We start from the raw sequence: 72,089 nt of genomic DNA on the forward strand, positions 1-72,089 counted from the left end.
AGAGCACTGTGGGACTGGAGGTGTGAAAGAGACCATACACTATACAAGTCATATTTTATTGTATTGCATCGTTCAGCATTTTAAAGAGGTAAGTTAATCACTAAACTGCTGTTCGGTGCCTTAAACTACCAGCTGTTCAGTGCTCTGCATTACAAGATTTATCCTTTAGGATTTTATTTTTATCATCCTTCCCCCCACCTTCCACAGACAGACTTTGGAGGAGAATAAGAACATTCTGAGGAGTGGAGGAGGGGACTGAGAGACAAAGCATCTGGCTCTGCTTTGGTCTTCATCACACATCAGATGACTTGATGACAGCCCATCCCCGGAGGGCCTTACAGCTTAATTACCTGGATTGTGGGCTTTTCCCATTTCTAGTCCCTCTATCCGCCACTAGATTTTATTAGTATTTAGATAATTTTGCTTCATCTGAGGAGCTCTCTCTTCACCAAAGCAGCTGCAGAGGAACACATGCAAACTGCAAAACGCCTTTAGAAGCGAATGTCAGAGCGCTGTGTAAACAATCTAGGCTAGACTCCGCGACACAGATAGCTCTGACCATGCTGAGGGTAAGGGTCCAGCTACACTACAGTTACAGCTGGAGGAAGTGACCTGGTTACAGTAGTAAAATCAGGATTTTTAAGGTTGTTTGCAAGTGGACTAAAAGCCTTGCACAAGCCAGCATCTGCCTTTTGTTACAATGCATGAGGGAGTGAGGCTGTGCATTCAGTGTTGATCTTTTTCCTCTAGTTCTTCTAGGCCCCTTTCACAACCCCAAAGTTACCTGCCTACTGTCACCACCAGTTTCCCTCCAATTTGCTCCCCCCTCAACCTCCCCCCCTCCCCCAGCTCTCTATCTGTGTCAGAACGCCTCAGCGGTTAGGGCACACCAGCTAGAGAGAGCAGCCCAGAGCTCTATTTCCTAGCTCTGCCTAGGACTCCCTGTGTCCGCAAGTGAGTCAGGTTGCCCGGCTTCAGTTTTCCTGCTCCACAAAATGGGGATAATGATACTTACTTGCCTTTGCAAAGTGCTGCGAAAGGCATGGATGGAAAGCCCATTACAAATGCCAAGTATTGTCATCAGCAGGGGCGGCTCCAGGCACCAGTGCAGCAAGCGCGTGCCTGGGGCAGCAAGCTGCAGGGGGCGGCCTGCCGGTCGCCGTGAGGGCAGCAGTCAGGCGGCCTTCGGCGGCATGCCTGCAGGAGGTCCACCGGTCGCGTGGGTTTGGTGGTAATTCGGCAGCGGGTACGCCGAGGCTGCGGGACCGCGGACCGCCTGCAGGCGTGCCGTCGAAGGCTGCCTGACTGCCATGCTTGGGGCGGCAAAAAACATAGAGCTGCCCCTGGTCATCAGGTTAAACAGCCTTCTTCCCAAAGACAGCTAGCCAACCTGAACATTTTGTGAGGGTCCTAGTGGGCCTCCACTAGATTCCTCCCTACCTGTGGCCAGAATGAAGCCTCCTTCTTCTTGACCTGAGGAAGAGCTCTGTGTCAGCTCGAAAGCTTGTCTCTCTCACCAACAGAAGTTGGTCCAGTAAAAGATATTGCCTCGCCCACTGCCTACCTTGTCTCTCCTTCTTCCCTTTGGTTACTTGATGTGGGTGTGGGGGGCAGATGGAGCTTCAGATTTACAATACACCTGCAGACTAGAAACGGATACCAGGGCTGGACACCCCTAAGGTGGGTCTAGGGACAGCATGCTGGTAGAACACCCCTTCTCACAGGCTAGGGTGGCAGAAGGTCTAAGGCTTCTCGCTGGGGAATTGCTCCCAGGTGTCACTAATGAGCTCCCAGAGCCAACCATTTCCTTTTGAATCCACTTCCAAATAGAACCCCAGTTCTAGGCCTCCACTAGTAGATTTCTGGGAAAGCCCAGTTTGTTAGTGACCATTGTTGGAGATAGGCCGAGGCAGGCAGCCAGCGGTTCCAATTACCTCAGTAATCACAGAGAGTTCTGCAGCTGACAGTTTTCCAATGGTTAATAATATTTTGCATGTATATAGCATGTATATGAAGATCCCCTCCTTCCCCCCACAGCGCACACACTCTGACCTCTTCATATATGTACAGAGTGCATCCTTCAGTAACCCTCCCAGCCTCATCTGTGGCCTATCCCTGTACCCTCACCCCTCTCGTGCACTGAAAATGCCTGTCGGCTGCACGTTCAAAAAGCGCTCACCCATGACGCTGTGCCAGTGCTCTTTACTTACATTAAACCGTTTTAATTGTGAGTTTGCTGCATTTGACCTAGTCCCCAGCTGACATTTAACTACATCCCAGAACCACGGTACAATCTGTCATGACTGGCAATCTATCTCAGGGACAGGCCTAGAACTGGAGCAGCGGCAGGTGCAAACCAAGGCTGAGGTACGCTGGAGGTAGGACTGCCAATTTTGGTTGGATGTATTCCTGGAGATTTCATCACATGACATAATCTTTAATTAAAGATTAATCTTTAATTCCTGGAGACTCCAGGCCAAACCTGGAGGGTTCGCAACCCTCGGTGGAGAAAATGTGCACAGCTCCTGAACAATGCGACTCCTAGTCTCTTATTGTTACATGCACTACATTTTAAAAGAACAAAACGCAGCTAAATACAATGAAGCTCATTATTTCACACCCCACAACATTCACATCTAAAATCAATACAGAGGAAAAGGAAGAGGTTGCAGTCTCTTCTATCTGAAGTGACACGTATTATACACCTATACCAAGCAATGGAGCATAATGCTTTTTGGTATGAGGTGACACATTTGGTATGAGGGGAACCTGCATCCCCCCCCCCCCCCCCCGATTTGCTGCTTGGCTTTGTACTGAGCATGCTCACACGCACTAAGAATTCTCAGTAACGCTGCTGAAGCCAGCTTCCCTCACTCTGCCCCCCTACTATCAGCAGGTATGGGTTGTTTCTGTATGCATGGGTGTGTTTTTAAATCATATCGATAAAATTAGTTCTCCCCAAATGCTGCACAGCCAACTCATCATTGGTCGTCTGGCTTCTTGTGGGAGTCATTGGAAAAATTGCTCTTGAGGAGGGGTTTGACCGTTTGAGGGAGTAAAAGAACGTGTAGAGAGTGAGAAGGGGGGGCGGGAGGGGCACGGTAAAGCAGTACCTTGTGGAATCCCTACAAAGAGTGAGAGAGAGGAGAGGATGAAGACCTATGAAAGGAATAATCAGAGAAGTAAGAAGAGAGCCAGGAGAAGTCAAGATTATGGATGGTGAGGGAGGTTATGATTTCAAGGAGCGTATGACTGACACTATTCAAATCAGCAGAGAGGTCAAGGAGAATGAGGATGGAGTAGCGGCCCCATGATTTGGCCAAGAAGAGACTGTTAGAGACTCTGATGAGGATAGATTCAGGAAAGCATGGCATAAATTATTTTACACAAGGCAACTTTGTCATGGCTTTGCTAGTTTCCACAATTTGCCAGTTATGTGGTCACCTCAAAATCATGAGGAAAAAAAATCCACTCCTCACCACAGCATACTCTGAATTTTAAGAAATAAAAATCCTGAATTTTTTTTGTAACATACTGCCAGATGTTGAGATTCAGACAGCCTGATAAATTAGAGCATGGAGATAACAAATTTAACACATAGCAAGTATTAAGATAACAGGTTCATCACATAGAAAATTTTGAGATGAAAATGTTATCTCCACATTTTTTAGATATTTGATAAGGTAAACCCTATATATCAGTTCAAAGAGAGTTTACCCACACAGGCAAAAAAAATAATGCGGCATTTCATTTTGCAGAATCTACCTTCCCCTTATTACTGAAGGGAGCAATTTCCTAAACAGCACTATGGAGACATCATCTAAAACCATGAACATCACTCAAGTCAGTGAAGACAATCAAACTTTTCAAGGGAAAATTAGAGTGGTTTCCCTAACATTTGGAAAATCACACAAACATATGCACCCAAATAATCTGTAGCAGTCCATAGTAATGTTACCTTGGAAGAAACTGTCCTTAACGACAAAGAAATCATTTCTTGAGTTATAAAGACATGTAACGTGCTCTGTAGAATGTTGATTGCAACTGGAATCCATGTGATATCACACAAAAGATCAAGGACCTGGTTCTCCATTGATTTGCTTCTTCTACAGTCATTTGCAGCTGTGCAAATGCTACTACCTAGTCCAGGATATTCAGTTTAGACACTATCTTTGCACAGGTGTAAATTACTACACAAGGCACAAAACAATGAAGAATCGGGCTCCAAATTTCCACCTTACTATCTGGCAGTGACACACAGAAGTTGCCATTGGCACATCAAGACACTGGAAAATTTCATCCATGGCACCTTCAGTTTGTTATGCATATCAGATGAAATCTCAAATAATTATGCTTGGCAAAGAGATTGCACAACTAGCACTGAAGCAATGCATATTAAACACAGCTTGCAGGACCAGACACGTCCTGTCTGGAAGACACCAAGATACTAAAGAAAATGTATATTAGGGAAAAGTCAAGAGGCAGACAGAGGAGGCAATATCAAGATGTCCTGAAAAAGAATTTTATCAATTGTGAAATCAGTATCGATGTGTAAAACTATTTACAGGATCATGCAAATCCTTACAATGAGCCAAAGCAACACATAGTGCAGAAAGTTTTAAAAGTGAAACATTTTACTCGACAAAAAAAGGCAGTTCACAAGCAGAAACAACAGCAGTCAGGCACAGCTAGCAAATAGCCATTCTCTGCTGACCCATGGAAAGATCTAAAAATAAAGCATTGGACACTTTAGCCATCTGTAAATTCATAAAATCTCTTGATTCTGGACACAAAGACTTTGAATTCAGTCTATGGAGCAGAGTCACTCTGCCTGGAAGAAGGAGGTGCAAATAGCACAGGCACATGCATACCACACAAGACATATTAACCAAAAAACAGCCACAGATTTTTCTCCCCTACACAGATGGTGTTTATCACCTGAATACGCTTCAGAATTTTTTCTGGGGAATTACTGAATAATCAACTGAGCTCTCATATATTCCCCTCCCCATTATCCAAAGTGAATTCCTCTGAATCCAATAGAACACCTGCACACAAAGAGCAAATAACATTCACCACAATCTAAGGGAAATCAAATACTTTTTTATCCAGAATACAACAGTCCAAAATGGAAACATTTTATCTAGCGCCCCCACCCCCGTCAGATTTTTGGGATTCCGATAAAGGGATGCAGATTGGAACCAGCTCAGATTTGGGATTTGCAAGGAAAAAACAAAAACAAACAAGCAAGACCCCCCCCCCCCGTTTCATCAGAGAAAAAACATAGTAGTTTTGCCCACCTCACATCCAATATATAACCCTTACCATGATGAAAATCCATGATTTAGGAATGAAAATATGGGTTTTACTGTGTGAACAGGTACAGAGAAAGAAAACTAGAAAATAAAAGGAAGCCCAGATTATATTTAATTGGAAATTTATGGACAATTTACAATCAAATTGGTTAGGTTTGTGAATGAGATGTGCAAGCACATGATAACATTATAATACGCTGCATGGGATATTTTCTGAAGAGCTTTCTCAAGACATGAGTGGCAAGGGAGAGAGGGGAAGCTCAGGGCAGCTTATCCAGATCAACATCTCTCCTAAAGACTGACAATGAGATTTTTTTTACAAAACCGTTAGTCATTTAACTGAAGGCAATTTGACCAAAACTGATTCCCCCTGATCCAAAGGAATTAATTTCAGACCCTGCGCAGCGGTTTCCCGTAACATGAAAGTGCTCCTTTTGTGTGGCATGAGATTCAGACCCCACAGATCTACAGCTTTGCTGCTTCCATCTGTGCAGGGAGAGTCCTTGACAGGCAGTTGTCCGGATACTTAATGTCTCAGGGAAATAATTTATTGCAGAGGTCTGGCATCTTTTCTGTAACCATGAGGCAATGAACGGACACCACCCTCTGTATTAGCTGCTGCACTTAAAAGAAAAAAAACTAAAAAACAACCCACAAGCAAAAATTTGCAGAAGGGAAGGGGAAAACATTCAGGACACAACACACATATTATTCAGAATGCCATTAATGCAGATGGTACCGGGCCTTATTTATTTTTGGCTTTATTTTGAAACTCAGTTCATCCTTAAATCATCCGATGACAGCAGATCTATGTTACTGCGCTACAGCATCACATATAGACAGCAGAGCCTGGAAGTGCCTAAGAGAGGGAAATGGGGGGATGGATGTGGAATCCTTACTACTGCATAACACTAACCTAGCCCCAGCCCCAGCTCTGGAGCAGCAAGGACTTTAGACTGGAAGGCATTTTTAGTCCCTTCTCCACTTGAAGGTTGATAGCTATAAAGAGAGGTTTCTGGGGTAGGGGAAGTAGAAACCAGAAACTCTTGCCCTTTTGGACACTCCCAAGGAGTCTGTCCCGGGGACTATGGATTAGTGGACCATTTAGATTGCATAACATTCATCTCAGGATGCATCAGACTGCCAAAAGAACAGAAGCTAGATTAAAAACTACTGCCAGCGCCCTCGTTAAGACTATGACCTTGACAGAATCAAGTCCCTCACCGTGACCATACCCAGCCAAAGACACTGGTGGCTCCTTCACGATCTACTAGGGCCCAGCCCTGGTATAATTCTAACAAACAAGTACATGCTTGTGCATGTGCCTCTCACATGGCAAACTCTCATTGGCAGCTAGTAAAACAATGGTCCTATTACGCACAGCTCTGATGTAGCCAAAGGGCTGTAATTCTTAATCAGGATGCCAGAGGCATACAAGCATTGGCAGATTTAGGCCTATGTAACCCACGGTAACATAGGGATGATTGATAATTTATGAAGCTCAACAGCAGACATGATCTCCTCCTGGTTGTCAGCCAGAGTGCCATCCGCCATCCGATCAGACTTCAGTGTCAGCAGATCATGGCAGTGACTCATTCCCTAGCTGCTCTCCATAGGGCTCCCTACTTCAGCGGTGCTACATCTTCATCTCCTGCTCCCCCCCGGCCTCAGAGTGTTTGAGGGGCCTCACTGCAATATGTTCACAGGCAGATGGGTGGCAGCCAGAGTCATCGTGAGAACATAGAGTGGGAATGGTCACAGTTATATGAAGGAAGCTTGATGGGTTATTTTGCACAGAGCCGTGCAACACCTAGGGCTGGGCCTGCTTACAGACATGACCTATATTGAAATACAAGGACTAAATTCTTCTCTGGGACATGGCCATGTGAGCAACTCTTAGGAGCTCAGTGTCTGTAACTGAGGGCAGAGTTTGGCCCTAAGACAACGGTTCTCAAACTTTTCCTGTCGCGTCCCCCTTACCAGTAATGGCATCTGTCCACACCCCCCTCCATTACTGCACAGTTGGTTCAGCAGAAGACCTTGGGCTGAAGGTGGAGCTGGGGGCAGAACTGGGGATGGGGGAGGAGCTGGGGCTAGAGACAGAGCTGGCCTTGGGGTGGAGAGGGAATAAGGGCAGAGCTGGGCTTGGGGCGGAGTGGAGCTGGGGCTGGGGCTGGAGCTGGACTGGGGGACAGAGAAGGGACTAGATTGGAGCTTTGGCTGGGATCGGAGCTGGTCAAGGGGTGGAGCGAGACTGGGTGGTGATCCCTCCCGGCCCGCTGGGGGCGCTGTCCCATTGCACCTCCCACCCCCCTGCCCAAATGTTCCTCTGCCCACAGTTTGGGGACTCTCTGTCCTAAGATCATTTATAAAATGAACAACTTTTACATCAGCCAATTAACAGGACAGCAGCATTCAAATAAGCCACCATGAATGGTGTGCTCATTAGTGGTGCTATCTCCGACTTCATAATTCTACTACCTAGTGTGACAGACCCAGACCAGTGGGGTACAGGAGCCTGGTAGAGGGCAAATATACTGGTCACTGGATGAGTAGTTTTCTGTTCCCTGAGTGACCAGAACAGGGGCTGCACTAGAGTCATCAGGAACCTGCTAGAACCAGTTAAGGCAGACGGGCTAATTAGGACACCTGGAGCCAATTAAGAAGCTGCTAGAATCAATTAAGGCAGGCTAATCAGGGCACCTGGGTTTTAAAAGAAGCTCACTTCAGTTTGTGGGGGGAGTGTGAGGAGCTGGGAGTAAGAGGTGCAAGGAGCTGAGAGTGAGAGGGTGTGCTGCTGGAAGACTGAGGAGCACAAGCATTATCAGACACCAGGAGGAAGGTCCTGTGGTGAGAATAAGGAAGGTGTTTGGAGGAGGCCATGGGGAAGTAGCCCAGGGAGTTGTAGCTGTCATGCAACAGTTACAGGAGGCACTATAGACAGCTGCAGTCCACAGGGCCCTGGGCTGGAACCCGGAGTAGAGGGTGGGCCCAGGTTCCCCCCAAACCTCCCAATTGACCTGGACTGTGGGTTCTTCCAGAGGGGAAGGTCTCTGGGCTGTTCCCCAACCCACATGGTGAATCTCTGAGGCAGGAAAATCCGCCAATAAGTGCAGGACCCACCAAGATAGAGGAGGAACGTTGTCACACTAGCAATAGACAATACGTAACTGGAGATTAAACTGTATATTGACAAATATTGTGTCTGCTCATTCTTGCGTTTCGCCGTCAATCGTACAGAATAGAAACACCCAGGAGGGCCTGAGGGGAACAATTAAATATCTAAGCCCTAATTTGAATAAAGCACCTCAAAATGCAACAGGCAAAATTCCTGACAAGACTTTTTAATGATTTATAAGCGTGGTGCTAGACTTTGAGCAAAAAATTCTTCTGGAAACCCATGTTTGGAAAAGATAAGAATGTGCTGACATTAAGGTCATATTGATCCCCATACCTTTCCTAGTCAAATAAAAAAAATAAAGGTTATGGTAATGAATAATTTAGGATGATATATATGTATTGAACTATGATAACCAAAGATGAAAAATTGCTGACTGGTAAAAATAAGTTACATTTTGTTAGTGTAATGTTAATAGTTTATGATTATGTACCATGAATGAGTTTGGATGGGTCAGGGTTATACTTATGCCAAGGTTTTGGCCTATTCTTTCCTTGACATGAGCATTGTCTTGCCAATCTTTCTATTATGTAGACTTGCTTAAATGATGCTATTTACAGCTGACAGGAGGTTTTATTTATAGAATGTATTGTGTCGGAAAGCACAGAGAGGAAGTTAATCAATACAAGTCTGTTGCATCTTACGCGCATTTAATATGCGCGATTTCAGCTTTACGCGATCGGCAAAAACAAAAACAAAACAAAAAAAGAGAGAAAAATAACAATTTTAACACTGTACCTGTAGTGTGGGTGATTCTGCCCGCCATTGAACTCAATGTACTTTTGACTATACGTGGTTTTTGCTTTACGTGCTAACCGCAGAACGGAACCCCCGCGTAAGATGAGATAGACCTGTATTAAATATATAAACGTAATGCTAAAAAGTCCCTGTATTGGGGAAAAAAGGAGCGAAGTGACATGAAAACATGGTGACATGAAAATAGTGTAGACCATAAAAATTATTTAAATTGAAGATTACAGAAGTGTATTGTACAGGTTACGCAAGATGCAATGCTTCACATTGATTGGAAAAAAGCTAATGAACGGAGAGGTGTTAAAAAAAAATCAAGGGCACAAGCTGGAGAATACCAGACCAGAGACAGAGAATATTGAACCAGAGATGGAGACAACCATCATGAAGTGCAGGAAAGCTTCCCAGCACCCTGGAACTCAGTAACTTGGGCCCCTACCTGTTCCATCTTACCTGTTTACTATTATAGTAATAAAATATAGTAATTGTAATAAAAATTCTGTTTGAAAATGAATAAATTAAAGGTAAACATTAATTCAGCCTAAATTGGGTGGACTTGTGCCTTGATTTCTTACCACACAGGCCCAGTCCTGCATTCAATGAGCATGCTAAATGCCCACTAATGTCAGGGTCATTTTTAGGTGCACAGGGTGTAACAGATATTGCAATCAAATGAAATATCTTTGGAGACCATATGTCATTAAGTTTAACGTTTAATCACTGTGGGCCAGGGATTACGTGCAAACCCAGGGGAAGGGATACCACTGTTCCTCCAGGAACCAAAAACAGTGTGTGTGTGTATGGGGGGGAGGGGGAAGAGGGGTGGTGATTAAGGTAAACAGGTAAATAGCTCCAGAGAGATACCACCCCCTGAGGAGGTTTGCATACACTGATCCAAACTGGGTTTTCCAGAACCCAAGGCTCTGGGGTTTGAACTGGCTTAGAGTTGTCATTCTGCTCCAGAAAATGGATAAGCCCTTCTGTCCAAGGGTTGCCTTAACCCTGTCTGAAGGTTGGAAAGACTTTGGCCTGCTAGGGTCCCACAAGACTGATGGGTTACTCCTGGTGTGGCTAATGTGTATTTAAATCTACTGTTTGGGTTTTTAATGTTTTCTTTGTAATCCTTCGTCGTTACGAATAAATGTGCTTGCTTAGAAAGAGCGGTGTGGTAACTTGTAACTGCTGGCAATCCCTAGTTTGTAGCTCACAGAGAGAAAGCAAAGCACAGATGCTGGCTGTTAGGCAGACTGGCTTGCTGGAGGTATCATTGTGTAGACCAGGAGCTGTGCAGCCTTAAAACCCCTGGTCAGAAGGGAGTGGGACATGAGTCCCTGTCCAGAGACAGGTGGCAGCTGAACATCTGACACATGACTGGGCACACCTGGAGTCACCCACTGGGGGAGAGGGATATAAGTACAGTTACCCTGAAACTATGACACAAGGAACACGAGACTGGGACTGGTGTATGAAGATTTCACCTAGGTCATATAACGTATTTCATGCTTCCATTTTTTAAATTGCAAGCCCCTTTAGGATATTGGCTGGAGGGTGTGGGGGGTGCAGGGCAGAAGGCAGGGTGTGTGTTGGGGTGTGGGGGGTTCAGGGCAGAAGGCTGAGTGTGTGTGGGGGGGTTCAGGGCAGAGGGATGGGGCTGTGGGGGTGCAGGGCAGAAGGCTGGGTGTGTGTTGGGGTGGAGGGGTTCAGGGCAGATGGGTGGGGGGTGCAGGGCAGAGGGCTGGGGTGCTCGGCTCATGGGGGTGCCCCCAGCCCCCTGCCCTGAGCGGCTCATGGCCGGGGGCTGGAAGGGATATGCCCTTTTCCACCCCCTTCCCCCAGGTTCCGTCCCTACCTCTCTCTGCCTCCTCTACAGAGCTGTGTGCATGCTGCTGCTCTTCTCCCGCCCCCTCGCTAGAGCCATCAGCTGATTGGCCAGGGACAGAGAGGAGGCGGGGCCAGAAAGCACCACACTGGGGGAAGAAGCGGGGGAGGGGGGAAGCTTGGCTGCCGCAGAACCAAGCTTCTGCCTCCTGCCCCCGCAGGGGAGAGCGGTGGGGGGGGAGGGCTGAGTGGGGCTGGGGGCCGGGACCGCGGCAGGAGCTGCGTGCCACTCAGAATCGGCTCGCATGCCGTGTTTGGTATGTGTGCCATAGGTTGCCAACCCCTGATGTAACCTCTTCTTATTGCCTTTTATGACCCTTGCTAGGTGTAACTCATTTTGTGCCTTAGTTGTCTGATTTTTGTCCCTACATGCTCGTGTTGTTCTTTTTAACCCATTGTTAGCAATTTGGCCACATTTCCACTTTTTAAAGGATTCCTTTTTGATTTTCAGGTCACTAAAGAGCTCCTGAGGGAGCCATATTGGGAGAGTTTGCTGTTGAGACTTCAATTTTGTCTCTTTGAGAAACTGCTAGCTCTCCTGAACTCCTTTTTTCCTTAGATGTTCTTCTCATGGGACCCTACCTACCAGTTCTCTGAATTTGTCAAAGTCTGCCTTTTTGAAGTCTTTTGTCCTTATTCTGCTGCTCTCATTCCTTCCTTTCCTTAGAATCAGGGAATCTATCATTTCATGGTCACTTTCACTCAAATTGTCTTCCCCCTTCAGATTCACAACCAATTTCTCCCCGTTAGAATCAAGTCTAGAATGCCTGTCCCTCCAGTCACATCCTCCACCTTCTGAAATATGAAGTTGTCCTCTACACATTCCAACAGTGATCGGCAGTGTTTGAGCACAGCTGCAACAAAAACTTGCCCAATCCATACAGGCACACAGCCTAATACAAACAAATACTTGTGTTATCACTGCTCACATGGCACAGACAGCAGTACCTATTGGCATGCAAATGGCAATCCACTGCCTGGTTTAAGCACCTGAATAGCATTCATTCTGGGTGAACACATCCATCATAAGGGAGTGGGGACTGCAGTGTTTTCTCCACAGTGCTAGGCACACACAGTATCGCACTCTGCCTTGCAGTCTCCCTGCAGTAGAGAACAGGAATGTGTTTCTGCATGGATTTCGGGTAAAGCTTATTGCTTCCATTCCCAATCAGCTTTTCTCTAGCTTTAGTGTGACATAACTTAGGGAGTTAACACCTACTGAAACCCCAGAGGGGTGGGTGGATGCAAACCTGCCCACATGTGAACGCCCTTCTTCCAGTCTAAAGGGAGGAGCTACTAAACCCAGGGTTCAAATAAAGTCAGGGGACAACAAATGATAAAACAGGAATGAGTGTGAGGGTCACAGGGACAAAAACAGGAAGCCAGAAGGGGACACCGAGCAGAGAACCCTAGACAGCGCCCACTGCTCCTCAAAGGTGTCTAGGGAGCCAGTGGATGTGGCCCAGAGGAATTCTGCCCGGATACATGAACCAAAGGAGGAGCGGAAATAGGTCCCACAGTCGCAGATAACCACCTTGGCCAGCACCAGTAAGAGGTTGATAAGGAGATCTTGCGACTTCATACGGCCACGGATAAGGGGTGCATAAATTAGGAGGTGCAGGAGAAAATGCATGGGTGAGCACATGGGACCCTACCTACCAGTTCTCTGAATTTATCAAAGACTGGTTTTTTTAAGTCTTTTGTCCATATTCTGCTACTCTCACTCCTTCCTTTCCTTAGAATCAGGGAATCTATCATTTCATGGTCACTTTCACTCAAATTGCCTTCCCCCTTCAGATTCACAACCAATTTCTCCCCGTTAGAATCAAGTCTAGAATGCCTGTCCCTTTAATCCCACACAAGGAGAAGGTTCTGGAGGAGCTGTAAAAGGGGCTGCAACCTGGTGCACTCAAGATATATATGCACCAGGGTCTCCCTGATGCTTCAGAAGGGGCAGGTGTTGGGGAGAAGTGTGAACCGTGCCCAGTACACACCCATGCTCATGGCTCCATGAAGGAGCCACCAGTTAATATCACCGGTGGGCCGTGGAACCATTGTGGAATACAGGTTGGCCCACCGGAGCTTCTCACCCTCCACAGGTGGTAGGAGGTCCCACCACTTCGTGTCAGGGCGGGACATGAGGGTGAGGAAATGGAATGTGTGCAGGTCATGCAGCCGGCTCAGGGTATGCAGAGGAGGCTCACGGGGCAGGGTTCCCACTGTGTAGGGAGTTAACAGGTAAGCCTGAACTCTGATCATTCTGACACCTATTAGTTCCCTCCTCCTGCTCCCACAGAAATCTGTTTGGAGTAATTAAAGTAAATTAGCTAATCTGGCTGGTGGGCGAAGTGACCTAATGAGTCAGTCAGCCTATCAGTTTCAGTCAGATAAGTAGGGCCCTACCAAATTCACGGCCATGAAAAATGCATCACGGACTGTGAAATCTGGTCTCCCTCGTGAAATCCGGTCTTTTTTGTACTTTTACCCTATACTATGCAGATTTCACCAATGTTCCTCAAACTGGGGGTCCCAACCCAAAAGGAGGTCACGGGGGACACAAGGTTATTGTAGGGGGGTCGTGGTATTGCCACCTTTACTTCTGCACTGCCTTCAGAGCTGGGTGGCCAGAGAGTGGTGGCCGGTGGCCAGAGAGTGGCAGCTGTTGGCTGTGTGCCCAGCTTTAAAGACAGCGCCCTGCCAGCGGCAGCACAGAAGTACGGGTGGCAATACCATACCAGGCCATCCTTACTTCTGTGCTGCTGCCTTCAGAGATGGATAGCCAGAGGATGGCAGCTGCTGGGCTGGAGAGGACTCAGCTCTGCAGGCAGCAGTGCAGAAGTCAGGCTGGTGGTACCATACCATGCCATCCTCACTTCTGCGCTGCTGCTGGTAGCGGTACTGCCTTCAGAGCTGGGCTCTCGGCCAGCAGCCACCGCTCTCCAGCCACCCAGCCCTGAAGGCAGTGCTGCCACCAGCAGCAGTGTAGAAATAAGGGTAACAGTACCACAACCCCCATTACAATAACCTTGTGACCCCTCCCCCCCCAATTCCTTTTTGGGTCAGGACCCCTACAATTACAACACCCTGAAATTTCAGATTTAAATAGCTGAAATAATGAAATTTACGATTTTTAAAATCCTATGACCATGAAATAGACCAAAATGGACAGTGAATTTGGTAGGGTCCTACCAAAAGAGGGACAGGAAGGATGTGCTAGGGGGAGGGCAACAGGGCTAGCTGAGCCCAATCTCATAGAGATCTCAGGCAAAAGAGACCTCGGACGCTCTCAGGTCCTGAGGAGACAGCCTAAGCCATAAGGAATATTGTGTAACCAGTACAGTTGGGCCTGCGAGGGTGTTGGTGTTGGGAACTCAAATAAACGGCCCATTGGATACACAGCTAGTGGACTCTGAGATGGTGTCTGTGGAGCAAAGAGGCAGGAATGGAGCCCACCCTGCTACAGGCCTAGATACTCGATCCTCACCTCTGGCTGAACCGAGCGGGGGGCAGAACCCAAGCAGGCGGTGGGTGCAAAGGCAGCTGAACACCTGTTTTGTATTTCATCAGTCTGTAATGTTCTAATTCTTGCTGCATTGGGCTTTGGCATCTGCATTGGGTTTTGGCACCCAAGGTGAAAATAAATTGATCAGAAGGCGCATCATCCCACCAGCCCACAATATTCCCAGGAGAAATTTGGGGAGTGTCCCACAGCAGGGAAAGTGCAGCGAAAGACTATAGAGCATGTAAAGTCTGTTTTCCAACATAGCTAAGGCTGAAGTCTTGTTTTCTGTATAAATGTTGGGTACTTGTTAGCTGCACCACACCTTTGCCTAAGGTACCGCTGGAGCAATTATATTTTTTGCATCTTCTTGTAACTCTCAAGGCTGACTCAGCGGTCCCTGCACATGCAATGCGCTTTCATTCCTTAGGTTCACTTGGTGAACCAAGGCTCCAAAGAAAGAATGCAGCCCTCCCCATATAGCAAGCAAGTCCAGGGTCTAGTCATCAGCAATGTACTGCATGATAAGTGTGCAGCAATAAACAGCACAACAAGAGATAAGCTAAAGCAGGAATCACATTTTTATTTGCAGGTGCTTCTGTACATCTGCTGTAAAAGATAGAATTCTGCTATGAATTTCAGTCGTTTAAATCCAAAGTAACAACTGATTTCAGCTGATCTCCATTTACACTGGTGTAAGTGAAATCAGAATTTGGCCCTTATTCCAAATTTACATCAGCATAATTGACAGCAGCAGTTGTATTTTCCCCAATAACCTGTAACGATCAAAGAAAGTAAAAATGAAATTTGGCATCCAGGTGGGTTTTGATAACATTCCCAGACACTGGATCTGATTCTTTACCATCTTGCAGTCGGTCACACCTATACCACGTGAGTTTAAATCGCAACCATGTTGACCGGATAGTGTCTTACACCCAATGAGGTAACGGTAGAAATGAGCGTACAAAGAGCAAGGCAGTGGAGAATCAGGCTCAGGGATTCTAGTCTTTCTTACTTATGAGAATTTGCACCTGTGTAGGCTTTTATGCCGGAATCATGGAGATTGATTTTTTTTCCATGTAAAAAGAATGACAACTTTGATTGAGAGTTAGGAGATTGCAGGAATGGGCAAAATGATTTCTATGCATAGAAGTAGTTCCACTGAAGTCAATGGAACTATGCCAATTTATACCAGCTGAGGATCTGACCCATGATCTGGATTTTCTATATATGTGGGTTTGCAATAAGTATTTATCCTATGTAACTAAAACACTATCAAGGGGAAAGATGAAAACCTGAAAGGTTTTGTATTACACAGTGGGGCATATTTCATGTAAAGTGGTTAACAATCACAACTAGCCAAACTGTTGTATTACATTGTAGCCGTTTCTGATTTGTCCAACATTCTCAATGTGAGCAAAAGTTTTAACTCAGCATTTATCTGGAATATAGAATCAGCTTTTCTTCAGCACTGCTAGGAAGCTTTAGCCTGTAATCAATAAAGAAAATAACACTCATGCTTTTATAACATGCTAAATTTATCGTGATAAATAATATTATCTGCTCTTATCACATTCATCTAAAAACAAAATAGGTGCAAAGGCAGCAAGTAGTAAGCAAAACAGGAAAGTGATTAATTAAAACCCAGATTGTGTAATAATAGCTTCATATTATAACACACTTTTCTGCTTGAAGGATCCCATCCTGCTCTGCTTTCTCAAGGTTTTGCATGGTAATCAGTTCTGCACTTGTTGGCCAGAAGAATGTAAACCTAATGTTCTAGGTTATTGCAGGAGGAGAGGATACAGCAAGGAATCCAATTTACAGATTCAATATTAACCATAAAACTGAGAAACATAATGCTCACACTGGAGGAAATGGTTTGTGCCATGGCCTCAGCACAATGAGGAGATGGGGAGAGGAGTTACAGGGCACTGAAAATGTAGCATGTTTTACAACCAGTGTCCAGAGGCAGATTTAAGCTGAGTGAGGGGTGATGTCTCCCGGGAGGAGGGAGGCACTCCTAAATACTGAGGAGGGAGACGAGGGCCAGTTGTGTGGCCCGAAGAGAGGATGAAGATCTTCTCTGCCTCATGCCTCTGGGTTTAAAACCCTGTGGCTCTTTCTTCTCCTGGAATGAGCTTTGTGGCATGGAGACACCCTCGGAGGCAGCCTGGAGTGGATGCTGCTGAGTTTCTTGCCAAGTGGTGGAATCATCACCTCTGTGCAAGATGGTGGGGGACAGACCATGGCAGGCGCTCTCTCCACCCTGCATCGAGCGGTGCAAGGTGACATCTCTCCCGTCAGTGGGCAGCACTTCACAACTGATAGTTTCAAAAAAAAAAAAAGAGTTACAAGGCTGAGGAAAAGCTCTGAAAAAACCACAGACTCTGAGACTGTCCACAAGCCCTGTGACGTACCTACATCCCTGCCCATCACACAGGGCTCTCTGGAAGGCCATTCAATGGAGCTATGAGGTCTCAGGTTCAGTGCGTGGCTTTCTCCCCATCACCTCCCCGTTGTTGTGTGCATGAATGATTGTCATGAGGGGAGGGTGCACTCCCATTGGAGGGAATAGGGGTGTGTGTGGAAGGAGCTAAGGGAAGACTGGATGGAGGTTTTTTGTTCCAGAAGAGGAGGGATGAACTTGGAAGTTGCCCCAGACAGGGATGCAATAAAGGGGGAGACATTCTGTACCTCCAGGAGATGGCTCAAGGTAATTTCACCACGGATCCTTCTGTGAGCATGAAGCTGCTGGTACCCCACACCCTGAAGAACTGGAGCATGAGCAGGAAACATACTAGTATTGCAACTGCTCTGTGGTGTGTTGGAAGCCCATGTCCTGGGGGGGCCTTATGCAGCTGCAGACTTGGAAGCCACTGTTTGAACTGGTCATTGCTAGACTGGAGCTTGCAACACAAGCAGCTGGACACTTCCTCTGCCTAGGGGACGAGTAAGGGACACCTCCACAGCACAACCAACCTGGAAGAGAATCTTTCACTCTATGTCTCAGTTGCTCAGATGGGGCAGTAGGAAGCCAGGGTTTCATTCCACTTCTCTCTCTCTGCCGCAGACACAAAACATTCATCTGCTGTATGGTGTAAGAAGGTCTCACAAAGGAAACGACTTCTTTAAAAAACTCCCTACGCCTATGGCAATTCTGTGAAATACCAAAAAGACTAGAAAATAATATTAACCCTACTCCACTGCAAGCATTGCACAGATTTTGCCAACATTTCCTGCCATTTCCTTTTCTCCTTGTAATATAGGCCTTAACACTGGGGGCAGTGGGTAATACATTTGGTCACGACCAGGGCGAGAGCAAGGATGTTTCGCGCCCTAGGCGAAACTTCCACCTTGCGCCCCCCCTCGAGCCCTGTGGCAATTCTCTGCCCCCCCTCCACCCTAAGGTGCCCCCTCGCGGCAGCTCCCCACCCCCCTCTGCCCTGAGGCGCCCCCCTCCCCAGCAGCTCCCCCCCCAGCAGCTCCCCCCCTCTGCCCTGAGGCACCCCCCCCGTGGCAGCTCCCCCTGGCCCAGGGAGCCGTGCAGCAGTTCCCCATCCCAGCTCACCTCTGCTCCGCCTCCTCCCTGAGCACGCCGTCGCCGCTCCACTTCTCCCGCCTCCAGGCTTGCGGCGCCAATCCCCAGTTAGGTGCCGCAAACCTGGGAGGGAGAGAAGCAGAGCAGGGTGGCGGGCTCAGGGAAGGAGGCGGAGCAGAGGTGAGCTGGGGCGGGGAGTTCCCCTGCATGCCACCTCCCCCCACTTACTTGCTGCAGGCGGCCCTCCCCGCGCCCCCCTTCCCCAGCTCCCTCCACCTAAATGCCGACGACGACCAGGGTGGCCAAAGATCTGGCCGCTGCAGTTGCTGCCGAAGGACCCGAAATGCCGCCCCCCAAATGCTAGCGCCCTAGGCGACCGCCTTGGATGCCTAATGGGTTGCACCGGCCCTGGTCACGACCTACCAGGGCTGGATTTGAACCATAATCTAGTGTCAAAAGGTTCTATTATGAAGCCCCTGAACACTGCAGTTTGAATCCTGTCAGCAAGCGCAGCGTCTTGGGGCACATGCACCTGCTACAGCACTTGGGCTCCTTAAAACAGGGAGCTGTACTCGCAGGGCTCCTGACTAGGAGCAAACATGCAACCTACAAGAAGTCAGATATAAGGATTCCTGCCTCATTCCTGCAGAAAGGAGAAAACCAGGCACGGGGACGCACAGCTATTGTGGGTCTCTCTCCAGTAGCTGGGAAAGGGCCCCTTGGGTGTGTGAACATGAGCATTTGGGCTTTGTTTAGACTGCCCCCCCGTGAATCTGCCCACCGGCTTACAAATCCCCATACTCACTCATCTTCCAGAGGGAAAAGTCTGGAGCCACAGGACCCAGCTTTTAAAAGTTGTGTCTAAAGAGGACATCTAAACCCCACATCTGGATGCTCCAATCAGCACTGAGGTCCGTAAAATGCTTGATCCAGGTGCCTCAGTGCTGATCTGAATAGCCTAATGTGGGGTTGGGAAGCCCTGTTCAGACATCCATGTTTAAACACTGACATCTGAATATGTGCCCTGCACATGGGGCAGTAGCAAAGCCACACCCTTACTGCACAGCTATCTGACTGAAAAAGAAGACACGGAAGTTTGCAGGGGGGAGGTTTCACTAGGGTCTACTTGATAAAAGCAGAAGTGGCTTATTACAAGGGGAAGTAAAATGTCACAAGGACAAAACAAATTCACATTAGCTTCCTGTTTAAAACTCCTCTACGCCAGCATCTGTAAAGATACCGAATAGCACCTGCCTGCATTCGCAGTGGGCCTGATCCTGTGAGATGCAGAGCACTGACTGGATAGTACCCTCAACTCCCTCAACTCACATTGAAGTCAATATTATTATTAATATTATTCATGTTACTGTAGCACCTAACAGTCCCAGTCAGGGAACAAAACCTCATTGTGCTAGGCGCGGTACAAACAAAATAAAGACAGTCCCTGCCCCAGAGAGTTTACAATCTAAGTATAAGACAAGAGACAACAGGCAGGGGGATACAAGGACTAGGCACTGAGGATGCCCTACACCCGTTCCTACAGGAGACACTCAGCACCTAGATAGATGCGCTCAGAACCTGATTCAGTAATCCATTCCTAATTAGTAATAGACAGTAAGCGCTTATAGCTTTTCTGAGTTAGGGCATCAGCATCTTGCAGGATCGGCCTCTTTATGGCAAATGTTACAAGCAGAGTGAGGAATTTTTGAAGGATGAGTAAGGAATTCATAAAAGAGTAGATTTTAGCCTGAAACACAGGCCCATATCTGCCCCCTATGAGACAAAGTATTGAATAAAACTGGATGGAACGGAGAATTTTCATTTCATGGGACATTTCGGGCTCACAATGTTTCATTTTGTTCCAATGCGGAACGAGACATCAACATTCCACAATTTCCTATCTTGGCATCTGCCAGCCAGGCAGCTGGGGAGATGGGCAGCTGGGGAGATGATCAGCCTGCGCACCAGCCAGGCAGCAGGGGAGCTGGCATGCTGTGCCTGGGGAGATAAGCAGCCAGGCAGCCAGCCCATCCGCCCAGTGAGCAGCTGGGGAGTTGGGGATCCCGTCAGCTGGCAAACCAGCTGCAAAGCCTGCCTGCCTGGTTTCTGCCAAAAGAGTTGATGTGTAAGGGGACTGTTGGCCCCTTACTAAAACTCAGTGGGGGTTTTTTGGTTGGCTAGCTCCCAGTACCAAGAGGAAGGGGCAGGGTCGATGGGAAATCAGGACCCTGAGATTGACAGTCCCCATGAACAATGGGGAGAGGCCAATGCTCCAGGTCAGCCTGATTGACAATGCGGGCAGGCTAATGAGGGAGTCAGGAGTCAGAGGGGCGGGGGTGGGATTGAGTATGTGGCCACCACCAAAGCAAGTGTCCGATCTGCAGCATCCCTGCAGCACAGCCAGGGCCTGGGCAGAAGGCCTGGAATGTGTGATGAACAGACTGTGAACTGTCCTTACATTGCAGAGACGCTGGTTGTGATGTCCCTGTGCCACGGAGCGCGGTTATGTGCTTTCCCATTTTTTCCTTATTTTTTAAAATTGATTGCTGTTTAATAAATTGTATTTGCTTTGAACTGTATGTAATGATCAGTGGGTCAGGGAAGCATCCAGTGCAGAGAGAGCACCCCAGAGTGGGGACACCCTAGCCCCTGCTCTAAGTGACCACAACAAGGTTGGGGGTCGAGCCCCCCAGGAACCCTGGGCCCAGCCTTGTTGGGGTTACGAGGACTCTGCCAGACAGGAGAGTGGAAGGGGAGCCCTCGAGGTCAGGGAGGCCTCTGGGTAAAGGAAGTGGGAGCAAGGACTCAGATCCTTTCGCTAGCCTGTTTCACCGGGGTAGTGCAGAAGCCAGGAAAGTTCCCCACAATAGCGAGACCATTCCCCCGCTTACAGATGCAATGGCCATGTTCCTGCCGAGTGTTTTGATTCCATCGAATCAGCATTTTCCGATGGAAAACGATTCTACTGGAGATTTTTCAACCAGCTCTAGTATGGATGGCATCAAAGGAGGAGGAGCGAGTGAGACACAGGACACCTTACTGTAAACAGCTCCTGCTGAAGTGCTTCCCATAAAAGGCTTGTGAACCACAACTGGAGCTTTGCTCCCGCAGCAGCAAGCCAGCACAGGTCAGAAGTGAGTGGGATGAAGACCTTTGGGAACCACTCCTAGCTCACAGAAACTTGACATTTAGCCAGCCTGGGTGGCTGCAGTAAAAGCTGCAATCAGTGAAAGACAGCTCATTCTAAAACTAAACAGACTGGCTTTCCTCTCAAGATGATCCTGTATACGGCACACAAGCAGACTTATTTGTATATGAAACTTTGGGGCAAAAATTTGTCCTTTGTTATGTGGGGAAAGAGGAGTGGTGCAGACCAGCACAGGGTCCCTGAGCTACCATGCTGGCACAGGACAGAGCACCTCAGGGGCCTGGTCTGTGTAGTACATTTTTTTACTGCTCTACTAAAAGGAGCAGCGCATAGGGGAAGGTGGGGGAGGAAGCTGCGTATTTTTGCATTGAGCACTCTGCTCTTTTAGAGGCACATCTATTAGAGCTGGACGTGGGAATGGCAGCTTGTGTAGATATACCCAGGCTAGATGTACTCCAGCTAGCTTGCTAAAAATAGAGGAGAGGATGCCGTGGTGTGGTCTTCAGCACCGGCTGTACACACCCTGCTGGGTACGTATTCACTTGTGCAGCTATGACAGGTTTCAGAGTAACAGCCGTGTTAGTCTGTATCTGCAAAAAGAAGAACAGGAGTACTTGTGGCACCTTAGAGACTAACAAATTTATTAGAGCATAAGCTTTCGTGGACTACAGCCCACTTCTTCGGATGCATATAGAATGGAACATATATTGAGGAGATATATATACACACATACAGAGAGCATAAACAGGTGGGAGTTGTCTTACCAACTCTGAGAGGCCAATTAATTAAGAGAAAAAAAACTTTTGAAGTGATAATCAAGCTAGCCAAGTACAGACAGTGTGATAAGAAGTGTGAGAGTACTTACAAGGGGAGATAGATTCAATGTTTGTAATGGCTCAGCCATTCCCAGTCCTTATTCAAACCGGAGTTGATTGTGTCTAGTTTGCATATCAATTCTAGCTCTGCAGTCTCTCTTTGGAGTCTGTTTTTGAAGTTTTTCTGTTGTAATATAGCCACCCGCAGGTCTGTCACTGAATGACCAGACAGGTTAAAGTGTTCTCCCACTGGTTTTTGAGTATTTTGATTCCTGATGTCAGATTTGTGTCCATTAATTCTTTTGCGTAGAGACTGTCCGGTTTGGCCAATGTACATGGCAGAGGGGCATTGCTGGCACATGATGGCATATATCACATTGGTAGATGTGCAGGTGAACGAGCCCCTGATGGTATGGCTGATGTGATTAGGTCCTATGATGATGTCACTTGAATAGATATGTGGACAGAGTTGGCATCGGGGTTTGTTACAAGGATAGGTTCCTGGGTTAGTGGTTTTGTTCAGTGATGTGTGGTTGCTGGTGAGTATTTGCTTTAGGTTGGGGGGTTGTCTGTAAGCGAGGACAGGTCTGTCTCCCAAGATCTGTGAGAGTAAAGGATCATCTTTCAGGATAGGTTGTAGATCTCTGATGATGCGCTGGAGAGGTTTTAGTTGGGGGCTGAAGGTGACAGCGAGTGGTGTTCTGTTATTTTCTTTGTTGGGCCTGTCTTGTAGGAGGTGACTTCTGGGTACTCGTCTGGCTCTGTCAATCTGTTTTTTCACTTCAGCAGGTGGGTATTGTAGTTTTAAGAATGCTTGATAGAGATCTTGTAGGTGCTTGTCTCTATCCGAGGGATTGGAGCAAATGCGGTTATATCTTAGAGCTTGGCTGTAGACAATGGATCGTGTGGTGTGTCCTGGATGGAAGCTGGAGGCATGTAGGTAAGTGTAGCGGTCAGTAGGTTTCTGGTATAGGGTGGTATTGATGTGACCATCGCTTATTAGCACAGTAGTGTCCAGGAAATGGACCGCTTGTGTGGATTGATCTAGGCTGAGGTTGATGGTGGGATGGAAATTATTGAAATCATGGTGAAATTCCTCAAGGGCTTCTTTTCCATGGGTCCAGATGATGAAGATGTCATCAATGTAGCGCAAGTAGAGTAGGGGCGTTAGGGGACGAGAGCTAAGGAAGCGTTGTTCTAAGTCAGCCATAAAAATGTTGGCATATTGTGGGGCCATGCGGGTACCCATAGCAGTGCCGCTGACTTGAAGGTATATATTGTCCCCAAATGTGAAATAGTTGTGGGTGAGGACAAAATCACAAAGTTCAGCCACCAGGTTAGCTGTGACATTATCAGGGATACTGTTCCTGATAGCTTGTAGTCCATCTTTGTGTGGAATATTGGTGTAGAGGGCTTCTACGTCCATAGTGGCCAGGATGGTGTTTTCTGGAAGATCACCGATGGATTGTAGTTTCCTCAGGAAGTCAGTGGTGTCTCGAAGATAGCTGGGAGTGCTGGTAGCGTAGGGTCTTAGGACAGAGTCTACATAACCAGACAAGCCTGATGTTAGGGTGCCAATGCCTGAGATGATGGGGCGTCCAGGATATCCAGGTTTATGGATCTTGGGTAGCAAATAGAATACCCCTGGTCGGGGTTCTAGGCATGTGTCTGTACGGATTTGTTCCTGTGCTTTGTCAGGGAGTTTTTTTAGCAGATGGTGTAGTTTCTTTAGGTAATCCTCAGTGGGATCAGAGGATAATGGCCTGTAGAATGTGGTGTTAGAGAGCTGTCTAGCAGCCTCCTGGTCATATTCCAATTTATTCATGATGACGACAGCACCTCCTTTGTCGGCCTTTTTGATTATGATGTCAGGGTTGTTTCTGAGGCTGTAGATGGCGTTGTGTTCAGCATGGCTGAGGTTATGTGGCAAGTGATGTTGCTTTTCCACAATTTCAGCCTTTGCACGTCGACGGAAGCAATCTATGTAGAAATCCAATCTGTTGTTTCGACCGTCCGGAGGAGTCCATGCAGAATCCTTTTTTTTGTAGTGCTGGTAGGGAGGATTCTGTTGGTTAGTATGCTGTTCAGAGGTATGTTGGAAATATTCTTTGAGTCGGAGACGTCGAAAGTAGGATTCTAGGTCACCGCAGAACTGTATCATATTCATGGGTCTGGAGGGACAAAAGGAGAGGCCCCGAGATAGGACAGACTCTTCTGCTGGGCTAAGAGTATAGCTGGAAAGATTAACAATATTGCTGGGTGGGTTAAGGGAACTACTGTTGTGGCTGCTTGTGGCATGTAGCAGTTTAGATAGTTTAGTGTCCTTTTTCCTTTGTAGAGAGGCAAAGTTTGTCTTGTAAATGGCTTGTCTAGTTTTTGTAAAGTCCCACACCACCACATCCTCACTTCCATTCTTAGCAAGCTGGTTAGAGTACAGCTAGCACTGGGATGTCTACACAAGCTGCAAATCACATGCCTGGCTGCAGTGTAGACCTTCCCATACTCACAAGTCAAAATTGCTAAAGGTGGCTGCCAAGACATATCCACAAAAATATCTCAGAACACAAAATTTCATATTAGAAGTGAATTTCATATTGGAAGTGAATTTTACTAGTTGATGTGCAAGCAAACAAAACAATTCCCCCCCACCAAAGAACCCCTCAAAAAACAACCCTCCAAAATCCTGAATCCTCCAAATTTTGTGTTTCATGAAATTTTGAAGTTGTAAAAGCATGCGGACAATAACCTTAACTTCCCCACTTTTTAGTGTGGAGTTAGTTGTTTTAATCAAAAGCAGAATTTGTTCCTATATATATATGTTATTTCATAGTCTCATATATATATTTATTTATTGTGAGTTATACCATCCTAACTCTAAACTTAGTGGAAATTTTGTACTGAGGTTATGCAAAAATCAATTGTTCAGTGGCTTCTAAGTTTATATTACACCTCTACCCCGATATAACGCGACCCGATATAACACAATTCAAATATTACGTGGTAAAGCTGCGCTCCAGGGGGGGCGGGGCTGCGCACACCAGTGGATCAAAGCAAGTTCGATATAACGCGGTTTCACCTATAACGCAGTAAGCTTTTTTGGCTCGCATTATATCGAGGTAGAGGTGTACTTGATTATTTATTTATTATGGTACTTGGTGCGAACAAGGCCATTGGTAATTCCTGACCTGGAAAGTTCAGACAATTTTGAATTGCTTGTATGAGAATCTAAACACCTTTTTACAGCAGAAAATGTTTGTTTTTCCCTCTCTTCCATGCTGCAACTCAAAAATATAGGATGAATGAATTTTGCTCAAAAATCACATTTTACTTTTGAGCTGAGGCCAAGCATGAAAGAATAATACTATAATTTTTCAGAAAGCTCCAAGCACCAGAAAACAGGACATAAGACAAGTGTCAATGTAGCCTTACCACAGCTTCTGCTTATCAGCAAAGGCCTCAGTAAAAGCTGCGTGAGACCAATGACTTTGAATCAAACTCTGGAGACTTTATGGTGATTTGCTGTTCTACCTGAAAAGAAATCTGAGCAACCTTGAATCTCCTTATGGGCTACAAAAGTCCTTGTTCTGGGATACCTCTTCCAACTTTTTCCTCTACTATGAAACTGATTTGTTCACCCTGCTTCTAATTTCTCAGCAGCGGCCACTAGCACTCCAGCCAGAAAGAGAGATCCCTTCATCTCACACAGTAAGACTCCGTTTCTGTTAATCGGCTGATTCCAGGCTCGTTGTGCATTCTTGCTATGCCTAGGATCCAGACTTTAACAGCCTCAGAGCGTGCTGCGCACAAAAACGCAAGGTGCACAGAGGCATTTTCTGATAGCATTTTTTAAACCACATCTGACAGGACAAGTTAGCTTATCCAAGCCCACCAAAGGCTTTTCTTGGCTAAAGCACAGCCACTCCCCCAGTTTCATGCCATGTGGCAACATGTCGTGCAATAGTGGTGCTATAAACACAGCATAGAAGCAAAGCAAATGCAAAGATGTAACATCTGAGGAAAACTAAGAGAACAGCCAAAACAAAAGGCCCTGTTGTTCTCTGGGCTTTGTGTGAATTAGAAGAACCCAGTGCCGGCTCAGAACATTTCAGCCAGCCAAGCCTGTCTGGATGCCGAGCCGCTGTGCCAGAGAGAATTCTAATTTGTGTGTAACAGAATGTGCCTACATTGGGCCAAATCCCCAGCTGGCATAAATCGCAGCAGCCCCCCCTGAACTCAATGCAGTTATGCCAATTCAGAAGGGACCGTTATGATTTACATTGTAAATGATGACTTACACCAACTGAGGACCCGGTCCTTCAGCAAATTTTAGTGCACCTAATATTTTACTTTTATCATTTCTATCAAGGTGTTACTTTGCACCGGGCATAAAAATCTTTATCCCCCATATAACAACGTCATCCTTCAGGTTCAGGGTGCGACAAGATTTGGATGGAACCTTAAACGCCAATCAAAGTGAGCTCATCAACACACACACAGGCAGCTTTGAAGTATTCCCCTTTCTCTCAGCCACACAAAATATGCTCCCTCTTTCTTCCTTACCCTTGTGTCTCCCTGCCTCTCCCTATCCCAGTCCCTGTCCTACATTCATTGGTGGCTCTGTGTTTGGCAGAGACCTTGGAAAGAAGTCACCACTCTCTGCTGCTGTTCTGGGTAGATGTGCTGTCCCGGGGTCACCATTAGAGCTGAGGGAAGGGACAGGCACAGGCAATGGGCTGTCAGTTTTTGAAGGAACCTTCCTGTGCTTTGCTGCGCCTGTGGCATCGGTCCAGCTGTGGGAACTCCCAGTCAGTGCAGAGGAGGGGCTGTTCCTGGACCTTCTCCTGGTTCTTGCAGGGCCCATGAACTCGTGGGCCCCTTCAGCCTGGCACATGCTGCAAAGGCAGGAGTTATGCCAGGGTTTGCAGTGATCTCCAGATATTTTACAGACATTAATTAATGAGGCCTCCCAACACCCTTGCGGGACAGGTGCAGATTCGGGACAGGTGCAGATTCAGGCCAGGAGTAACCAATGTGCACTCAGTGCAGTTGAACAGGACCCTGATGTCAGGGGGGCTCCTAACCACTGGGGGAAACACCAAACACAAACAAACAACCCAGGACCAGAAAAGGGGCAGGGTGAGGGGTCACCTTGTGATGTGACAAAAGCCAATAGGCTGAAGCGGGAAGTCGGGCCAGCCTTGTAAGACAAAAGCTGCTGCAGGCAGGTTCACTTTCCAACAGCCTCCCACTCTGGGGGCAGGACCTGCCCTCCCAGCCCCCAGGGCCAGGGATAGTGGAGGGCCCCCAATTATCATAGTGCCCCAAAATTCTTTAATCCAGCTTTGTACATATTATCAACCCCGTTTTACCAATAAGAAAAGGGAGGCAAAATGGAAGTTAAATGACTTGCCCAAGGTCAATGGCAGAATCAGTGGCAGAGCCTCACATGGCAATCAGACTTCCCACTAGATCGAGATCAAGCTTCTTCTCATACTACCATGCTTTCCAATTTCTTGCTCCTTGGACTGACTGTTTTTTTCCCCCCAGACCTGCAGCCAAACTGAGTATTCCGTTCTCCAGACAGACCTACTCGTAAGGACATTATTGGAGTTTCAAAGGCCCTCCCCTTCCTGAAGAAAATAAAGAATCGAAGATATGGGTAATATTCAACCCTCAAGATGCATCCAACTCTACTGAAGTCAATGGAGAAATACCCACTTACACAAAGGCTGAATCTGGCCTTCTGCATTTGTTGGGAGTGCAACAAGTTAATCTGGAGCCAGCCAAAGCGAGGTGATAGCCTTTTCTCTGTCTGGCAGTGGCAGCAACAAAATGAGTCTCGATTTGAATGGAGCAGCCAACCTGGACTTCATGCTCCCAACAAACCATTCACACTGGAAACAGTGAGGAGAGGAGGAGGCAGTGGGGGGACAGTGCAGGAGGGGTGCAGTGAAGAAAGAAAATAACTCCCCCTGTTACCTGGAGAAAGACACGCAAGGGTTGGTGCTCCACTTCTCTGGCTGATCCTTCCCCTGCCTAGTCTTAGTACATCAAACTCAGGATGACACAGCAGGAGTAAATGAAAGCAGAGGTGGCCTTAGGCAGTGCATAGGTACATGTGGGAGATCTGCGAGCAGCAGGGATTTCCTCCAGTGAGAAGGAGCCAGGTGTAAATCAGTGTGATTCCATTGACTATGATTTACACCACCGGAGGAACTGGCAGCCTGTTTGCCCTGCAGAAACGTCACAGTTTTGTCCTTTAGATTCAATGAATGGAGCAGGCGATATTGGGTGGGCTGGGTTTATTTTTTAATAGCCCTGGCTATCCAAAAATCTGGCACGTCTAACAGTAAGCCGTTCCCAGGCTCTGAGGTGCCACAGCTCCCCCCCTTCCCCTCTCTCCTGCTGTAAAAATGTAATGCTATTGCAATTTCCAAGTCAGGCAGCGAGGCAAAATACAGTGCTCTGGGTTTCAACAAGCCTGCCTCCAAGTCTTGCTCCAAATGCTACGCTCTGGGAGCAGGATTCTTCCTCCCATTCCCCCCCACCCTCCATCCTGTCAGTCCCGTGCAAGACAACTGCTGACCTGCATCAATAACAGGAATGCAAAAGTGCTTCTCTTGCAGTGATGGATTAAATTCACCAGGCTGATGAAAGAGCCCTCAGGCACGCGCATGCACACACACACACACACACACACACACACACAGAGCATTCTGCCAAATTATGCAAAGCATTTATCTCAGTTTTTTTTATTTTGCTAATCAGCTCTCAATCTGATTAACAACCGTGTGATGCTCGGTGGGGAATTTTTTTAACTGACTTTTGCTGCTCTGAACGAATATTTTGGTTCTCTTCCAGCCAGGCAGCAGCCCCATCCAGAAGGGTGGTTGGGATGGGGATCAGAGGAGAAGGAAACTCGAGGGGGATTCTGGTAGCTGAGAAACCTGCTGCTCATCTGTGCCTCTCAGATTTACATCTGCAGTAAACCCCACTCCATTTCTTTGCTGGGTTGGCTTGGACACAGGCAGCAGAGGCCAAAAATCATTTGTAAGAAATACCTTAATTGCTGGCATTTCTTTTGTTCTTTCTCTAACTGTAGCTCCGAGTCCAAGGATGTGGTGCATTAGAAGCAGGAGCCTAACATTATTCATAACTGATTTCCTAAAAGTGGTCAATTCCTGATCCCTTTTAGATTTCTTTCATTGGTGTTACTGTTATTACTAATAATTTTAAACAGTATCCAAAATGTGCATAGGTGTTTTACAGAAGAAAGAAGATAAGATGGATAGATGGATTAGCAGGGTTCTGGCTATTTCTGGTGATTGAAGATTCCTGGCAGTTTTCATAAGGCTCTGGGGTGCCCCAGCCAAATTCCATTTTGAGTAAATGCATTCGGTTTTTCTAGATCCTTCCAGCCATGGAACACGGTATTCTTTCACTTCCTGTCCAAAAATGTGTAGCATTGCTGTGTGCTTTTAAACATTTGGCACATGTCAGCCCAGTGATGGACTAAATGGTTCATATACATTATGCAGGTGCACTCAGGACTCCATAGTTAAGGTTGCCTTGGCTCTCAAATTTTAAAGCAGGGTTTAATTTCCTGGAAATTCATATATGCAAATGAGGGCCTGCCAAAGCTGAACTATTCCAAAACCTTTCACCAAATTCCTCAACCGTTTTTGTTTTTCAAACAATTGAAAATCCCTCTCAGTTGCAATGATCAGGCTCGTGCTTCCTGGCAGCCCTGGAAGTGGGACTGTTCCTACACTTAAAGAACAACGTCGACACAGGGGTTGTTTTTACATAGTCTGAAACAAAAATCCCCCAAAAGGTGGTAATTCACCATGGTTGCTTTGAGATCTGCCAGGGAAGCCAACAGAGAAGGTGTCTCCACTATGAGCTTCCCAGCAGAGAAGAGAAGTGCTGGAGCTGGTGAGAGGTGAAGCCCAGAAAGGAGAGGCGGCAGGTGGCCCAGGTGAGAAGGCTCAGGAGCAGCTCAGCACTCCCCTGCCTTCTCCATCCCTAACCGTCCTACTGTGGCTCCCAAGCCCAGAGCCTGCGCTGTGAAGCAAAGGGGCTACCCTGCAGCGGGCACTCCTGCAGAGCCTAGCAGATCCTGTCACCTGGTGCACCAGCCACCAGGCCAATGTCCCAGGCTGCAGCCCGGTATTGCCAGTCCCCTGTGTTCAAAAATCATGAGCCAGAGCCGCCAAAATAATGGAATTCACTTAAAAATCCTGAGATTTTGTAAAAACTAATATATTTGGGGGACTTTATCTTCTGGGTTTGGAGCCTTCAGGATGCACTCAGGACACGTTTTCAAGCTTTTTTTCAGCAACCATTTTTAATGAATGTTGAGAGTTGCATGTAATCCCATGAATCCAGGAGCTGGGCTTTAAGAAAAATAACCAGTACCGTGAGCCTTGTGATGAAATCGCAAGGGCTGGTGACACTGGCAGTCCCCATGTGCCGGCTGATTCTTGGGTTGGTTGGTATGTGACAAGATCAGGACCTATTAGGCTGAGAAGGCTTGTGAACCGAGAAAAGCTTGAATGTCAGTGTTGCTTTAACTGGAAGTTGCCCTGATGTGCCATGATTTTGTTGGTAGGAAATGTATTTGCGTAACCTTAAATCTAAGTTGACAAAGTCAGCTCTCTCTAGCTATGTCTACACACATACACAGTGCCAAATTCTACACTAATGTACATCCCACAAAATTACATATAGGGAGTAAACTAGTGCAGAATTTGATCAGTCTACTTTGTAAAATCAGGGTCAGAAGCACTTTTGGAGCCATTTGCTGTATATAAATGTCAACTCAGGTTCGTACATTTTTTGCATAGCACTTTTCTTTTCACTGGTGTGCGCATTCATTTTGCATGGCAAACAGCTATGGGCTGTATTACACATCACAGCAACATTTCATTGTTTTAAATGATTCCATTTTCTATTATATGAGCATGAACAAAACAGTTATTTTTGTTTGGTTGCATGTTTTCACTCAAAAATACCAAATCAATCAAATAAAAACGGTCAAACTGTCAAAATTCTCAGATTTAATTTTAGGGGAAGAAGCAAGGGGAGTCATGTTCTGTCAAGGATAATTTTCTTATCCTAAGAAACAAATGGCCTGAGGGGTCGTAGTGCACAGCAAGCCATGGTGTGACTCTACAGCATGCTAGCTTGCTGCACGCTAACTGGTTGCTTTGACCCTATTTCAGCACATTAAAAGTTCCTTGATGTGCTTTGATTTACTGCTGTTTGAAACGGGAGTCAGTCACAGCACACTACAGAACTTTTAGTGCGCAGGAGAAGGCCCCACACAGTATGCAGCACGCTAGGGCACTGTAGCTTCACACTCTGGCTTGCTGTGCACTGACTCGCCATGTACACAAGCCCTAATTCTCCACTTGCTTAGACTGGTTTTATACCAGTCCAACTATCTTGATTTAATTGGAGTTACTCTAGATTCACACCAGAATATGGGAGATCAGAATGAAGCCAAAAGGGTATATCCTTTAAAATACTCATGTAACCTGAATGACAGGGTTGTGAATTATAAATCAAAAGGGCATTTGAATTTGCAAAACCTCACTGTCAGCTTTTACTTTTGTAAAACACAAAACCAGGAGTTATTCTAATGTCGGCTTTGAAATTGTGGCCAAAGGGAATATGGGGCCAGAGCTGGTGTAAATCAGCTCCATGCATGAATTTATACCAGCAGAGGATCTGTTTCCAAATTGGAGTGATTTACATTTTCCAAATTTACATTTTCCAATTTCTCCTGCTCATGTGGGGCTCTCTTATTGAAATAATAATTTCCTTTTCCCTTTTAAATGAATCTTGCCCTGCATTAAAGACTACCAAGGAAATTGAAACACTTAAAATCAAACATGCAAATCTCAGTATTAACATTGCAAAATTCATACAAGAGATACACAGTAAACCAGCATCAACATTGCAAGAATACGTAGAGGGCCATTCACAAAACCCAGCACCAGTTGCAAAAATGTGCGTAAAAGCATTCAAAATGCCATGGTGAACATTGCAAAGTTACACTCAAGAGCCTGTAATAAAAGCCATATGCAGTAAGTGCCGTTAAGAAGTCAAACAAAAATAGTGGTATTGAGACATATATATGCATTAGATGTCATGTGATCTTATCACTACAGTCCTTCTACCTCTCCCATTCCCAGTCTTTCAGTTGTTTATTACTCCCATTTTTGTCACATCCAAATTTAGGCCCCAGTCCTATAAAGGGATCTATCTGCACTTCAGCTGGACTCTCTGTGACTGCAAAGGTCCACCCATGCAGGCCTCTTTGGAAGACTGGGGCCTTAGTCCTTTTCCATTGCCTGACCTCCCTGTACCAAAGAGGATGACAAAAGGGATACAAATGACTACCCAGCACCCCCCTGGACACATCAACAGAGTCGTGTGTTAAGACCACCTCTCTGTAGCTGTTGGTTCAATTTGGATAAGTGGTTCTCGTGTTGATTCATTTTGAATAGCAATAACACCTACAGTTGGGCAACTCTTATTCATATCTGAACAGCCCCATTAACAGGCCTGCTCACTCAGGTCAGCGGGCATCAGCATGAGGAACGGTGGAAGAATCAGGCTGGATACAATGGGCCAGTTTTTCAGCTGGTGAAAATCAGCTGATTTCAGTGGAGCTTTGTCGATTTCCATCAGCCGAGGAGCTGGCCCCAATCCCTTGTCGTTTTGTTGGGCATATGCCAATAAGAGTCAACCTGTGGAACTCCTTGCCAGAGGATGTTGTGAAGGCCAAGACTATAACAGGGTTCAAAAAAGAACTAAATACGTTCATGGAGGATAGGCCCATCAGTAGTTTTTGCCAGGATGGGCACGGATGGTGTCCCTAGCCTCTGTTTGCCAGAAGCTGGGAATGGGCAACAGGGGATGGATCACTTGATGATTACCTGTTCTGTTCATTCCCTCTGGGGCACATGGCAGTGGCCACTGTCAGAAGACAGGATACTGTGCTAGATGGATCTTTGGTTTGATCCAGTATGGCTGTTCTTATGTTTTTAAGAGATTTGCCCTATTATTCCAGTATAAACTTTTGTGCTCCCAGAGAGGTGCATTCTTACAACAGGTTGGCTCCCTTAAAGCTGGGGGTGTACTGTACATGTGTTCTTTTCCTGTTTAATTCCGCTTGCTGGCCGGTGCATTCTGAATGCTTTTTTACAGCACGCTGTATGCAATTAGGAACAGTCCCACAGGGCAGAGGGGCAGGCTGCAGTCTGAGATATTCCTCTGTTGTTGAAAACAAACAACAGCCTTTGAGACTGTTTCCATGCCGTAATAATTTTTGCATTTCACTCTCGCACAGCAGGCACTCCGGGGGGAGGGAATGCATTGAGAGATGCAGCCGTGGCAACCTCAGGAGTTTTTTCTATGCACAAGACAATTAATTAATTTCCTTTTAAAAAAAAAAATGTAAAATGTAGTTCAAGGTATTACACTTCCATAATGCAGTCTTTATTATAAATGAGCCTCTCCTTTTCAGACAGGGCTGTAATTAGATTGCCTGTGGTGATGATGGATGGCCAGAATGGATTCATTTCTGGGGAAGTGTGCAAGAACAATCCATGTACAGACAGAGTTGCTGGCAGTAGCCACCTGAGAGACCTAACTACCACTGTTCTCACTATAACAGGAGGGAGAGAAACTCTGTCTAGCTTTGGGAGGAAGGAAAACAACAGCAGAAAGCAACTCGGATGTAGCCACCTGTCGTATCAAACAGCCAGGAATACAGATGGGACATATTTGGCCTGATTCATTTCTCACCAACTGGTATAATGCCATTTATAATGCTAATATACAACCGTCAGAGCTCTAAGAAAGGCCCAACAGATACAGATAGAGTTAAAACACTAAGAGTGAAATTCATCTCTGTGCTGAGAGCCAGCATAAGACCAATAAACCACTTATGACCTATTTCCAAGGCCTAAATCAATTGGCGCTTTGTGCTGATCAAGCTCACTTGCACCAGTGTAAATCAGGAGTAACAACAATGAAGTCAGTGGAGTTTCACTAGCATAAAACCAGGGTAAGATCAGAGATATGCCATAAAGAAATTGAATTTGATAGCGAATTGATCCTTTCTTTATCATGTCTAAAGGCACTGCCTACTCTCATAGGAAAGGGTCTCCTTGTCAGGTCCTCCTCAGGGCACGGGGTTCCTGGGACAGCGACTGTCTTTTCTGCCCCACCCAGGGGTATTGTGACTATCTTGTCTTTCCTATTCCCTTTCACCTTGCTTATCCATCTCAAACATGGCTCTGAACTGTGCTTATTTTGGAGGCTCTAGTCTGAGTCTCTATCACAGATTTGTAGAGCAGACAGACATAGACAAAGCAAATAGAATTGAGTTTAGAAAACACTGTAAGTGCCTATTGTGACATTGCACTCTATAATGTTTTATGGAAATATGCTTATGAGTGTGAATATAAGGTAACTGGAATATGCTTTATTCAAAAGGTCTCTTGTAAGTATCATTACAAAGCTTATAATCTACTGAGTGTGTTCATCCTATTTGTATGAATGTATCATTCTTGTATCTGAAACTAGGAATATGAAGCATAACTCTGAGGTCCTATTGTAATTATGCAAAGTGTGGGTCATTAATGGTGGCTTAGAATCTTGATGGCTCCCATTGACTAGGATGATTGGTTGTGAATGGATTTATTTACCTGCAAGCCTTCCTGTGTACGTGAAGTGGGTAATGAAGAATGAGGTCTTACAGTGACATGTGACCATATCACATGATATTGGAATCCATCTTAAACCTGGTGCTTTTCCATTTAGAAGGAGGGGTGGGGACCCAGAAAGACAAAGGATTCCCACCTTGTGCCAAAACTATAAAAGGGGGTGGAGCTGGACAAAGGGGTCCCAGTCATGAGAATAGCCCTACTTTATACCTAAGATGCCTGCTGAAACTATCAAGGACTGTACCAGGGGAAAGGATTGGACCCAGAATAGGAAGGAGTCTAGTCTGTGAAAGAAGATTATTGGAACATCTCTGAGGCTGAGATTTTACCTGTAAACAGTTTCATAATGTATTAGGCTTAGACTTGTGTGGTTTTGCTTTATTTTGCTTGGAAACTTACTTCGTTCTGTCTGTTATTACTTGAAACCACTTAAATCCTACTTTTTATACTTAATACAATCACTTTTGTTTATTAATTAACCCAGAGTAAGTGATTAATACCCGGGGGAGCAAACAGCTATGCATCTCTCTCTATCAGTGTTATAGAGGGTAGACAATTTATGAGTTTACCCTGTATAAGCTTTATACAGAGTAAAACGGATTTATTTGGGGTTTGGATCCCATTGGGAATTGGATGTCTGGGTGCTGGGGATAGGTGACCTGCTGAGCAGTTTTTGGTTCAAGTTTGCAGCTTTGGGAGTGTGGACCAGACCTGGGTCTTTGTTGCAGCAAGCTAGCATGTCTGGCTCAACAAGGCAGGGTTCTGGAGTCCCAAGCTGGCTGGAAAAACAGGTTCAGAGGTAACTTCAGCATGTCAGGTGACAATCCAAAGGGGTCTCTGTGACCCAACCCATCACACCTATAAATAAATATAATTACATTTTTCAGATCTGTTGTAGGTAGCCCAGCTTAGTGCTGTGGCATTGGCAGAGCCAGTAAAACACCCATAAGTCCTTCAGTTCAGTCACAAAAACTAAGGCGCTGCTGTGCCCCAAATCACTCAAAATGGTATGGGCTGTTGGGGAAGGAAGAGGAGTGGACCACACATAATGGTAAGCAAGGACCACGTTGACTTTGCCTGACCAATAACCATTTACACCTGCTGAGAATCTGGCCCAACATGTTTACATTGTGGAAACAAAGTGATAGATTTCTTCTCCTCCCAACCACCATTTATTTCCTTTTGATATCTAGCCACCAGGGTAACCCTCTTCCATTCATACACTGATCGAAAGGAAACAAATTCTGGGCTGCCACTGCTTTATGTTGGCAGGCTTCCCAGAGGCTGAAAGTCTACTGACATAGGCACATATAACCCAGGGGTAGCTGTGCGTTCCATGTCCTCTTCTGTGCCTGATCCACACAGGACGTGTCTGTCACAGGCCCAGTTGCAAAGCTGCCTCTTTAGCTCAAGCTGGGCTTTCAGCTATGGAGGTCCCCCATTCAATTCCTGGCGTCGGCTAAGAAGGCGGCCATCTCACAGCCAGACATGTGCACCAACATAGGCCGCGGGGAAATTTTTCAAAAGTGCCTAAGTGACTGAGAAGCCCAAGCCCTATTTTTCAAAATAAACTTAGGCATTTCGGAGCCGAACTCCTCTTAACTTTCAGTGACACTTAGGCCCCTAGTTCATTGGGGTACTTTTGAAAATGTTACTCCAGGTCGACAGTTTGACGTTTTAGAAAATACTCCCACCGGTGCAATTCTTGGTCTTAGCACCGGTGGGAGCTGGGTGCGTAGACAAGGTTATGTTGGCTTCTGGTGTTTTTACCACAGTGTTAATTGAACCAGCTCTCCATTACCCTAGGGCTCCTACTGGTGTTATCACTGGTTCAGCAGAACTGGTAGTAACACCAGTGGGAATTTGAGAGTAAACAAAGCTACAGAGCAGCCAAAGAAGCTCACATGGGTGCATACAGACGCACACACAGAGCCAGGGACACATGCTGCCATCACAGCCTACAGAAAGGCTGGCTTTGCGTAGCTCTGTGTATGGAGCACATTAGGAGGCAGGGGAAGGGAAAACCTTGTAGGGCAGGGAGGAGGAGGGAAGGGGAGGGGCTGAGAGCAGACTGGAGCTCAATGCCGCTAGGCTGATTAGCATTTTCTATTGCAGCTTTTTCTGCTCCCAGCACAGCAGGCACTGGAAGCAGAAGAAAGGAAGATTAAAAGCGTGGCTTCACAACCTGGCTTCATGCTGCTTCCCGCTGCATGAGGAAGCTCAGTGTCTGAATCAGCACAGTGAGCACAACAGTTAGCTGGGAATTTAAGCACCCCTCTGTTTTTATTTTTTCCCCCTTGCTTTTGTTTTTGCAGCGAAGGCAAAGGGGGAGGGAAAGTGGAATTCTTTGGAATGATTGGCCAGCATCCTCCCCGGAGAAAGTAACCCTCTCAGCCATGTTAAATGCACACTACTCCCACACACATTTATTCCACAAAAACAACAACAATCCAGTCACTCATCAATGCAGGGACATTTAATTTCATTGCAGCTGAGCCCTACATAAGCAAATCTCCAGCAGAAAGGGAATATAATGGCTGTGGAAGCACAGGCCATCAACAGAGGTACACTCCCACAATGGCTGACAAGTGGCTGGGTTTGAGCAGTCTGCAAAGGGGAATGGAGCCAGTTAAGGGCTATCCAGGGAGCAGCAGTCATTCGATTGATAATGACCTGGAGCCTTCTCATCGCTGCTGGAGCAAATGGGAGCTTTAAAAACTGCACATGATTTTATTTTCCTGATGTACAGTAAATAATATGTCAAAGACAGGACCTGCTTGATCCAAGCATTCAATGCCTCCTAATCACCCGGACAGGCTCCTGTGAGGTTTGTTTCTTAATTCATACACTTATTACTCAGAAGAGAGACACTCTCTTATGGTCTAACACCGGCCAGGACTAGAGTTCGAACTCAGTGTTTATTTGGATGCAGCAGATGATCTGAAGAGCAGCAGCACAAATTCCAATCTCATTTATGCTGGCTTCAGTCAACAGTCACCCCAGTTTTACACTGGTGTAAAAGAAACCTTGGCCTATTGTATTTGTCAAGAATATTTGCTTTAGATGCTGCATTTTGTTTCTGCACTCCTGGTGATGAGCTTTTTTCGCTACAATCCCATCACATGACCAGTTATCATTGGGTAACCCAGCGGCAAGTGTGTCACCAGTCTGATCCGCAGAGGATAGGCGTTGTTACTAAACCCAGCTAGACAGCTTGGAGCTTTAGTTCACACTGCAGCAGCTTATGCTTTTCGCTCTGGAGATCTTTGGTTCAGTCCCCATCGTGTCAGCCAGGATGATGGCCATGACATGTAGACAATTGAGAATGACTGGCAACGAAAAGCGGTCATCTAGAAAGCGAACGCTCCACTACAAATCAACGAGTGTTCAGATGAAAGCAACATTTCCATGAAAGAACAGTGACTTAAAATAAAAGTTATACAAATGACAGCACAGATCACACCAAAAAGTAGAGATGTTGTAGACTGATGTTGTCCATTACAGAAATAAAGGTAAGGAAAACCAAATGGACAAGATCAGTCTATAATTTGATGGGTCGAAGCAGTAGTTCTGAGTAGGAGTATATTCACAGAAGACAGAATGACTCAAATGAAGGCTGCGTCAGCGCACGTACAGACATCTGCTCTATGGGCTGTCTACCCCACCCTAGTAAAAGTAGGTATGCACAGAAGACCAAACAACAGCTTGCTAAGGAAATATTACCTCTTGCTCCCCAGGAGGAGTGGAGTGATCCCTGATCCCTAAGGGGTAACACCAACCTTGGACATTGATACATGTTTTGATCCATTTAGATTAAACGTTTTTATGGGGCTCCCACTTGCTCTTTGGCCCTCAAAGCAAATGAACAAACGTTCAGCAATCCAAAACTCTCAAGATTGATGAATGCAAATGTGACTGGCCTCCCTGATATCTAGGATAATGAAGGTGTCTTTCAGCCTCATTAGAGGGTGAGAGGAATAGGGAAGAGATTTCCATCAATCTTCAGAAGGAAATAGTATGAGGCATGTTTTTATCCTCATGAAACAATAGGAATGGAAGGGCTGTGAGCCACGGCTGCTAGTTAAAGTTGATAACAGAATTTAATTAGTTTGTAACAAAATTTTAGTGCTGAGACAGCTTGTTTACATATATTTAATGCTGTTGCTTCCTAAATGTGTCTATCAAAGAGTGCTGCATGACTGCATCAACCACATTACAGATTGGTTTATACAGCTTCCAAGTGCATCTCCATTCTTTCAGTCAGTATATTGGCTTCCATTCTTTGACTGCACTAAAGGCCAAGGGTTCCATTCCATAACCCTAGCCCTACTTAGGTATCTGCCTTTCACCTGCTGATGGTAACGCTTGGCCCACACCCTTGTCTCCTTTGCCCATTGTAGGCTCCATGCCTTCATGCTGGCCATTCCATATACCGGCAACAGTTTGCACTTGAATGTATGCTAAGCCCCTTCCCTTCCCTACTTCACTAACAGTCTAAAAAACAACTTATTGGGTGAAGCATTTCGATTCTAAGGCCCAGCAGTGTGGGGTACTCAGAGGTCCCTGGGAGCCAATGGAAGTTGAGTGTGCTTGGTGCCTCATGGAAACAGGCCTGTAATACACTCCCATCATTCTGGGTTTACTTTTTTTGGTGTGGGGGGGGGGCTACTATAGGGGACCTACCACACTTTTAGAATGCAAAGGGCATAGGAGCCTGTTTGGCATATTGCACGTGTTGTACAGTGCCATATTCTGTCATGCATGGAGCTAGCGCGATGACACAGCAGAGTCTGGCATCGTGCTCCCCACCTGGCAAATGGGAGTGTTTACAAACCCAAGCGTTCCAGCATAAGATGAGAAACTAAAGCAAGCAAGGGCCAAATTTGGTGGCAACATAAATGGGCATAGAAGTTACCTATCATGTGTAGAGGTGTCAAAGAAATGCTGTAAATGATAAAGTGGTTCAGTCGCATCCCTTGGCATTCACTGGGGGTGCCAAACAAGAGGAACTTACATGTCAAAAGAGCCGGCAGAGAGCAGCTCCATGATTCAAGGAAAAGAATATGCTAAAGTGCTCCTACAGGAGACCTAGGGCCACTAGCTGATGGCTTGAGCCATCTACACTACAAGTTCACTGTGGGAGAAGAATTTGCTGTAGCACTTTTGGAACCCTTATAAAAATACAGCAGAATTCCACACCAATGACTTTATACACTCTATTAGCAGTACACTATAGTGTTGTGTATAGTATATACTATATACATTACACAATACAGCACCAGTATGTTTTCTTAATAGGGGAGGGCACTGTTTATGGAAAAGATGTTAAAGAAACATAAACAAATATGTCATAAACAACCAGTGGACATGGCCTGGTTTTCAATGTAGAAGTTCATCAAACAAACACAGAGTATATATAATATTCTTTAGTGAATCCTACACTCAGGGGCACTGGAACAATTTTTATGGTGAGGATGCTAAGAGTCATTGAACCAAACTGTAAACCCCATATATAATGGAAACCACTTCAAGCCAGGAGGTGCGGCAACACCTCCAGCACCCCTAGTTCTAGCACCTATGCCTACACTTCAAAAGGTTTGTCTGTAATATCTCTGGCCCAAACTTGAGCAAATCCTTATAGAGGATTTTTTTATATAATCAATTTGTTGTGAGTACATCTAGTTCTTCAGTCAATCACTGAGGTAATTGAATTAGGATTAGTAAAAGCCCTTGTTACAGAAATAGGCACTGGCATGGAATAGGGATTCAAGCCCTTTGACGACTGACATATGCATGTTTATCATGTTTACAGCCGGTGTTCAACTTAGATTGAGTAAGAGGTATTACATAAGGTTTAGCTACTGCCTACATGGACCTTTAATGATAATCTACAGACTCATTCCAAAATAACTACCACATGAAGAGATCCTGGGGCTTACCTACTTCTCTGTGGGTCCTCAGGACTGAGTATCAATGGAGGAACAGGGTTGGACTATAGTGTAAAACACAAACTATACATTTGGCTGGAAATTTTGAAGTATTATTAGCTGATTTTGTTAGTCCAAAAAAATTAAGAAAATTGTTCCGAACACCATGAAAGAAATATGACCCCTTTATAAATATATTGCATTGAGTCTAAAAGAAAGGCATTTAAGAATAACCCACCTTTTCAGAAGTAATAAAAGCACCTTTGCAAACTGCCATGCAACTTTTTCATGTCATTAGCAGACACCTTCTGATTAGCAATGCCACAAAATCGCCCCTCACATCCTTTTCAAGTGACAGGGCTCTGGAACAACTGGGGTCTATCTAACAATCAAGGTTCTGTGCATTGTACCGTCTTCTGGAAAAGGAAATAATTATTTCCCGCAAGTATATGGTGATGAATTAATGATGCACTGGAGTAGTGCAGGAATTACATAATAACACTCCCCCAGCATTACCCGTTATGAGTAGGAAAAGACACTATATAAAAACAAAAAGCAGAACTGGTGTATCTGTCAAGTTCCAGCCTATTGCTGGACTATAGGGAAGGACTTTATAGTTTCCTGGCCATGATTACCACTTTTAAGACTGACTTTCTGGTGAATTACCGGATGCTCCTTCTTACCCCTGGGACTCTCACATGTATGTGCTACCTTTTAAAAATGAGGCCTTTTCTTCTTAGGGGAAAGGAAAGGAGACTAAGTCCTACTTTGTCCATAAGGGCCTCAACCAGGCATGACACATTCATAGCAACTAACAAGGTTTGTAAATATACCATGTCTCGGAAGTCACTGGTGGCAGATGGTTTTTTATCCATCACTGCACACAAGTCTTGTAAGCATAAGCACCCTTTCAGCACAGTAGCAAAGAAAAACAAAATTTGGTTCTGTCTCACCAGAACTGCAGAGAGCAGACATGCTGCACTGATTTGAATGCTCAAAGAAGGTGGTTTCTTTTAGAATATAAAACACTGCCATGTAAGTGCTAAAGCCCACTAAAACCAGGCTTTTTATCATCCAGAGCAGAGACTCTGTCAGTTGTTCTGAGACAAAATATTTATGTTTAAAATTGCTACAATCTGGTCTAAAAATGCCTTCTGGGTTTTAAAGGCTGGATGTTCAAAAAGGCTATGGGCAAGTAATTTGGTCAATTGTAATGAATATGAATGTATGCAATTGCGTGCAACTAAAATCTCCATCATAAAATAATAATAAATAAAACAGTAATAATATTTAGCACCTACAGATGCAAATTCAGCCCTGGCATAACTCACATCGAGCTGGGCTCTGACATCATTTACACTTGACCCTGCAGGTTAGGCCGGCTCCAGGCACCAGCGCAGAAAGCAGGTGCTTGGGGCGGCCAATGGAAAGGGGTGGCATGACCGGGTCTTTGGCGGCAATTCAGCGGTGGGTCCCTCAGTCCCTCTCGGAGGGAAGGCCGGCTGCGGAATTGCCACCAAAGAATGAAGCGGCGCGGTAGAGCTGCTGCCGATCGCGGCTTTATCTTTTTTTTTTTTCTGCTTTGCCGCTTGGGGTGGCAAAAAAGCTGGAGCTGGCCCTGTCTGCAGGGTGCTGGGCACCTTCAACTCACCATTTAGTAAGATTAGGCTCTTACATTGGAGTAGACCCAGAATAACTTTCATGAGGTTACTCTGGATTAACAGTTGGGTAAACAGGAATCTGGCCTGGCGTGAGTTGAACCTGCTTATGCTGGGGCTGAACATGACCCAATGTATATAGCACCCAAAGAGCTGTACACTCATGAATAAATTTAACTGAATGACTCAGATGAAATCAGAATGACATGGATCTTCCTGACTTCTTGTTCTTATCACATCACCCCCTTCTTGGTCTCCCCATTGCCCACATGTTTCTTCTCTTCACCTTTAAGGCCTTTCATGATTTAATCCCCCACCCTACCTATCAAATCTAAGTCATATTGCGCTTTGACCCCCGCCTTCAAACTGTCAGCAATGCCCATCTTTATCGTCTATGAGTCCATTTCTCCCACACGCACTGTCACACTTTCTCCTAGTCTGCCCCAAGAGTGTGGAGAAAACTCCCCACTGAAATCTATAAAGTCCTCCTTCAAGTCCCTCCTTGGTGCCATCAGAACACTCCCAGCTGACAGCAGATATGCAGCTCATGAGCTAAGACTACAACTTGCTGGGTACCAACATACTCATTTTACTGCTACCTCATCCTGTTATCTTAGCTCCCGCCATTTGTCTGCTTCATTCAACTGTTGCATCTTGTCATGGTTCTAGCCTGAGAGGTCTCTGGGTCAGGGACTGTCTTTATTACTCATATATACTGTGCCTAGCACAATGAGGCTCTGACCTCCCACAGATGCTCCACATCAGTGTTTCTCAAACTGGGGTTGCTGCTTGTGAAGGGAAAGCCCCTGGCGGGCTGGGCTGGTTTGTTTACCTGCCCCGTCCGCAGGTCCGGCCAATCACGGCTCCCACTGGCCACTGTTCGCTGCTCCAGGCCAATGGGAGCTGCTGGAAGCGGCGCGGGCCGAGGGACTTACTGGCCGCCGCTTCCCGCAGCCCCCATTGGCCTGCAGCGGCGAACTGCGGCCAGTGGGAGCCACGATCAGCCGAACCTACGGACAGGGCAGGTAAACAAATCAGCCTGGCCCACCAGGGGCTTTCCCTACACAAGCGGCGACCCCAGTTTGAGAAACACTGCTGTAGAGTTAAATGCTGAGCTCTAGCTACAAGGACAGCACTCAATGCTTCTGATACCTTGCCCTTCCATTTCTTAGGTTTACATTTCCAGCAACTGTTTTAAAATTTAAAATAACATTTCTTGTAGGGCCTATGAGAAATATCATGCACACTTTTTATCTTGGCCCTGCATAAAAATGACAACCAAAGAAGTGTTCTAAATGACCACTCAAATAGAAAAAAAATCAGTGTTGGTGGAATAAGGAATGTTAGGATTAGGCTTCTCAGGGTGTCATTTGAAAAAAAATAGCTAAAACAAATTAAAACTATACAAAAAGTGTCCTGTTATATTAAAATATTAACAAACATGGACATTTTGAGCCAGATCCTTAGACGGCATAAATGCGCTTAGCTCAACTGAAGTCAATGGAACGATGCCAATTTATACCAGCTGAGGATCAGGCCCTTTGACTGCATTTCAATCTGAGCGGATGAATTTCCATGCATAACATTCTTGCGCCCGTTGAACAAGCTGTGCTGGTTTCAGAACAACAATGACCTGAAGAGGCTCTCGAGTGGGGATGTGATCAGGAGTCCCTTGTCAAAATTCTGCCACCAGACTGGGCAGCTGGAACTCATGAAAAAAAATATGACCTAGCACTTTCCATGTTTGAAGCATTGTGAATGGATTAACTAAGGCCATGTCTACACTACCACTTACATCGGCAAAACTTACGTTGCTCAGGGGGATGTTTTTTTCAGACCCTCGAGCGACGTAAGTTTTGCCAACATAAGTGGTAAAGTGCACAGCGCTGTCGACAGGAGAGCTCCTCCCGTCAGTGTAGAGCAGCTACACGAGTGATCTTACAGCGGCACAGCTGCATCAGTACAGCTGTGCCGCTCTAAGCTTGCTAGCGTACTAATCAATGCAACAGCCCTGAGAGATAAGTCGTACTATCTCCATCTCACAACTGGGGAAACTGCAATTTGCGTGGAGTCACACAATGAGTCATTGGCACAGCCAAAACTAGAACTCAGGCCTATCTCATTCCTCGCCCCTTGCACGTTCTTCCAGCCTTTATTGCCTCCCGAAAGAGAGTAGCAAGAACAAACGTTTGGCCTTGGAAATAGACCAGATTGGCCCACACACAAGATATTAAAAAAAAACCTCACCAAGGAAGGCTAAACTCAGCAGCCCTATAAGCCTTCACGTACACACATATTTTAAATTGCACAAGTTGAATGCTATGCAGTACTATCTATATACTCAGTATATTGTCCAAAGGACACAGTTTAATATGTTTGCCTCTCTCCTTGATTATCAGTATGAAAAAGCATTTCTGTATCGATGGGAAAAATAAATAGGCCCCCAGCCCTCCCCCTGCAGCACACGCTGGGACCCTGTGTTTATGTGTCTATAGAGGGAAAATGTGGGGGGAACCCACTTGTTAAAATTTTGGCAGCCCCTTGCAGTTGCATATTGCGGTGCTTTGGGCTATATTGTGATGTAGAAGCAGAAGGGAAAGGAGGCTACTCAAAAAAAAAAAAAAAATCCATCATCAGATATTTCTATGCATAAAGACAGATAGTCAAAATGTAGGAAAGACAAGTACCTTCAAATAAAGAACCGTGATGGAGATAAATAATCATGGGGCTCATTCAACAAAAGCCTGCTGTTCAGAAAGCCACTGAAACAGCTGCAGCTCACGCGTCGTTCTACTTCTGATCCATGAGCATTAGCAGCCTATTTGTGAGCCTCTTGTTCATTATATTAATCATTCCAAAACAGACTCCACAGACCTAACACCATGCATGAAATGTGGTGACTTCTCCCCACCCCAAACCTTTCTTTCACTCTCCTTTTTAATCTTTTCTTTTCCATTCTGACTCAATTCTTCTTTCCTCCAGAGGCCTAGGCTGATGTGTATATCTGCCTTATCAGACCTACACAGCCTTTTTTATCACCAGGCGGTGGGCATACAGTTTATGAAGTCAAATCTTCTGACTTTTAGGCAAGCGTGGAAACCTTGAGCCATGAAGGTAGGTACTCAGCTGTTACCAACTGAGCTTTATTTTTGTGCTGTAAAATGTCTTCTGGATCCAGCAAGCTTTTGACATCCAAAGTACATTAAGAAAAACTCTGTTCTTCCTCGGTTCTTCTGTGGTAAACTCTAGCGGAAGATTCACTGACAGCACAGCATTGGAATTCAAGAGGGCAGAGAAGGCAGCTGGCTTGGCTGGCAGAGTGAAGGAGCATCTGCTTTCCCATCCAGGAACAGGTAAGGCATTTGGGGTTTTCCAGAGGATGACACAGACAAGAAGAGCTGGGATCCAAAATGGTTTCTGCTTGGTGCAGCCCACTTCCTCAAGACCTTGGGTCCATGCTCAGATGAAGACAATTTGGGGCCCTAGACACACCACAACCTGCCTGCCCTCCCCCCGACACATACACCACAGTTGTGCTCCATCTCTCAGGCTATGGTCTCATCTCCAGCCAGTGATGGTAGGTGACTCCAGGAGTCACAGCAGTGTCCTCCTTTCACTTGGGAGTAGCAGGGGTGGCAGCCAGCATCTCCCATCCTGAACAGGCAGGGTGGTAGCAAGGAGACCTCAATTCTTAGCCCAGCAGCTGGGTGTATCTGGTTGGGAGGGTGTGCTGGGCCCATGGCACTCTCCCTTCCCACCCACACAGAGCTCACTGCTGGGATGATGTTGGAGAGGCCCCTCCAGAGCAGTTGGTCTTGATCTTATCACCCCATTCTAATGTATGGGGCAGTTCCCTGTCTCCGATCTATTGTTTCAGGCCACCAGCAGACTCAGGCAGGTGTCATTGCATCAGTCATACTCAGTTCATGTTTTCAAGCTTTTCTTTGCAACCATCTGAGCTAGAATCTTTCATTAAAAAGAAAGTAAGCTGCAATTCTCATGTAATCACTTAACCCCAGGATCTAGGGCCCTAGGCATGGTCCCATAGTGCTTCAGTCTTGCTTGGCTCTGATCCGAGCACCAGGTCACAAAATCTTACCTCCATAACTAGTCTCTCAGTATCTTGCTGAATCCATTTCCCCTTCTGTGTCTTTCTGTACTCACGAGGGGTAGGTCCACCCCTGTGCAGAACACCTGCACCAGGCTGTCCACATAGCCTGTGTCCTTAAGGCCAAATCCAGATTCAGACCTTACTTCTGCCTGAGGATCTACTAGCATGATCCCCTATACCTCTGGGGGATTCCTCTGAAGCTAATGGGACTTTACACAGGTGCAGGGGTCAGTGCTAGTAGATCCTGACACAGGTTCCAAACTTGAGGTTGTAAGTGTGGGGCAAGGACTATCTTTTACAATATGACTGTACAGTGCATAGCACGATGGGGCCCGATATTGATCGGGGCCACACAGTATAAATAACAGACAAAAATCACATTAATAAGGAACCAAGCACCATGCACACTGAGGACAGGAAAATGGAATTTTCTCCCCTCCTCTTGCCCTTCTTTAGGCAACAGCAGTGGCAGACCCGCTCCAGAGAGCACAGGCGCTAACTTTCCAATATGCTGGGGGATACTCGATCCTTGGCTCTGCCCCAGACCCCACCCCCACTCCACCCCTTCCTTCACGGCCCCATCTCGCCTCTTCCCGCCCCCCACTCCACACCGCCCCACCTCTTCCCACCCTCTCCCTGCAGCGCACCGCACCCTCGCTCCTCCCCCTTCCTCCCAAAGCCTCCTGCATTCCATGAAACAGCTGATCACGGCGGGCGGGAGGTGCAGGGAGGGATGGGGAGGTGCTGAGCAGCAGGGCCTGCTGGTGGGCGGCAAACACTGCAGGGCAGGAGGGGAGCTGATGGGGGAGCTGCCGGTGGGTGCTCAGCACCCACCATTTTTTCCCCATGGGTGTTCCAGCTCCAGAGTATCTCCGGAGTCGGTACCTATGCCAGACAGGGGACTCCAGGGTGATGGCTCAAATAGCTCTCTGTTGCTCCAGTGCAACCCTGCTGTGGAACCAAAGGACCCTCTTCTTATCTCCCAATCCCACAACTGCCCTGTCTCTACTAATGTAGACAGGACATCATGATTTTCAGGCAAGGGGCATCTAAGGGGTGTGCACTGCTTGTACAGCTCCCCCAAATCCAGCCCGCTCATACCTCACCCCCTTGTGCAGTACAACCACACTGGTTCCCCTGCCACGGGGATCCCTATGGCGTGGAACAGGGGCATGGATTTGCCCTTTGATTCTGGGCTTAATTGGAGCATTCGTATGGGTCATTGCTTTGGGGTTAGTTTCACCCAAGAGGTACATTTGTTGCCATGTTCTTGGTTAACATCACACAGCCTCCTGGAGGGTATTTTTGGCAGCATTGGTTTTGAATGCATGATGCTTCAATGCTAATTGCTTTCCTGTGGGACTTCTCCAATTTTACAGTTCTGGTAAGAAGTGGATGCATTCAGCAATGCATATCTCACCACACAACCTATCCACAGCATTCACTCAGGAGCCTGATGGGGAACAGTGGGAGGTGGGATAGCTGGCAGCTCAGAGTATATCATGAGGGATTTTTAAGTTGATTGTTTTAAACCCTGTGAGATATATAACAGACAATCTTTTGGAAAATGTATGCCATATAATTAATTACCACCCCTCAAAAAAGATCTCCTTCCCTAACCCCCGATTGGCTAGTTCCAGGCTCTCGGTGGAATTCCATGGCAACAGAAGAGCAAATAAGCAGTATACGCCTGTTAAATTCAATTCATTTTATTTTTCAACTCTGGCATTTAGTACAAAAATCCCTCCAAAATTTATTCTCAGCTGACTGAAAAGAAAACAAAAAATTACAACCCCAACCCTTCCTAGCCTGACTGTGAGCAGCTTGGCCAAATATCAGAGATGGCTGGAGCGTCATGGCTACATCATCACCAGTGCCTGAAACAAGCGCTCTACTCCACGGCAGAAACCTTGACAGAGTCTGAATTTCAGCAGTACTGGTGGCTGCCACTATAATGAGTTATCATTAAGGAGGAGCCGTAAATCCCATTGGGATCCTGCCATTTCCAGCTCAAGCGAGACAAACTGCATGTTGTCTGGGTTAACCCATAAAGGTGCAGTATGTTACACACGTTTTCTGTTCTCAAGGGATTGTCATTAGACTTCCCATGTTCAGCATTTGAAAACCTACCATAGGCATTTCTGTAGATGATTTTCCAGTTGCTTTACCCCTACCTGGGAGGGAAAGAAATCACCATTCATCAAATGCAAATATTTTCAAGAGGAGCAATGTTCTCAGATCAGTACTGTACAGCTAGGAAAGGCAAGCCATATCTCTGCAAAAGGGCTAATCTCTGAATAGTGTGGGAATAATTAGCAAATGTTCATTTCACAGGAAAATAGAAATCACTCCATGCTGGAGAGCAAACACATTCAACCTCTCTTCACACAGCAAGCACAATACATCGGAGCAAAATTCTGCCACGATTTTAAACAAGGGGATCCTACAAACATTTTGTCCTGTACCCATGTGACAAACCATGTGTACACAATGAATTCACCCAGCGAAAAGGGCAGCAACTAGGGAATTTTTTCATTCGTTTTCCCACGTATCCACGTCTATTCTTACTTCCTAACCAAGGAAGGAGGCAGCAGCACTTATCAAGTATTTTCATCCACTTCATTTTGCTGGAAATATTCACACTTTGCTCTGGAAGAATAGAGAGCCTGATCCAAAGCCCTCTGAACTCAATGAGAGACCTTCTATTGGCTTCAGGCCCACACTGAGGGCACATCTTCACTACCCGCCGGATCGGCGGGTAGCAATCGATCTATCGGGGATCGACTTATCGCGTCTAGTGAAGATGCGATAAAATCAATCCCTGATCACTCTGCCGTCGACTCCAGAAATCCACCGCAGCAAGAGGCGGAAGCGGAGTCGACAGCGGAGCGGCAGCGGAGCGGCAGCGGTCGACTCGCTGCCGTCCTCACAGCCAGGTAAGTCGACCTAAAATACGCAACTTCAGCTACGCTATTCACGTAGCTGAAGTTGCGTATCTTAGGTCAACCCTCTCCCCTCCCCACCCCCGTAGTGTAGACCTAGCCTGAGAATATTGAGAGGTACCCAGCGTTCAGCATGTGTAATTTTGAAATGGAGGTAGAAGGGCTAGAGCAGGGATTCCCAGACTTTTTTTTGCTGGGACCCTTTGAAAGTATTTCAGGCGGGGATGACCTCCTCCCCGATACCATGCCACCCTTATTTCCATGCTGCTGCTGGCGGCGGCACTGCCTTCAGAGCTGGGCAGGCAGAAAGTGGCGGCTGCTGGCTGGATGCCCAGCTCTGAAGGCAGTGCAGATTTAGGGTGGCAATACCATGATCCCCTTACAATAGGCTTGCAACTCCTTTTTGGGTCAGGACCCCCAGTTTGAGAAACACTGGGCTAGAGACTTTGGAGAGCAGAGCCCAGTATATCCTACCCTGGGATTTCTTTGTTTTGTTAAACATTTGCTGTTTGGTGTAATCTTACATTCTCTAAAGCGAGCAATGTGCTCTTTGGAAGTAGGGATGTAAATACCATTTAAAAACTTAACTGTTTAAATGATTAAAAATATGTCATTTAAACAATTAACCGATTAAGTGGCTGGGGCCGATCCCACTGGTCAGCACTGCTGGGACTGGGGCCAATCCGCAAGTGCGGCCGGGGCCAGCATGGCTGGGGCTCGGGTTGCTCCGGCTGGGGTCACTGGCTGGGTGGAGTGGCTGGGCGGCGCTGCTCCAGCTGGCACTGGGCTGCAGGGGTCGGTGGGCTGGCCAGCCCAAGGTTAATGGTTAATATGGGTTAACCGGTAAGACTATTGCTTACCGATTAACTGGTTAACCTTTTACATCTCTATTTGGAAGCATGTTTAATAGTCCCTGGGAATCAGCTGTGACAGAGATTATTTAGCAGCAGCAAGAGAGGTTCTGAATTCAACCACTGGCAAGGAAGTTACCCCAGCCCTCCTTTGAGAACCTCACTGGTACAATGGTGACCTCTGAGAGTTTGCAGTGCTATGGCTCCAGCTATTAACTGGTAATCACCCAGCATCTGTCTGGGACCATGGTTCTCAGCCTCTTCTATTCTTTGACTCCTCGTTACAGCACAAAAGAAGAATTTCAAGGCATCTCCCCTCCCCTCTAGCCCAAAAAAGGGAGGATAGTTGCAATTCTCTGTGAGTCATAACCTTAGGCTATGTCTACACGGCACTTTTGTTGGTAAAACTTTTGTCGGTCAGGGGTGTGAACCCCCCCCCCCGACCCACAAAAGTTTTACCGACAAAAAGCGCTGGTGTGGACAGCGCTATGCCAGCGGGAGATGCTCTCCCACTGACAAAGCTACCACCACTCATTGGGGGTGGTTTTATTTTGTCGGACGGAGAGCTTTGTGCTGCTGCAAGGTGAGCAGTGGAGACATAGCCATAGACATAGCTAGGAGCGCTGCACTTCTCACCTCAATTTTCAGGGATGTTTAGAAACAAACATTTAAAAACCATGAGGCAAGTATGCCCAGCGGAAGAGACGAGCGTCTCTTTGTGAAATGCTGCCGCGACAGGCCGTCTAAGAAGAGGAATGGTGCTGGAGTGCAGCAGCCTTAGAAATCCAATAGACAACATAGGAAACAGCAGTACCAGCCTGTGATGCCTAATGATTCCTGGGTCACTGCCACTGTCCAATCCATTTGCCCAACGAGACTACAGAATACTTCATTGGACTGTGTACAAATTTCTCTTTAATCAGGGTGAAAAAGCCTGGCAGGGCTGTGCAGAATCATTTAACAATCCCCCCCATGACAGAGCCAGCAAGCAGCCAGAGAAGAAAGCTACCACACCACTTCCTTCCCCCAAGTCTTTTTTCTGTGCAGATCATGGTGACCAGTAATCATGCCCTGAACTTCCTTGTCTCATGTGAACACAAAAAACTATTTTGATGCTCTCCCCACATTTTAAAGCGACTGGATGTGCTGCTGACTGGGGCCAGACTGAGAGCACTGGCAACCGCCATCCTGTGTGCAACCAGGGCTGAGGCAGGTGAGTGCTGCCAATGTGCCTCAGTCGTGACATGGAAGGATAGCTGAAAAGGTAGCCTCCCCATGTCCAGTTAGTCCTGTGTCTTTCCGCTGAGCCTGGCAACAGGGCTGTCCTATGTCTTTGGACACACTAGGGGCTAAAATTAACCTGTGGACTTTGGAATTTTTGTCATTTCACAATCAAATGTGATGGGGAAATATTTCCACAGAGAAAGAATGTGTGTGAAAGGTCAGTCACTCTCAGAACTCCATGAACTCAAGAACTTCCAAAAGCAAGCCCTTTTCCTACCTGTCTGAGGTGTAGGATAGACCCTGCCAGATCCTCAGAGGATGATGTGTGTACTCAGCCAGAACTCATATTATAGCCAGGGCTGCTAGCATTGCCTGTGTTTAAAATTGCAAGACACTTCCCGTTATACAACCTTGGTGTTTATTCTTTTTAACTTTGCCAAACTGAATCCGTTTGCATTGAAGTTTTCCACAAGTCTGTCTCAGGCTGATTTTTTTTTTTTTTTTTAATTTCAGTCAAAATAGGTCAGCTGTTTCTGAGACCAAGGATAGGGGGAAAATACGTTGTTTCACCCATGTTAAAAAATTCTGGCAACCTTTTCTTTGAACAGCTCTAGTGCCCTCAGGTTTTGGAGCAGCAAGTTGCAATTTGGCAGGTGGGTCGCCTTTATATCAGGGATGTGCCTTTTTCTGTCCCTGTGAAAATCTGTCCAAGTTATAAGCTTTTGAAAAATCACAGTTTGCACACGGTTCAGCAGACACCTCGATTTTAGTAGCTCAAATCTCCCAAGATTCCCTCCTGGCTGAGTACACTCGAGCCTCTGACAGCTCCTAGTGCTGACCAGACATCACCACAGAGTGACTGAGCCTACTCCAGCCCAGAGCTACTGGGGTGAAGCCAGAGTTCCCTGCAATGGCCATTCCCAACTGATCCCAGCTCGGGTGGGACCAGGCATTGGACTGAGAGCAGGGAGCCTGTCTCTCCTGTACTCTCATTGGGTACGTCTACGCTTCAGTTAAAAGCTCTGGCTGGCCTGTGCCAGCCAATTTGGGCTTGCGGGGTTCAGGCTAAGAGGCTGTTAAATTGCGATGTCGATATTCGGGCTTGGGTGGTGCCTGGGCTCTAGGACCCTGTGAGGTTGGTAGGTCTCAGAGTTCAGGCTGCAGTGGGATCCTAAATGTCTACACTGCAATTAAACAGCCCCTTAGACTGACCCCCAGTAGCCCGAGTCAGCGGGCTTGGGGCAGCCCAGGTGTCTGTTTACAGTGTAAACATACCCATTGACCCCCCTGCTGACACACAGGCAGTGTGGAGGAGGAAACCACCTGATTTGAATGCAGAGGGGAAAAAATCCAGACCAGGGGGAGGGAAAGGAGTAGACTGGGGCAAGGAGTCTGGTGTGAGGAGACTGGAAAGGGGGAACAGAAACTAGGACTGGCCAGGACAAGGGGAGGCTGGGACTGATTGGACAGAGAGGCTGGATCTGGGAGCCAGTGAGAGAAACTGGAACATTGATTGAATGAGGAGCTGGAGGGAGGGTGGAAGACGGGGACTGGCTGGACAAGGAGACTGGGATGAGGAACCAGTGGAGGGAAAAGGGGTAGCGAACCGGGGTGATAGATCACCCAAGCTGGTGGAATCTCTCAGGCAGCAGGTGGGAGAGCTACAGGAGGAGGTGGCTAGGTTGAGGAGCATCCGTATCCACGAGCAATTCCTCGACAGTGTCCATGTGGAGACAGCTGAGGTAGCTGTCCCAGTACACAGGACTGCTGATACACCACTGGTGGAGGAGGAGATGGCTCAGGGTGGACGCTGGCAGCTGGTTACTTCTGGCAGCAGGCAGTGCTCCACCCTTGCTCCGAACCCTCCTGCCGTGGTTATAGGTAACCGTTATGCTCTTCTTGATACAGGAAAGAAGGAATCACTCCCTACAGTAAAGGAGGAGAAGCCTCGTACCCCTAAGGCTGGAGAGTCTGCTGCCACCACTGCGAATAGGAAACGTAGGGTAGTGGTGGTCGGAGACTCTCTGCTGAGGGGGACGGAGGCGCCCATCTGTCGCCCTGACATTTCATCTCGGGAGGTATGCTGCCTGCCGGGGGCCCGTATCCGAGACGTTACGGAGGCATTGTCGAGGATTATCCGGCCCTCTGACTACTACCCCATGCTACTCATCCATGTGGGCACAAATGATACTGCGCGGTGTGACACTGAGCGGATCAAGAGTGACTACAGGGCTCTGGGAGCACGGGTGAAGGAGTTTGGAGCACAGGTGGTATTCTCTTCAATTCTTCCTGTTAAAGGTAGGGGCCCGGGCAGAGACAGATGCATCATGGAGGTGAATGCCTGGCTGCGAAGATGGTGTCGCCAGGAGGGCTTTGGCCTCCTAGACCACGGGATGCTATTCGAGGAAGGACTGCTAGGCAGAGATGGCGTTCACCTTTCGAGGAGAGGGAAGACCCTATTCGGACACAGACTGGCTAACCTAGTGAGGAGGGCTTTAAACTAGGTTCGACGGGGACAGGTGAGCAAAGCCCACAGGTAAGTGGGGAACATGGAGACCGGGGAAATGAGTCGGAAACAAGAGGGAGTGTGGGCTATATTGGCAGAGAGAAAGGAGAGTCAGGAAAAAACTGGGAGGAAAGATCAAACCAGTATCTTAGATGCCTATATACAAATGCGAGAAGTATGGGGAATAAGCAGGAAGAACTGGAAGTGCTAATAAATAAATACAACTATGACATTGTTGGCATCACTGAAACTTGGTGGGATAATACACATGATTGGAATGTTGGTGTGGATGGGTACAGCTTGCTCAGGAAGGATAGACAGGGGAAAAAGGGAGGAGGTGTTGCCTTATATATTAAAAATGTACACACTTGGACTGAGGTAGAGATGGACATAGGAGACGGAAGTGTTGAGAGTCTCTGGGTTAGGCTTAAAGGGGCAAAAAACAAGGGAGATGTCATGCTAGGCGTCTACTACAGGCCACCTAACCAGGTGGAAGAGGTGGATGAGGCTTTTTTCAAGCAACTAACAAAATCATCCAAAGCCCAAGATTTGGTGGTGATGGGGGACTTCAACTATCCGGATATATGTTGGGAAAATAACACAGCGGGGAACAGACTATCCAACAAATTCTTGGACTGCATTGGAGACAACTTTTTATTTCAGAAGGTTGAAAAAGCTACTAGGGGGGAAGCTGTTCTAGACTTGATTTTAACAAATAGGGAGGAACTCGTTGAGAATGTGAAAGTAGAAGGCAGCCTGGGTGAAAGTGATCATGAAATCATAGACTTTGCAATTCTAAGGAAGGGTAGAAGGGAGAACAGCAAAATAGAGACAATGGATTTCAGGAAGGCAGATTTTGGGAAGCTCAGAGAGCTGATAGGTAAGGTCCCATGGGAATCAAGACTGAGGGGAAAAACAACTGAGGAGAGTTGGCAGTTTTTCAAAGGGACACTATTAAGGGCCCAAAAGTAAGCTATTCCGCTGGTTAGGAAAGATAGAAAATGTGGCAAAAGACCACCTTGGCTTAACCACGAGATCTTGCACGATCTAAAAAATAAAAAGGAGTCATATAAAAAATGGAAACTAGGACAGATTACAAAGGATGAATATAGGCAAACAACACAGGAATGCAGGGGCAAGATTAGAAAGGCAAAGGCACAAAATGAGCTCAAACTAGCTACGGGAATAAAAGGAAACAAGAAGACTTTTTATCAATACATTAGAAGCAAGAGGAAGACCAAAGACAGGGTAGGCCCACTGCTTAGTGAAGAGGGAGAAACAGTAACAGGAAACTTGGAAATGGCAGAGATGCTTAATGACTTCTTTGTTTCGGTCTTCACCGAGAAGTCTGAAGGAATGCCTAACATAGTGAATGCTAATGGGAAGGGGGTAGGTTTAGCGGATAAAATAAAAAAAGAACAAGTTAAACATCACTTAGAAAAGTTAGATGCCTGCAAGTCACCCGGGCCTGATGAAATGCATCCTAGAATACTCAAGGAGCTAATAGAGGAGGTATCTGAGCCTCTAGCTATTATCTTTGGAAAGTCATGGGAGACGGGAGAGATTCCAGAAGACTGGAAAAGGGCAAATATAGTGCCCATCTATAAAAAGGGAAATAAAAACAACCCAGGTAACTACAGACCAGTTAGTTTAACTTCTGTGCCAGGGAAGATAATGGAGCAAGTAATTAAGGAAATCGTCTGCCAACACTTGGAAGGTGGTAAGGTGATAGGGAATAGCCAGCATGGATTTGTGAAGAACAAATCATGTCAAACCAATCTGATAGCTTTCTTTGATAGGATAACGAGCCTTGTGGATAAGGGTGAAGCGGTGGATGTGGTATACCTAGACTTTAGTAAGGCATTTGATACGGTCTCGCATGATATTCTTATCGATAAACTAGGCAAATACAAATTAGATGGGGCTACTATAAGGTGGGTGCATAACTGGCTGGATAATCGTACTCAGAGAGTTGTTATTAATGGTTCCCAATCCTGTTGGAAAGGCGTAACGAGTGGGGTACCGCAGGGGTCTGTTTTGGGACCGGCTCTGTTCAATATCTTCATCAACGACTTAGATATTGGCATAGAAAGTACGCTTATTAAATTTGCGGATGATACCAAACTGGGAGGGATTGCAACTACTTTGGAGGACAGGGTCATAATTCAAAATGATCTGGACAAATTGGAGAAATGGTCTGAGTTAAACAGGATGAAGTTTAACAAAGACAAATGCAAAGTGCTCCACTTAGGAAGGAAAAATCAATTTCACACATACAGAATGGGAAAAGACTGTCTAGGAAGGAGTACGGCAGAAAGGGATCTAGGGGTTATAGTGGACCACAAGCTAAATATGAGTCAACAGTGTGATGCTGTTGCAAAAAAAGCAAACATGATTCTGGGATGCATTAACAGGTGTGTTGTGAGCAAGACACGAGAAGTCATTCTTCCGCTCTACTCTGCTCTGGTTAGGCCTCAGCTGGAGTATTGTGTCCAGTTCTGGGCGCCGCATTTTAAAAAAGATGTGGAGAAACTGGAAAGGGTCCAAAGAAGAGCAACAAGAATGATTAAAGGTCTTGAGAACATGACCTATGAAGGAAGGCTGAAAGAATTGGGTTTGTTTAGTTTGGAAAAGAGAAGACTGAGAGGGGACATGATAGCAGTTTTCAGGTATATAAAAGGGTGTCATAAGGAGGAGGGAGAGAACTTGTTCACCTTAGCCTCTAAGGATAGAACCAGAAACAATGGGTTTAAACTGCAGCAAGGGAGGTCTAGATTGGACATTAGGAAAAAGTTCCTAACTGTCAGGGTGGTTAAACACTGGAACAAATTGCCTAGGGAGGTTGTGGAATCTCCGTCTCTGGAGATATTTAAGAGTAGGTTAGATAAATGTCTATTAGGGATGGTCTAGGCAGTATTTGGTCCTGCCATGCGGGCAGGGGACTGGACTCGATGACCTCTCGAGGTCCCTTCCAGTCCTAGAATCTATGAATCTATGAATCTTACAAGGTGCTGCTGGGATACAGGGAAAGAGCTGGGACTGGCTGGGCAGAGACACTGGGATAAAGAGCCATGGAGGAGCTCGAGAGGAGACTCAGACCCCATCACCTGATCGGGGTGTTGTGAAGTTAAATTCATTACTGTTTGTGAAGCACTCAGAAACTATAGTGATGAGAACCACAGAAAGGCCCATGAGAAAGTTAATAATTCTGTCTTCACAGCAGGAGTTGAACAGAGTCCAATAAATAGGATTTGCGCCACCCATTGAACAATGAGGATAAAAAAACAGCATAATTGTTCATTAAGTGAGCACTGTCCATTCTGTGGACTGAATGAAGCACGTGTCCTGTGGAATAAATAGTATGTGATCATGTAATTAGAGACTGTGTCATAATGCATATGCACAATGCAGCTGAATTAAGGTCATCCAGAAAGCCTGTGGCAAATCAAGGGACAGAACCCAGATCAACTGACTCCCGCTATGACTGTAATTTTTGCTAACACGGTGTTGCTTCCCACTCCCACTGTATCTGAAACCTCAGAATGGTAGAATCCACTTCATCAGCACCCAGATCAACATCATACCCACTTAACAGGGGCAACTGCCAGGAAACAGATGCAGAGCAGTGCATTTCAACAACTAAAAACATGGACTCCATGAACACCTACTCTCTTTAGCAGACATTTCCACTGTTGTTTGCAAGACTAGTTACAGTAGTTAGTAAGTATTAACAAGGGTTTGCTATTACTAAGAGTAGTCACATGAATTATGCAAATTATCATGCTCCGGTCATAAAAGAGAGAAAGGGAAAAAAGTCACAATTTAAAGTATAAACATGCCAGAAGTCACAAGTTACATTACTTAATCAAAAGAGCCTGTATTTTCAGCAACGTATTTAAAATATTTTAATAATAACTGAAAGCTATTTAAACTCCTATCCCAGGTCCACCTCAGCCCCATAGCAGCAATGGTGCAGGAAGGCGAGAAAGATACTGTTACCACTTCCTCAGAGCTGCTTTCCTGAGAAAGCTGCTGCAAAGATCTTAGCAGCAGCACTGTGCAGAAGCCTCAAACTAACTATATAAGCTCCAGGACTTTTCCCAGAAGCCCGAGAATCCATGAAACTCTCTCCAACCCCCACGACAAACTAACCTTGAAAACAGACCTTGCTCAATTCTGTTTGTCTAGGTACACATATAGCCCTCATCACCAGAGTATCAGAGCACCTCACAATCATGAATGGATTTTAGCCACACAACACCCCCTGTGAAGAAGGGAAACCGAGGTACAAAGTAGATTTTGTGACTTGCCCAGGTCACACAAGAAGTTTGAGGCAAAGCCAGGTATTGAATCCAGGACTCCCGAGTCCTAATATAATGTCCTATCCACGAGGCCATGCTTCCTTCATTAATGATTAATTAATCAGATGTTGTGAACATTTGTTACAAATATTTTAAAGCCTCTTTTTCTGCTTGCGAATCATTCACAGAGAGGCTTAGATTTACATGGGCCTATTCCCTATGTAGAATTATTCAGAGAATAGTTTTGGGGAACAAATCTCAAACTAGAGGTTCTTCATGAATTACAAACTTGCATTATTCAGTATCTGAGAGACAAGGTGGGTGAGGTAATTTCTTTTATTGGACCAACAGAAGTTAAAAAGTATTACCTCACCCACATAGTCTCTCAAATATCCTGAGACCAACATAGCTACAACCACACTTATTCAGTATTCATTTTCTGTGGCACGTGAGTGCTGCCTTAAGTCAAGGCATTACTTCTGCTCTCCAATTCAATGACTAACTTTTTAAACAGAACAATGGATAGTGAGCATAAATAGCCAACCCTCTTGCACAAAATAGCTTTGTTTCTTTGCACATGAGTATGCACATTTGTATGAAGAACAAACTCAGCATTGCCAGCTCTCAGGATTTCATTGTGAGCATTGTGATATTTGATGTTTTTCTTAAAGCCCCAGCTCCTGGGGACATGTTGTGACATGAGAACCTCCGCTTTCATTTAAAAAAAAAAAAGTAAGTTTCTAGCCTTCATGGCTGCAGAGGAAACCTTGTAAATGTAAAATCTTAAGGGTTAAAAACCAGAAGGTGAATAAAAAGCATTGAAAAATTATTATTTTTTAGGGCTTGACTCATGACTTTGGAACCCTGGGGCTTGGCAGTACTGGACCTTCTCCAAACATTTGCATGAGCAGAAAATCCATTCATCCAAACATCAAGGGATCCAAAACTGCAGCTCAGTCTTAGAAGCAATGTTTGCAAATACTGTTGCATAGCACTCAACAGGTGCTACTAATCATGAGAGTTCCTGCTGGCCCTCCCATGCAGCCCAGGTTTCAAGCTAGAAGGTCTCAAGGTCCTTAGTAAACACTGAGCCAGTGTCGCTATCGCAGTCACCCACCCACAGAAAAAAACTTTAAACACATCAAGAGTCTGATTGTGAGCAATTCATGACAAGGACTGTGCCTCCATATGTGTTTGTACAGTGCTTGGGTATCCCAAAGGGCCCCTTGCCATGGAGTAAAAAGAAGAACAGGAGTACTTGTGGCACCATAGAGACTAACAAATTTGTTAGTCTCTAAGGTGCCACAAGTACTCCTGTTCTTTTTGCGGATACAGACTAACACGGCTGCTACTCTGAAACTTGCCATGGAGTGAGACCGCTCGGTGCTACTATAAAGGTTATAGTCAGTATGTTTTTGTTTTGTTTCATTTTTAACAAAACACATGAAAATCAGGGACTCCAGAATTCCCAAGCCAAAATGCAGCCTCGGCAATCATGAACTGCCCACTGCACACAGACTTTTGTTTGCTTTGCTTCCCTATTTTATTCTGGATGTTAAAGTAGTAATATTTATCTTGACGTTCCTTCAAAAAAAAAAAAAAAAAAAAAAAAGAGTGGTACTGCCATGTACACTTCTTGTTTTTAAAGCAATTCAAAAATAAATATGACTATCTCTCAGCACAGTTTATTTTTATGAGCCTCGGAGAATCGTAATAATTGCTTAATTTATATTTCCATCAGAGCCCATCCATAAAGAGGAATCAGCTGTATTATTCTTGTAAAACACCACATCAGTCAAAAATGAGGCAGAGGCAGAGGTCTAACTGTTAATCAGACCACATTTCACTTCCTATTGACATTTTTATTCCCCTTGCAGAAAATATTTGACATTAAATCTGGGATTATGAGCACTAGTCACCCAATGCAAATAGTTTAGAGAAGAGGTTCTCCTGTTGGTGCAGCCAGCAGCTATGCAAACGGAATCAGATCTGAGCAAAAAGAGTGTTCTTTAAACAGTGCAGGGTAGATTGACAACTATTCATCTCAACGATAAATCAGAAGTCACTCTAAAGTGAAGGTCAGATTTTTCATCCGCATTTAACCTGGTTTCATTAGCACAGCAAGCAGCAACACAGTTTGCCCTGTTCTGGCTTTCCAAAAAGCTGAGCTGCTTGAAGAGTTGCTACTTTTCAAAGTTTATCCAGCAGGACAATGAGATCATGCTGTGATATTTGCAACACGTCATGATGTTGTATGATAACTGCAGACCGGTTAATGACTCACCAGAAAAGAATACAGTGGTGGTCAGCAAGGATTCTCTCTCAGGGATACTTTTATTGGACCAACTGAAATTAAAAGATATTACCTCACCCACCTTATCTCAAATATCCTGGGATCAACACGGCTACAACTACGCTTTTTCAGTATTCATTTTCTGTGGTACATGGGTGGTTCCCGAAATCAAGGCATTGCTTCTGCTCTCCAATTCAATGACTAACTTTTTAAACAGAACAATGTATAGAGAGCATAAATAGCAAACCCTATTGCACAAAATAGCTTTAAAAGGCTTTTAAAAAGGCTTGTTTACAACAAGATAGGCAAGAGGAAGACTGGTTTTATGATTAAAACACAGAACTAGAACTCAGGAGGTTCAGTTCCTAGCTCTGCATAGGTTTCCTTTATGACCTTAGAGGGGTCACTTAGTTTCTCTGTACTTCAGTTCCCCATCTGTAAAATGGGCTAAGGCTAATAACATTTCCTATCTCTCACAGGTGTCAGTAATTTTTCAGAGGGGGGCCCTACAAAGTCACCAATTCCATTCAAATTACACAAGGTGGACACAAGTATAGTTTTCAAGAACATTTAATATCAGTGTGTTTGCCTTGGTGGTGTCATTTCCCTCCTTGGGTATGATTGTCAGAAAGCTTTTTTTCCCCCTTTGTTTAAAAGAATAAAGAAATGAATAAATTCTTTGCTCACTGCTGGTCTTCTGTGCAGCACACATATCCCTAGTTAATGGGGCTTATTAAAGGCTGTTGGGGACATTTTAGTTGGAGTGCCTTGTTAAAACACTGGGCAGTACATCAATGAAAAAAATATATGAAATCATCATAAGAGGTGTCAGCTATATTGTCCAGAGTAGAAGCGACTGTCACTAAATACTGTTCTAAAAGAGCTAGAGATGTTTGGAAAAACTGGGGAAATTGTTAGTTTAAAAAATCATATTTCTTTTTACCATTTTTTCAAACTTTTAAGCTTTTGTTGACATTGTCAGAATCAAAACAATCCAATCATCTCTCTAGCTGATTGGAAACCCAGCAGAGGGTTCATTGCAAACATATCTATTACTTTTTTTGGGGGGGGGGGAATCAACATTTTGATGAAAAAATCATGTTAAAAAAATTCAAAATTTGGAAAATTTCAACCAGTTCTAAAAAAAAAAAAAAATTAAAAAAAAATCCAATAAATCCAGATGTCCCCAATAAAGGGCTGCAGAGATCAGGGAAGAGTGATTTCAGTTCATTTTGCAGCAGAACAAACGTGGGGCAAAATGCACACTCTGGCAGCCAGCAGGGAACACAGATTAGTATCACAGAGCAATCTCCTTTCCCAGGAGATTAAACACAACACACCTCCCTTAACTCCTCTCTCCAACATCCAAGTCTGCAGACCTTTCCCCCCATTCTTGCTCTCACTCCAAGGTGTGTTTGCATAGCACTGACTGTCAGATAAATGGATTTTGTCTCTTGCACGTATTTACCTGGTGTGGGATGCTGGGAATAGTGTTGCCTTTATAACCATAGTCTCAAAGCTTTGATCTTCTGAACAATGCTCTACTTTGCAGCTCTCAGGTTTACCAATGAAACTGAGAGCTCTTTTGACTCATTTCCTAGCTGGTTTCAGTTTTCTCACTGAATCATTCTCCTTTATTGTGTTGGGTATTTTAGCTATCTCAAGGGGGAAGAGAGGGGGCTTTGTTCCTGGTTGAGTACATAATAGGAGACATGGAACTATTTAGGCCAATGAGAATGCTCAACAGAGCTTTACATCTTGTAAAACACAAAAAAGTTTCCCAAGTTTTTTGACTGCTCCTCATCCCCAGAACACCTTCAGCCTACCTATATGCTCACTTACAGTAGTTTCTTTGTGCATGTCCGCCAGCCACCAATTATTTGGCACCACTCCTCTAGGACAAACACAAAGCCACCTCCCGTCAGCCTCACTGCATACTCCTGTCTATAAAGGTATAGGTGGGGAAAGTGAAATTAATAGTCCCAGTAAAAATAAGAACTGCTGTTCTATTCAATGGGCCAGTGCTGAGTGACCAGTTGTTTTTCCTTTCCTGACATCTCACAGCTGGCTATCAACACTTTCGCTATTCCCTGCAGTTAGTCATTTTGCCAATAGTTGCAACAAACCACCAGTTGTGACGGTCCACAGGCATCACATCTCCCCAGCTCACCCTGCCATGCCCAGTCTCAGTCAAGGAGGTTTGTTTTCATAATGGATATTAACAAACAGAACAGTCAACTCAATCCGGACCCCAAGCTTCAGGGACATCCCTCCTGGGAATTTCTGGCATTCCAGCTCCTGGCAGCCTCCCAGCCTCAGCCAGCTCTGCTCCCTTCCTGGGGCACCAGCCACATGACTGCTTTCCTGAGCCTCTAGCCCCTTGCTCCAGGGATCCACCACAGGCACTCACACTGCACCACTATGGCTTTCCCTCCCCAAGGCTCAGCCTGCCTGCTAGCAGCCCTTTATAGGCCTAGCTGTAGCCCAGCCCTCTTTACTTAGCTGGATTCAGAGCCAGCTCCAGGCACCAACACAGAAAGCAGGTGCTTGGGGCGGCCAATAGAAAGGGGCGGCACGTCTGGGTCTTTGGCGGCAATTCGGCTGTGGGTCCCTCAGTCCCTCTCGGAGGGAAGGACCAGCCGCCGAATTACCGCAGAAGAATGAAGTGGTGCAGTAGAGCAGCCGCCGAAGCAGGGCCGCCCGGGGGAGGGGGGGGGGCGAAGTGGGGCAATTTGCCCCAGGCCCAGGGCCCCGCAGGGACCCCCACGAGAATGTCGGAGGCTCCCCCCCGCCTCTGCCTTCCCCCATCCCCCGGCACCTCAGCGCGCCGCGTCCAGGAGCGGCCCTGGACAGTGCTGCAGCCGCATGGCCTGAGCTCCTCCCGCTCAGAGCCACATGGTAAGGGGGCAGGGCTCCGAGCTCCAGGCCGAGTGGCGGGAGCTCAGGTCCCGTGGAACCACGCTGCTGCAGCACTGTCCAGGGCCGCTCCTAGACGCAGCGCACTGAAGCTCTGGGAGAGGGGGGGAGGTGGGAGTAAGCAGCATGGTAAGCCCCTCTGAGCTGTACACCCCCCTGACCCCCCCACAGCCCTGACCCCCAGCTCTGAGCCCAGCCCCCCTGAGCCAGACACCCCCCTGACCCTCCCCCACAGCCCTGACCACCAGCTCCGAACCCAGCCCCTCTGAGCCGGACACCCCCCGACCTCCTCCCACAGCCCTGACCACCAGCTCCGAACCCAGCCCCTCTGAGCCGGACACCCCCCTGACCCCACCCCCCCACAGCTATGACCCCCAGCTCCAAGCCCAGCCCCCCTGACCCCACCACCCCCACAGCCCTGACCCCCAGCTCTGAGCCCAGCCCCTCTGAGCCAGGCACCCCCCTGATACCCCCCCTCACACAGCTCTGACCCCCCAGCTCTGAGCCCAGCCCCTCTGAGCCGGGCACCCCCCGACCCAGAGCCCAGCTCCCCACCCAGCCCTGGGCAACAGCAGCAACAGCCCACTGGCACCAACCAGCGACAGCCCATTATGTAATTGCAAATGTATACATACCATTAAAGCATTTAATGTTTTTAAATAATGTATTTTGTGTATTTTCAAATTATTAAAAATTAATTTTTGAATGTATTTCACTGGTTATTTTTTACATTTCCAACTACATGTTACTATAGTATTGCAACTTTTTTTTATGGAAGGGGCCCCCGTAATTGCTTTGCCCCAGGCCCCCTGATTCCTCTGGGCGGCCCTGCGCTGAAGTACCGCCAATCACAGCTTTTTTTTTTTTTCTCTTTGCCGCTTGGGGTGGCAAAAAACCTGGAGCCGGCCCTGGCTGGATTGGGCTCATTTGCACTGTCTAGGGGAGCTGGGCTCAGTCTATCCACAGACACCAGCTTCCCTGTGACAATGACCTACACCTCGTATTGCTTCACTCTGTTGTGCCACATTGGCATTCAGAAGACAGCATCTTGGAATCTCCTTCAGCATCTTGTTACAGAGGCCGTCACAGGTAAATAATTCAGAATGCTCCCTGAACTTTCACTGGTGTTTGTTCAGCGTACAGTCTGTATGTACAATCGAACTGTGAATCTGCTTGGTCTTCATTCCCCTTATGTTGCATGGCTTCACCTGACTATCAAAAGGAAAGCAAATGTATCGTAGGGTACTTTTCCTTACTGCTTACGTTCAGAGGAGTGAGCTGGCATCTGACAACAACTCTAGCTGTGAGAAGACCTCGGAGGAGGATCTCTCTCTTGAATAAGATTACGGTTCTGTATTTCTTCCCAAACTGATAAAACAAGAATTATCAAAAATGATCTATTTAAAAAGGATGAATGTGACTGATTGATATAAGACTCTATTCCGGTTCTTATACCACTCTCCTCACCATAGTATCTGAGCCCTGGTCTACACTACGAGTTTAGATCAAATTTAGCAGCGTTAGATCGATTTAACCCTGCACCCGTCCACACGACTAAGCCATTTTTGTCAACTTAAAGGTCTCTTAAAATCGATTTCTGTACTCCTCCCTGACGAGGGGATTAGCGCTGAAATCGACTTTGCTGGGTCGAATTTGGGGTAGTGTAGATGCAGTTCAATGGTATTGGCCTCCAGGAGCTATCCCAGAGTGCTCCATTGTGACTGCTCTGGACAGCACTCTCAACTCAAATGCACTGGCCAGGTAGACAGGAAAAGCCCCATGAACTTTTTAATTTAATTTTCTGTTTGGCCAGTGTGGAGAGCTCAGAGGTGACCATGCAGATCTCACCAGTACAGGTGACCACGGAATCCCAGAATCGCAAAAGAGCTCCAGCATGGACCGAATGGGAGGTACTGGATCTGATCGATGTATGGGGAGAGGAATCCGTGCTATCAGAACTCCATTCCAAAAGATGAAATGCCAAAACATTTGAAAAAATCTCCAAGGGCATGAAGGACAGAGGCTATAACAGGGACCTGCAGCAGTGCTGTGTGAAACTTAAGGAGCTCAGGCAAGCCTACCAAAGAACCAGAGAGGCAAATGGCTGCTCTCGGTCAGAGCCCCAGACATGCCACTTCTATGATGAGCTGCATGCCATTAAATTAATGGAGATATCCTATCTCCTAAAACTGGAAGAGACTTTGAAAGGTCATTGAGTTCAGCCCCCTGCCTTCACTAGCAGGATGAAGTACTGATTTTGCCCCAGATGGCCCCCCTCAAGGATTGAACTCACAACCCTGGGTTTAGCAGGCCAATGCTCAAACCACTAAGCTATCCCTCCCCCCCATTTTAGAGGGTGCCCCTACAACTACCCTACCCCTGTGCTTCCCTCCTCCCCCACACCTCCTGGGCTACCTTGGCAGTTATCCCCCCATTTGTGTGACAAATTAATAAAGAATGCATGAATTTGAAACAACAATGACTTTATTGCCTCTGCAAGCAGAGAGCAAAGGGGAGAGGGGAGGGCGATTGGCTTACAGGGAAGTAGAGTGAACCAAGGGGGCGGGTTTTCATTAAGGAGAAACAAACAGAACTTTCACACTGTAGCCTGGCCAGTCATGAAACTGGTTTTCAAAGGTTCTGTGATGCACAGAGCGCTCTGCTGTGCTCTTCTAACCGCCCTGGTGTCTGGCTACAAGTAATCAGCGGCCAGGCAATTTGCCTCAACCTCCCACCCTGCCATAAAGGTTTCCCCCTTACTCTCACAGATATTGTGGAGCACACAGCAAGCAGTAATAACGATGGGAATATTGGTTTCGCTGAGGTCTAACCAAGTCAGTAAACTGCGCCAGCGAGCTTTTAAACGTCCAAAGACACATTCTATCACCATTCTGCACTTGCTCAGCCTATAGTTGAACTGCTTCTTACTACTGTCCAGGCTTCATGAGCCATGGGAGCAAAGGGTAGGCTGGGGTAGGTGCAACCACATGGTGCTGCTGACTGGGAGAGCAGCTTGAGGCAGAAGCCTCCAGCTGGCATGATATTCCAGGCAGGACTGAATCTCCATTAGACAAAACTTAAAGAAGAGAATGACCTGGAGTCATTCCCATTTTTGTCCAGGCGCCCCCGACCGACCTCACTGAGGCCGGCCAGGAGCACCCACGTCTGCCCAGGTGCCCCTGATCAACCTAACCGAGGTTGGCCAGGAGCACCCACGGGACGACGACGACGGTTAGCAGTCGTATTGCACCTTCTGCCATCTGCAAGGCAAGGGGATGCTGCTGTGTAGCATTGCAGTACCGAGTCTGCCAGCAGCACCCAGGAGACATTCGGTGACAGTGAGCTGAGCAGGCTCCATGCTTGCCGTGGTATGTCATCTGCACGGGTAACCCAGGAAAAAAAGCGAGAAACGATTTTTTGCCATTGCTTTCACAGAGGGAGGGAGGGAGGCCTGATGACATGTACCCAGAACCACCCGCAACAATGTTTTTGCCCCATCAGGCATTGGGCGCTCACCCCAGAATTCCAGTGGGTGGCGGAGACTGCAGGAACAGTGGGATAGCTACCACAGTGCAACACTCCAAAAGTCGACACTAGTCTCGATACTGTGAACACACTCCGCCGAATTAATGTGCTTAGTGGAGACACACACAATCGACTGTATCCAATCGATTTCTTAAAAAATTGACGTCTATTAAATCAACCTAATTTCATAGTGTAGACATACCCTCAGTGCCCAGGAAGGGAAGCAATGCCCCTTAATACAAAAAAGGCTTTTTACAGGATGGAGTGTGTTTTTTAAGTAGTTTGGGGGGAAATTGTGAATGATGTTAAAATTCTGTATTACTATTCTCAGGGATAAGATCTTTCTTCACTAATCACATTTACTCACCCTTCCAATAGCAGCATAGAACAGGACTGTCTCTTTTTTATTCCCAATAATGACAGTTGGCACTTGTGTACCACTTTCCATCTGAAGAGCTTCACAGACACTAACCAATGAATCATCATAACTAGCATGGGGAGCCTGAGCCAGAACACTGGACTCAGACCCCTTCAAACTTTAAGAAAATTGAGACCCAAACTTTGTAATTGTGGCTATTTTCTGTAAGGTGGAGTCAAACCAGTACATTGGATTCAAGCCCCTCTTGAAGTTTGGGGAAGTTTTGCTTTGGATCTGGATTTAAACTTCCTGGTTTGGCTTCAGTTCTATTTGCAACTCCACTGTGAAGTTTTATCATCACTGTTTTACATATGGGGAAACTGAGGCAGAGTGATTAAGTTTAATGCCCAAGGCCACAGAGAGAGAAAAACCCACCAGTTCTTGGCTCCCAATTAAGTTCTCAGGCCACTGGTCATTCACTGTAATGCTAGTGGCATAACTCCCATCCCCAAATGCAAGAAATTATAATTAACTATGTCCCAACAATAGGCCCAACCCTACAGAATGCCCTCCAAGCCCACTGAAAGGGGTGAGAGATGAGAATGCTCTTGCAGGAGATGTTCAGCAGTCTGTGGGATAAAGCCCTACATATCCCTTACTAAGCTCACTTCACCCTGAGGACATGCAGTTAAAAATGGGGAAGTCCCATTCTATGTGGCCAACAATTAGAGAAGTACTTGATGAGGGAGAAGTGGAAATTCACTTCAGTTTGGGGCTGTGATGCTGGCACACCAGGTGCCAGCTCTTGCCCAAGCTGCAGGCATTAGCTAAGAGCTAACAAACTCGTAGCTGGAGACCAGACCAGTCTACCTGTATGTTAGCTTTGCGCAGAATAGAATAAGAATGTATTTAGTGTTTAGACGCTGTGAAATGCTTGTAAGTTGCTGCTTGCAGTTATCTCACTTGTAAAGTCTCTATTCCACTCTATAAGAAAATACCATATATAAGTTTTGCTTTATAACTTTGAAAATGTTTGCTTTGTATTTGTGAACCCAAGCATGGAAAACATCCCCTCCTCCCATCCAGATGGACTATTAAAATCAGATGGGCCATAAAGAACCATCACAATACAACAAACTGGGTTAATGGCCCTATCTCACCTTGGAAATGCTACATGCAAGGAAGCTCATCCTCTGGACTTGGAAGCTGAATAGAGGAAATAAAGCAAAGTCTTAGGAAAATTGTTGATCTCTCTATACTGTTGAGCTCTGACAGGCCAGAGACTCTAAACTGAGGCAGCGATCCCTAAGGATTATCCCTGGGTCTGCCCTGAAAGATACTTCGAATTGACAGATCACTGTCACTCTATGGATTTAGATGGTAACTCATTTGTGTGTATGTTTGCTTGCTTTAATCTGTAAATAACTCTTATGCCTTTTTCCTAATTAATAGACCTTTACATAGTTTATTACAGGATTGGCTACAGGCTTTGGTGTAAGATCTAGGGTATCGATTGATCTGGGGTAAGTGACTAGTCTCTTGGGATGGGAAGCAATCTGAATATGGTGTGATTTTTTTGGTGGTACGCGACCATTTATCATTAAGTCCAATTTGTCTGGGTGGTAAAATAGACAAGAGAGTCCAAAGGAACTGTCTGTGACTCCATGGTAAGACTGGTGCAGTGATCCAGGAGTTCACATTTGTTCCTGGCTTGGTGAAATCTAATTACAGAACACACCACCAGTTTAAGGTATCTGCGCGGTTTTTGACAGTCTGCCCTAAGGTAGGTCGTGAGCTACTCCAGACAGTGTGATGGGGTTACAGAACAAACGTAGGAAAGAAAACCCTTACCTTCTCTAGAAACATGGCTGGCTGGTCAAATTAGCAATCTGGGTATGCTTGGTTTAAATATACTGAACCCAATAACCTGTGTTGCTGCTGATTTTGCAAAAAAGAATGAAAAGGCTGGAATTCTTGATTGGCATGATGAGTATAAGCAAGGAGGGGGAACAAACTGGGACAAATCTAAAAATTTGGGATAGTCCGAGATATATGAAGACTAGATCACTCACAGGTTCAAAAGCCTGGAGTGTTTCCTGCTGTAGAAAGCAGCTGGGTGAATCAGCATTCCTAAAGAAAATCAGTTTCTCTGAGAGGGATGGGGGGAGGCTGGATTCTGCATTAATGTTATGGTCCCTTTTGCTGCGCTGCTGCAGTAAAGGGGCTGCAAACCCAGTGAATCTGGTCACTGGGAACTATAGGCCCCTGCAATAAAGGCATGTAAGGGACATGAACAAAGAGCTATTCTCAGCAGTCAGAAAAGCCCCTTGGGGCCAAAGGCAGCCAAGCATAAGGTAGAGTAGCCATGGGGCTGCTCTTATGTGAGGAGTCTGGCTGGCCTTCCGCTGAGCCCAGAATAGGAGAGAACAAGTATGGTTAGAGCCACCTTTCACATCCCCCATTGTGTCCCTCTCCATGCAGAGCTCAGTCCGAGCAAAGAATCTGCCCTATGGAGTTCTAATCTCCTTAATGTCACAGATAGTAGGAAACTACAAAACGCCTCTGATATGCCCAACCATCTGCACCATTTAAAACACCCCAACACTTAAAAGAACATTGCCAAATGCACATGCAGGGGTTAAACCTTTCCTCCTGAATATAGTGTAAGTGTAGACTACCCAGAGTATGCTACTGGGAGACATTGGACTACTGTGATAGGAACAGATTGGTCCACCTTGGTGTGAGTGAATAGTCTTCCTTATTTTCTTTTATTTTGAGCATTCATTCAGTTTTGTAAAAAAAAATGAATTTTAAAGACTATTAAGGGCTCCTAGATTGCCAGCCAGGATTATTTTTGAGACAGTGAAATAATTCCAACATGATGATAATTCCCAAAAGTAACTTGTATCCATGTTTTCTGCTTTGCAAACTTAGCAAGATTTGGGCTGTATAGCGCTCTCCTGCTCGATATACACGGTAAAAACAAGGACAGACACGGAGACAGGACGATAATTGAAAAAGTCAGTGAGAATAGTCCCTGGTGGTTCCCTTATGGAACAACTTCTGAATTTCAGGCTCTCCAGTCTAGCTGCTTTCACTCCTGCTCAGTGAGTTTTATATTATTGCATTGACTATTTGGTATAGGGATAGCTCTGTTTTCTTGGGGGGTGAGCATGGGGCTAGCAAGCAAGAGACCTAAATTACTAGTGACTGTTGGTAAGTCTCTGTGCTTCATGCATCTCCCACCTATATAAAGGGATAATGCACCACACCAGCCTTCATCAAACACCAGGCGCTACAGACAAAAAGTGCAATGTATTCATTATTATGCAATTAAAGAAAATATTTTGCCTTACCAAAATGTCAACAGAGGGCCTGTGCAGCACATAGAATTCAGATCAAATAACAAACATCCTGCCACCAGCCATCCCCGAGAGAGGCTATGTCTAGGAGGGCCATGAAGGTTTCTGCCCCTTCTCCATAAGGCCGTGCCAAGGAGTGATCTCCCCACTCTTGAAACAACGTGTCAATGAACCCCATTAGGACCTAGCAGTAGAACATTGTGGCAGCAGGCTGCCGGGGACACTGGAGCTGGACAGGATGGACACAAAGGCTCCTGCCCCCACCCCACAGACTCTCTTCAGAAGTTTAGAGTTCTCCACCGAGTGTTTTTCTGCTGAACTGTTGGGGCTAGCTGAGTGATTCTCAGAGCTGGCTGGTCACAGAGAGAGATGGGCAAAAGGGACCTGGAGGTAGAAGAAGTCTCATTTAGGGCACCCTAGGGGACAGTCACTAGTTGGGAAAAGGGAGTGGAGATTACTATGTTTTTCTAATCTTACACTGGCCAAGTATAGCTGAAGAGTGTTTGTATCACTGTGGAACCAATAAGACGTGTGCCTATTACCACCTGGCCACAACGATTAGACCTTGTAGCTCTTTCCCCTTCCTTTGGTATGTCTTGGGCTATTTTAAACATTGTAAATCCTTTGGGGGCAGGATCCATATTTTATAAGTTAGTACAGTACCTAGAACAAGGTGGATCCCAGCTTGACTGGGGCCCTTTAGATGTTACCTCACTGCAGATAATAAATAAGTAATGCAATAGTTATAATGGATTGTTCCATCCATCCTTCTAATTGTAATACCATTAAATTGTTCTTTTAGAATGCAATCTACAATTAAAAAACATATATGGAGTAGATTCATACTTTTCATTGTAATCTCACTTTCAAGAAGCAATGCGTGTTAGAATCAACTAATGCCTTATAGTTCTTAACTCAGACAAATACGAACCTTCTCTAGATTTGGAAATCAGAGTGAACCCCTGGGAGGAGAAATATCATCTTACAAATACAATTACCATTCAAAACAAATTTAAAATTAAGACATTTCTTTATTACTCCCCTTTGGTAATGCGCTCCTCAGGAGCAAAGGCCATTCAAAAGGAACCAGGCGGATCGATGCTAGCAGCGTAATGTTTCTGAGGGCAAACAATACGACAGCACGTTCTGTGGGGCTGGAGGCTACTTCAATGGTTTGGAGAGAGGGTTCTTTCTCCCTTTATTTCATCTGTGTTTGAAACTGATACTAATCCAAACCCATTTGTGACTCTC

Source organism: Malaclemys terrapin, chromosome 1 (genome assembly GCF_027887155.1).
Source record: "Malaclemys terrapin pileata isolate rMalTer1 chromosome 1, rMalTer1.hap1, whole genome shotgun sequence".
NCBI lineage: Eukaryota > Metazoa > Chordata > Testudines > Emydidae > Malaclemys > Malaclemys terrapin.